Source organism: Lycium barbarum, unplaced genomic scaffold (genome assembly GCF_019175385.1).
Source record: "Lycium barbarum isolate Lr01 unplaced genomic scaffold, ASM1917538v2 unchr_scaffold_03, whole genome shotgun sequence".
NCBI classification, from domain to species: domain Eukaryota; kingdom Viridiplantae; phylum Streptophyta; class Magnoliopsida; order Solanales; family Solanaceae; genus Lycium; species Lycium barbarum.
The window spans coordinates 219,300-291,388 of record NW_026843400.1 but is presented as its reverse complement, the minus strand read 5'-3'; the positions used below and the strand labels follow the sequence as shown (position 1 = coordinate 291,388).

Sequence of the window (72,089 nt, the reverse complement as noted above, 5' to 3'; positions counted from 1 at the left end):
ATGGGCCGTTTTGGCCACAATAGCAAACGGGACCGCATTAAGACGTAGATCACAAACAAACAAACACACACATGACCCATGACCCACATATATGACTACAGGCCTCTACGAATCATAATGGAATCATATGAAGGGACAGGGCCCCGCCGTACCCCAAATAGTCAAATATATAGAAGCGTATACATCATAAAAGATATGTACCAACACATGTTCTCCGGATCAGAAGGAGCACTCTGTAATAGCAGAATGGGTGGCCTACACTGGCGGATCACGAACCTCTGTACCTGCGGGCATGAAACGCAGCCCCCGAAGAAAGGAGGTCAGTACGAAAGATGTACTGAGTATGTAAAGCATAAAGTACAGAAAACCAAACCATAACTGAAGTGAAGGGTACAGAGAGAGAATACCGGATCAATATATCAAAACTTGTACTGAAGACATATGTACATAATACAAACAAAAAATCATGCATAAGGCTCAGGAACGTGGTCACCACTCCGACGCTGGTGCCACAACACAGCATACTCCAGAAGGTTTCAAATCTCCGTACAAACCCCGAACACAACATATCATCACAACATATCATATCATTAAAACATATCATAAGCCATATCACAGCATAACTCCATAAACGGAACCCGGCCCCATGGCGAGGTCTCCGGAACCGTACCACATCATACTGCCGAATATGTCATAATACGCACGATCAAAAAACCGGCCCGGGATCCGGTGAACGATATCATAATAACATGCACGAGCGGAGTAGTGAGAAACTAATGCAATTTACATATAAAAACAGTGGTGCAGACCCGGTATGATCATATGACATTAAATTAAGTAAACTAGTTTGAATAACTGAACAATATGGGGTCTGTTTCACAAAAGTATTTCTGAAATCGGATTTGTAATTCAGAGTATATATTAGAATATAATGGAGCCACTAAAACATCATTCTTTGATGGCTAAAATCATAAGCAAAAGTTCCCTTTTGACATTATACAAAAGTAAGTCAAATGAGACAAACGAAGGAGGTCTCGAGGCTAGTGGGCCCACCTCGGGTCAAGTCGAGGTGGCATACGTAATTCACAAACATTAAACTCTATGAAGTACCATGAAAGTTTCAAGGGGATTCGGTTACGTTTATGATAATTATAGATGTTTGAACATTTCTTTCCAACAAAGTAAAAGGCTCTAATTCAATTTTGCTGAATGGAATAGTACCAAAAGTAAACTCGGATTTCTATGAACAGAATAATCCCCGAGGCTCAAATCCAAACCTAGTACACCTAGGACATGCCAAGAGAAGGAAAGGGATAGCTTTACATACCTTATTCACTTCTTACGCTCGCCCAAACTCAAATCCCGTTTGCTCCAAAATCTTCAATTGGTCATAGTTACCAAATATGAGTTTCATGCTTTTATGAATTCAAACATAAATCCATATTTGTCTACCGAAATTTCGGCAGCATTTCCCCTATAAATTCAACATCCCCGAGAGTTAACTCGGCCATAATATCAACAACCAACACCCACAACAATACCAACAACATCAACAATCACAACAAAACACATTCTTACATAATTATTCTTACTTTCTACATAATGCACACTTCCATTCCAACTTCACATTATCAAACTAATATCAACATTTTCCATATTCATAAACTAATTCAAGATTATTCAAACATATTTCAATAGTGTCCCAAACAATATTCAAGGATTCAAACAATCCCGCCAACTCCATATTCCATCCGAAACTTCTACAAATACAACGGAACTACCAAATTGCATTGTCTTCTTCCAAATCATCAACAACCACAATAATTCACATTTTAGAACTCTACTCCCATAATTACCCAAAAATCATATTAAAAACACATTCCCCATAACGACTTATAAATAATTTTAATGCCGACTCGAATCATTTAAACCTTTATTCACATCATAATGCCACAACGACACAACTAACAAGCTAAATAAAATTTAATTCACCATCTCCCCTTCATCACCATGGCTCACGGCCATGTACCCCCACTTCATACACACACACGCCATGCATCCACACACCACAATTCCATAATTTTCATGCAACTCTAATCACTATAACATATACACTTATTCCATAACATAAAGGAATAGAATTATTACCTTTTTCTTCAAACTTCCACTTTCCGCAAACAGAGTTTTCTCGCTTAACTAATTATACCACATCGAAGAGCGTCTTGAACTTAATAAGATTTCAAGAAGGATGAGATTTTTGGATGAAAGTTGAAGGACTTGGAATTTCTCTCTTCTTCTTTTTTGTAGCTTGGCCGAATGGCCCCCTTTGGGGTGTTCTTCACTTTGTTCTTGTTTCTTGAATATTCTTGAAGCTTAGCCTCTCTTTTATTTTAACTAGTCACATGACTAATCACATGACAATTTCATATTGTGGGTTTGGGCCAAGGCTTGGCCGGCCACCCTTCAACCTTGGGCCTTTGTTCTCTTTATTTTCTTTTGAGCCCAATGACTTATGGATCACATTTTGTAATTCCCGAAATAAATTTCCAAAATTCCAATTTTGCCCTTGGCCTTCCTCCGTATTTCCGCAACAATATTTTTCATGAATAACACACATACATGCAATAAAATAAAATATAGCCCTCATTTCCTACAAAGCAAGATTATTCCAATTTTTCCAAATACGCAAAAATGCGGGATATAACAGTATTAAGCTATAATGTCTTGGTCGAAGTTAGAGACTTTGCAGACAGAGTTGTTGGTATCGGGAGTCTTGGAAGCGGCTCCATCAGCCGATGTGTCATTTTGTGTTATGTTATAAAGTCCATGTGATTACAGATTCTATCTGATTTGAGTACGATGGAAAGGAAGATTTTGAAAGCCTTACTATGAATTTCATGTTTATTTGATTTAGAAGTCCAAAGAGGTTATGTAGGTAATAAGAGTCTGCGGGTTCGCTCGGCCCTAAATAAGGGTTGGGTGCCCATCACACCCTAGTGAGATTAGGGTGTGACAGAAACACACCATAAAAAAGACTCTACTAGACATGGCTCGTAGACACTTCCTAGGACTCAACTGCTCTGATACCACTTTTGTCACGACCCGGCTAGGGGCCATGACGGGTACCCGGGGCTAACAACTGAGCACCACTCATTCTATCACTTATCATGCTCATTTGTTTTTTTGGGTAAATAAAGGATTCTATTAATACCAAAGTGAATCATGTAGCCTGATATCTCTAATCAATCAGACAATGTTAGACTTTACATGTAGCCTAACTACAAGCTAGTGTCAAAATTCCTAACTTGCTAAGCAGCAGTAGAACTCAATCAGCCAAGCAGTGATAGACAGCACCAATTAGATAGTCTTCAAGGCATGACATTAAGTGAGGCCAGATGATCTTGCCATTTCGGATAGAGATTACCCTGAATGTGGATATGTATAGCAATTTCCCTGCACAGTTTATCACTCTTGTACCTCCCGTGTTGGAATCTGATCCCGTTTCTCTCCCTCCAAATAGCATTGATCACACAAGCGAAGACAGTACTCACAATCTCCCCTCTGCGAGTTCTCCTTTTAGCCCATCTGGATACCCAGTCAAGTTCCTCATGCCATACTCCTATATGTCTGTGAAATCCTAGCCAAAGTAGGAGTCTGTGCCACAGTGCACTTGTAGTAGGGCAAGAGAAAAACAAGTGGTCGAAGGTCTCAACTGGTGCACTGCAGAAAGCACATCTTTGGGGTACTTGAATTCCAAATTTCTGTAGCCTCTCAACTGTTGCCAATCTTTTTTGAACTGCCAGCCATAAGGTGAATTTATGTCTATGGTGTATGCAAGGTAACAAAGTTAAACACTTCCAAGGAGCTCTTGGAAGAATAGGAAGCAAGGACAGGTACACTTTTTTGATGGACCTTGACCATAGTGGCCATTCTAGAGTGTAGATTGCCTTGTAGATGTGGATTTTAGGTAAACAAGTTCCTGGTTTCAATGATCTTTCTTATTACCCAAGTGCATTAGCAGGTATGCTACAATGCACTACAGTTTCTTGCTTTAAGTAGTAGCTATGCACCCACTTGACCCAGAGGCAGTCCTTTTTTTCACTAATTGCCCACAACTGCTTACTTATCATGCTCATTAAGCGTACATTCATTAACATAATACTCAATCATAGGAAAATCATTTTTCATTTGGAAACATAATTACATTTATAAACATAACCCCTTCGGCTATCAAAATAATATACGTACAATAATGATATCGTGAGACCATACTACCCACACATACGTATCTACGAGCCTCTACTAGAGTACTAGACATATGGACGGGACAAGACCCCATCGTGCCCAAAATACATATACATATATATATATACACAAAAGGATAAACCAAATAGCACCTCAGGAATAATGGAGTGCTCCTGTGAATCTGCTGGTAGCTCCTATAAGTCAGCACCGTCTCCCTGTCTACCTGTGGGCATGAACACAGTGTCCAAAGAAAACAGACGTCAGTACGAACATTGTACTGAGTATGTAAGGCATGAATGAAATAAACATAACAGAGGAAATCATAAGACATAAAATGAAGATATAACTTGCGTAACTTTTAAGGGTGGATACCTTTCATGCCTATATCATATATAACCATAGTACATGTATCGTCATAGCGCATACATCATCTTATCCTATATATATATATATATATCGTAGTACCGTATCTGCTCATACACATAAAGCATCATCTGTATTTGGCCACGTAGTGGCTCGACAATATCACATACATGTCTTCCGTACCCGGCCATATCAAGGCTCGGTATATCTCATCATCATCATTGCCATCACATACATCTGATGAGCTTATCATAACTTTCCATAAAGCATGCATTTGGATTTAAAGACAGTCTATGAAAATCATATCATATTCGTAGCATGAACTTCATAAAAATATCGTATGATAGGCTTTATAATCTCTAAACTTAGGCTTATCATTATCATTATCGTATCTATAGCATATCTCTTTCCTTTATCCCATATGGAACCCCCTATGAACATAGACTCGTAACTTTTCGGAACATTGGTCATAGGTCATGCATTAGAGCTTATAGACAATCTATAACGATGTCAGGGTGACATAAGGTTGACAACCCCCGATTACATTATGGAGTAATCATATTCATCGTATCTCACCTTAAATGAACTAACATTTTAAGGTGAGTGTACACCATGAACAACATCAAGGGATCGTAAGTAAGATCATAACTTCGTGAACATCATATCTTGCTTTAGAATCTCTAGGCTTATACTTACCATAATCATTTTTGTATTCATGACACATTTCTCATCTTTATCTCATAAGAAGCTCTTTATCAATGTTGACTCATAGTTCCCGAAATATAAGAAAGTCATGGAGAGGTAGGGAAATAATATCATAGGAATCATATAAGGATCATTAGCTTCGTAGGGATATCGTATCATGAGCTTTAGGACTTCTAGACTTAGATTCATCATTGGTATTGGCATGCTCGTAACGTATCTCTTTTCTTTATCTTGTATGAAGCTCTTTATACTCGTAGATTCATAATTCCCGATATGTAGGAAAATCGTGGAAAGATAGGAGGCTTCATGCCATAAGAGTTATGCCTTAGAAAGAAGGGACTAGCCTTACATACCTCTTTCGTTTAACAATTTTCCATCGCTTGATTGTTCTCCTTCAATGCTCACATTTCTACCTTCAAGAGAATTCGCATTCACGTTAGCTAATCGATTATATGAACGTGCTTACTAAAGCTAGAGAAAATTGGGCAGCATTTCCTTTGTTTATACAACCTTCCCCATAACTCCCAAACATTTATAATAACATTCACAATATCATAACCAACAATCTTCATTCATCTACATTACCCTCATTTCACAATTCCACTTCAATTCACTTCCAATCATCCATATTCATAGTCATAACACACGATTACATTCATTCATATACAATGTCTTAACATCATTTATAACGTAACCATAATCATAACACATCAAGAATCATGACTCAACCCAAGCTATTACTCAAAAGTGACACTATTCCCACATTCATGACCCATTTTTCATATTCTTCTACAATCCAAGTGTTTCAACTTTCAAATACCTTAAACAACATGGAAATACCATAAAACTTACCTTAGATTATGTAGGAATGAACCTTGAGTGCAAACACTTCACTTGAGCAAAACCCTAGTTTCACCTTCACTTGGATTCCTTGTCTTGGATGAACTTCAATGAGTTTCTCACACTTGATTCACTTGGTTTGATGAAGTTGATCACTAATATCTCTTGAATTCTTGTGGGAGAGAATGCATCTCTACTAGCTAAAGCAAGGATTTTTACAGAAGCTCTCTTCTCTCTCCTCAAAGTTCATGCAAACCCTAATACTACAAACCCTACTCTAGCCGTACTATGGCCATTCCGGCCTCTGGTCAGCCGTCGTTGGCGGCTGACCAACCACTTCCTTTGACCTCTTCTATCATATTTCAAACCTCCTCAATCCAATATATTACCTTCATCTTCATCTCAATCATACCCTAATTCTTCAAACCCTAACGTAAACCCTTCTAAATACCCTTCTTCTTTAAAAAGCTTTGCCAATACACTAACGGGAAGTGAGGAAATCTGTACAACAATGAAGCAGCAATGTGAACCTATACCTAGGAAGAATTTAACGTATATTGATGGTATTCCAATGGTGAAGTGGACCGAGGATGAAATCAAAAGAATGGATATATTGGAAGACCTTCAACATGCAGTAATAGGCAAATTTTCTCATGGATGGCCGGAGTTGGAAGAACTACGCAGCATTATACCATCACAATGTGGTATAAAAGGTGATTGTAAGGTTGGTTTATTTAGGCCAAGACATGTTTTGATCAGATGCTCATTGATGGAAGATTTTATCAATATTATGTCTGGAGGAGCATATTATTTGAAGGCTAAAGATGGTGTTACTTTTCAGATGAGGCCCCTTATCTATGATTCCAAGTTCAAAGTTGATGAAGAAACATCTCAGGCAATGGCGTGGATTTCTTTTCCAAACTTATTACCTACTTTCTTTGTCAAAGAATCTTTGTTTACGATGGCTTCTTCTGTTGGAAAGCCTTTACAGTTGGACTTGGCAACTATAAACCAGACTCGACCTAGTTGTGCTCGAGTCAAGGTACAAGTTGATCTCCTTGCTGAATTACCTCAATTTCTGATGTTGGAAATAGAGAATGAGAATACTAAGGACATCAGGAAGATGAAAGTCAAAATTCAATATGATTTCTTACCAAAGTATTGCACTGAATGTAAGATTCAAGGCCATTCTGGAGATGAGTGTAGAATCCTTCATCCTGAATTGAAGAAAACAGTAGCTGTTGAGGTTACAGGCTCAGATAAAGGGGTGAAGGACACATGAAATCAAGAAGTACAAGCTGTTAAGGATAAAGGCAAGCAGGAGGCACGTAGATGGTACCATGGCAGAAACTATCATATGGTGAAGTATGTCCCAATAACTAACAATTATGATAAGGGGAATGAAAGCAAAGTGTAACATGTTGCTGCAAAGAACAATGATGATTCAGAAGTACAAGTGATGGTGCAAAATAAATTTGATGTACTGAACACTGTGGAGGAAGGAGAGATACTAAGTACAAGTACATCCAAAGATGAAGGGGAGATTTCCAATGCAAATGCAACAAGGATGGTCAAAGTAATCAGGTGGAGACAAGGCTGAATACTGCAGATGTTACTCAAGTTTCCACACAAGGTCAGCTATGTGATCATGAAGTTATTCCAGGCAGTATACAGGAAAAAGAAATTCATAGCTCATGGGCTGATGAGGTGGAGGAAAAGGAATTGATTCCAGGAGAAGGGCCATATGAAGATGGAATACAAAGTAATACTGATGGAGACTCTACTAAAAAGGACAGTGTGGAAGAATCGTGTCATGGTGGCACCAATGCAGCAGAAAAGGAATTGAATATAGGAGAAAGCCAACAAGAAGATGGAGAACATGGTAAAACTGATGGAGAATCTAGTAAAAAGGACAGTGAGGAAGTAGGCATCAATACAGCAGAAAAAGGAACAAGTTTGAGGCAAGAAGATAGTCCAGACAAAGAGGAGGTGCAAAAACAAAATGATCATCCAGATCATGATGAACATTTGGATGTTGATGATACAAGAGCGGATGAAATAAAAGGGGCTACAGAGGGTTCTACCTCAGTGATAATTCATAATATTGAGCAAAGACGAAGAAAAAGTGCAGGAAAATGTGCAGTCAATAGAGGCAACAGTAGTGGATGTCATAAGTGGCATGATGAAGGAGCAGGTGTATGTGGAGCAAGATGCAGATCCACCAGATCATGCTTCCTCAGAAAAGGCATTGGTGATTTCACATATTGACCATCATCAGGTTACATTTTGTAGAAAGTCTTCCCCAGTCAAAGATCTTCGTGACCTGATCTCTCATAATATAGATGGTTTGGAAGTAGAGGAGGATATCAGAGATCTCCATAGAGATTACAAGGAGGAGAATATTAAGCAAAATAAGGACACCATTCTTAAGCAGGTTGATATATCTCCTAATAGCAAGTCTAACAATAAGGGTCAGAAGAAAGGCAAGAAGAATGCTATTGACAAGCAAAATTCCACTCAGGGTGGTACCAAAGAGAAATGCTACTAAATCTAATGTTAAATGATGTTGAAGTCATTCATTTGGAACATTAGGTTAGTGAAGACACAAAAAGCATTTCATAGGGTACAAATGTTAAACAGACATCACAAATTCTTCTTGATTGCTCTCATGGAACCTTTTCAACAGGTCAGGACAATAAACCATTATAGAAGGAGGTTGGGCATGTGTTTAGCCAATGCCAACTGTAATGGCAAAATCTGGTACTTTGTGGCTGATAATATAAATGTAGAAGTTCTGATGGATTCTCCTCAGCAGATTACTTTGAAGTTGTTTTTACAAGATTTGAATCAGCATCTTATTACTACTTTAGTATATGCTAAATGTAGTGCTTCTGAGAGGATAGAGTTGTGGGAGGATATCTATTATCTTTCCAATACCTTATCTAGTTCCTGGTTAATAGGAGGAGACTTCAATGTGGTTCTGAATGATGAAGAAAAGATAGGGGGTAATCCTATTCAACCTCAGGATATAGAAGACTTTGCTTTTTGCATAAACTCTTGTGATCTTGAAGAGGTAAATTTTAAGGGTAGTCCCTTCACTTGGTGGAATGGTAGAGCAGATGAAGCATGTATTTTTGAGAGACTGGATAGGATGTTGGTGAATTCACTGCTTCTGGACAACTTTGGAAATATAGAAGTGGAACATCTTGCAAGAACTGGATCAGACCATGCTCCACTTATGTGTACCTATGGGCATAAGCATCAGAATCTGGTCACTCCTTTTAAATTTCTATCATTCTGGATAGAACATGCATCTTTCATAGAGACAGTCAGGCTGAATTGGTCCACTTGGGAGCATGATGATCCTTTCATAAACTTCAAAAGTAAGATGAAAAAGCTGAAAGGGGTGTTATCCAAATGGAGCAGGGATATGTTTGGTGATGTATTCAAGCAGCTGATCATCAGGGAGGAAACAGTGAGATTAAAGGAACAATTGTTTGAACAAAATCCAAGCCAAATAAATAGAGTGGTTTTGCAGAAAGCTCGGGCTGAGACTAAGAGATATTTGCATTATGAAGAAGAGTACTGGAGACAAAAAGCAGGCCTGGATTGGTTTGTAGATGGAGACAAAAATACTAGATTTTTCCATAATCTAGTAAAGGGAAGAAGGAAGAAATTGCAGGTCAAAAGAATTCAAAACTCAGATGGTTCATGGATTGAGGATGAGGATCAAATGGCAGATGAGGCTGTGAACTTTTACTCTCAACAATTCTCACAAGAAGATTTAATTGGAGATGAAAATTTGCTATCATTCATTCCTGTTTTGGTTGACCAAAACAGAAATGATCTTCTTTGTCAAATGCCCAGTATTGATGAAGTCAAAAAAGCTGTTTTCAACCTTAGTGGATCAAGTGCTAGTGGTCCTGATGGCTTTCCTGGAGTTTTCTACCAGACTTGTTAGACATTATTAGCTTGGATGTATACAGGATGGTGGTGGCTTTCTTTCAGGGTCATACTCTTCCAAAGTCAGTCACACACACAAATCCTGTGTTGCTACCAAAGAAGGAGTTGGTTCAAAGTTACTCAGACTTAAGGCCTATAAGTTTAAGTAACTTTATCAACAAAGTGATGTCAAGAGTGGTTCATGATAGATTGGAGACTGTATTACCTCAGTTGATTTCTATTAATCAAGCAGGTTTTGTTCAAGGGAGGAGCATTATTGAGAATGTCCTATTGGCACAGGAAATAGTGACAGACATCAGAAAAAGGGGCAAACCAGCTAATGTAGTGATCAAGTTAGATATGGCAAAAGCCTATGATAGAGTATCTTGGTCATATTTGATAAAGGTACTCAGCAGAATGGGATTTGCTAGTCAATTCATTGACATGATCTGGAGGTTGATTGCAAATAACTGGTATTCCATCCTTCTTAATGGTCAGGCCAAAGGATTTTTTCATTCAACCAGGGGTGTCAAAAAAGGTGATCCACTTTCACCTGCATTGTTCATTTTATCAGCAGAGGTGTTATCAAGAGCTCTAAATGCAAAATTTGAAAATTCTGAGTATGTGGGTTATGGCATGCCTAAATGGAGTCAAAATATCAACCATCTGGCAAATGCAGATGATACTATATTTGCATCTGCAGAAGGGGGTTCATTGAAGAGAATTATGAAGATATTGCAATAGTATGAGGCAATTTCAGGTCAGCTTATAAAGGCAAGAGTGCCTTTTATATGCATCACAAGATTTCTGGTGCACTGGCTCAGTAGGTGGAGCAGATTACAGGCTTTAAAAGGGATCAATTTCCATTAACATACTTGGGATGTCCTATATTTCATTCAAGGAGGAAAAAGGTATATTACAATGACCTTATCAAGAAGGTGAAAAACAAGCTGCAAAATTGGAAAGGAAAATTGCTCTCTTTTGGTGGAAAAGCAGTTCTTATCAATAGTGTGCTTCAGAGTATTCCAATATACATGCTGTCAGCTGTTGTTCCCACAAAATATACCATTAATGAGCTTCATAAAATCTTTGCAAGGTTTTACTGGAGTACCAAGGAAGAAGGTAAAAGCAGGCACTGGTCCTCTTGGGACAAGGTATGTTTACCAAAAGATGAAGGAGGATTAGGATTCAGATCTCTAGATGATGTGTCTAAAGCTCTTTTTGCCAAACTATGGTGGAAATTTAGAACATCAAATACATTATGGTCAGCCTTTATGTGGAATAAATATTGCAAGAAGAAGAAGCCTACTGAAGTGCAGTGGAAGGTGGATCACAAGTGTGGAAAAGAATGATAAAGGCAAGGGATCAGGTGGATCAACAGATATGGTGGGAACCTAAAAATGGAGCATGTGATGTATGGGAAGATAATTGGACAAAAATTTGTTCACTCAAACAGGTCTTACCACCAGATTTTCAGATTGACACCCGCATTGAAGAAGTATCACACTTTATGAATGCAGAAGGATGGGATGCACAAAAATTGCATGCCAAACTGCCAAGTAATGTGTGTGATCATATCTTACAAGAGTTGAATATAGTGGAGCATTCAGAGGAGAAAGATAAAGCCTGCTGGATGGCTAGTACAACAGGAGATTTCACTGTAGGGAGTGCTTGGAATTTTCTCAGGAAAAAGGCTCAAACAGCAGCTTACTTTTCAAAGTTGTGGCACAAAGGAGTTCCATTCAAAATATCATTCTTCCTTTGGAGACTGTGGAAGTTCAAAATTCCAGTGGATGGTGTACTAAAGAGAATGAATATTAGCATTGTATCTAGATGTAGATGTTGTCTGAACTCTCATCAGGAGGAGACAGTTCAACATCTATTCCTCACAGGTGATTTTGCAGCAGAAATTTGGCACTATTATAATGCTGTTGTTGGGATAGTTGTGCCAAGGATTCAGATTCATCAGACAATAGTGCATTGGTGGTATATGCAAGGTCCTACAAAACTCAAATCAGTTATGCAGGCAGCACAAGCATTCATATGTTGGCAATTATGGAAGAGAAGAAATACTAGCATGCATGGGGTAAGATGAATAAACTAAAGGTGATAAATGGGATCAATTATAATCTATAGCAACTGGTGAAGACATTATATCCTTGGCTGAGAAATATTCCACATGATTGGCCTCACATAGTGAAATATTTGGAGGATTACAGGCCTAGAATAGGATATAAGATGGTGCAATGGAAATTTCCTGAGGCTGGATGGTTCAAGTGCAATACAGATGGGGCTTCTAGGGGTAATCCAGGGTTGAGCTCAACTGCTTTCTGCATTAGAGATGAGGTTGGAAACCTGATATATGCTGGGGCAAGAAGAATAGCTGATACAACTAACATCACAGCAGAATCTGTAGCTATTTTGGATGGGATTGAGCACTGTATTAAAAATAATTTGGTGCCTGTAATGATTGAATCAGATTCTCTGTCCATGATAAACATTATTCAAGGAATATGGGAGATTCCATGGAAGATCAGTATGGAAGTTACTAAGATCAACTTCTGGAGGAACAAGGACCAAGTGCAGTTTTCTCATATCCTTAGGGAAGGCAATGCACTTGCTGAGTTTTTAGCTAACATGGTTTTTGATTTTGCAGGTACAGTTCACTTTCATTCATTTGCTGAGTTGCCAACAGGTGCAAAGAAGATTCTCAATGCTGATAAGATGATGATGCCTAACTTCAGAAGCAAGATATACAGAAATAGAGAACCAGATTGATCATATTCTACTGATCATGCCAACAAGTGATGACACAAGATTCAGTTACACAAAGAAATAAAGGATCATGATAACGGCTTCATAGGAGTGTTGTAGTCTTGGTTAGATGACTAAGGTTATCCTTGTTAGTGTGTGGTATTAACAGGAATGTTCATCCTACTAACAGGATTTCTTTAGTTAGCTAATCCAGCTACAACCATTCAACATGACTGAATGTGTAAGCTTGATCAGAGACAGTGGACAGCATAAGGACAACAACTATGAGGAGCTTCATACTACACTTCTTCTTGAAAGATTTTTAGTGAGATTAGATATCATAGCACCTGGTGAGAGCTTGAGGTGGCTGATAATGGCATCTGGGTCAATGTAGCAGTTTATTGTAGCAGTACTGTAGCAGGTCGGTACTGTAACACGCGTTTCTACTTCGTCAGCCGAACTTGTAACTTCCATAATTCTCTACTCTGACGTCCTATCAACAAGGGGTTTGTTGTGTATGAAACTAGACTCGACGAAATTCATTTTAGGCTTTTGTTTCACTTCAAAACACTTCATATGCTAAGAGATATTCTTCCCTCAAGTTGGACCAAAATTTTCACACGAAACTTTTCCCATCCACTCTCGAAAGTCGTACTACTCCATTTCTTCCACTCATTTCCATACAAAACCTTCCGGTATACCTTATATACATTCTTCTCTCATTAAATATACTTAATAATGCTTGCTCCTTATATTCCAAAGTGTGTTTATTTAACCATAACTCAACGTACTTACGTTTCAAATTTGATAAGTGCTTCTTCGAAGATACGTGGTGTAACATCCTTCTCCCCGTTAAAAACATTTGTCATCGAATGTTGTAATGCGCCTGATAGCATCCATGGTAGCTCAGAATTATTGAAGGATGTGGATGAAGATATGGAAGTTCCAAGAAGACCCATGACAAGATCTCAAACGAGGAAATTGCAAGACAAGCTTAATGGGCTGCAATCAACAATTCAAAAGTGTCTTGTGATGGAAGAAGAGCTCCAGCCCAATTCAGATTTTTTCCTCAAGTCTTACACTTATTTGGAGGCCCAAATTAAAGTCCAAAGTGAGATGAAATGAGGCCCAAATCAGCCCCAAAAGAAGAAGTTTCCAGCAGCCCAAATTGGCCCAAATTAGTTTCTAGAATAAATAATTAATTGTTGTTTTAATCTATGTTGACTTGCATTGGTCCAAGTGTGGGTAGTCTTCTAGGTTGTTTTAATCTATGTTGACTACATTGGTCCTAGTGTGGGAAGTCTTCTATGTTTCTAGGGAAGATAATTCCCATTTATTTCTATTTGGACTAGTTCCTTCCTTTACAACTATATATAGGGGTGATTGTCATCCATTGTAAATTAGATTTTGAAGAATATATTATATTGAGAGTTCTTTTGAACCTTTGTGGCATTACTTTTGGATTTATCTTTCAACCTAACTAGTTCCTAGTTCAAGGTAGTAAGATAATTTCTTCCTTGATATCTTTGATTTCTTTTTGGTATTCTTTCGAAGGCGGTTAGTTCTAAATACTAATTGTTGTCTTAAGTTACTCACAAAGCGGTCAGGATCCTAATCTATTGTTTTTGATTTGTTATCTCAAGTAAAAGCGTTAGATTTCTTCCTATAAATCTATACGTTGTTACTTGGATCTTGTCAAGACTTTAGAACTAACGTTCTTGGAAATTCGTGGATTGTTCCTTCGAATTTCCCATATCTTTTATTTTCTAGTTTTTAGATTCTTTTCTATATTTGCTTCCGCACTTCTTATATTTTAATTGTAAATTCGGGATCTCCCTAACCGCGTTGTTATCAAGTGGTATCAGAGAGGTTCTATCAAGATTCCGTTCTTGATAATCTTGGGGATTTCTTGAAAAAAAAAAGAGCAAAAAAAAAAGAAAAAAAAAAGTTTAGTGTTTGCTCTTCAAAGAAATTTCTTCCATTTATTTGTTTTCTAAAGATTAAGATAGAAAACAAGAAGAGGGGATCCTAAGAAGCAATCAATTTTTTTCTTACTCCTTTTAGCTTTTGTTAAAAAAAAAAAGTCCTTTTTGTTCGAGTCTTGTTTCAACTAAATTCTAATTCTTTCTAGGATTGGTTCTTCATTTTTTTTAGTGCCCTAAAATTCTTTATTTTACTACTAAGGGCTTGATTCTAGTGGGGTTTAATTATAAATCCACAAAGTGTTTTCCCAAAGGTTATTTGAGGGGAAAAAGGCAAGAGTGGGTGAGAATAATTGAGGAAAAAAGCCAAAAAAAAAAAAAAACTGAGTGATACATTTTCTTTAAAATAACTATGTCTTTCACAATTGCAAGAATCTATGATTATGAAGGATTGGCCAAGTGCGGCAGTAATCATGTGGTACTACCAAGATTGTGCATGTGTGCTAGTAAAGAAACTTACCTACAATGGGAATACTATATGGAGCATATATTTGCTTGTAACAATTTTTGGGAGATGGAAAAATTGGAGTTTGCCACAAGGGCATTGTCCTTGAAATTACGGAAGATAGTCGATGATTATCGTAATCCTCATTGGGTGAAATTTAATCGGCTACTTTTGACGTGGAGTGATTTAAAGGAGGAATTGAGGCGCATTCATTCTATAACACTGTCCCAAGATGAAGCTAACTCCAAAAGTCCTAATCGTTCCAATAAGATGGTTAAGTATGTAATCTTCCAAGAGGAGGAGTCAAGTTGTGAACAAAAGAGTGACTCTTCATCATGTGTAACTTCTCTTACACTAACAGAAGTTCCTAAACCTCCAGAAAAAAGAGAAGATGAGAGAATAAAAGAACTGAGTGAAAAAGAAAATTATAAGGAAGAGAGATACAAAATTGGGTGGAGTAAGGGAGTGCCAAATGGTAACTCAAGAGAGGAAAAAGGAAAGTTTCAGTTGAGAAAAGCGAGTGAGTTGTCACAAGAAAAGAATGGAGATAAAAACAAAAGCAAGAGTGAAAAGAATGAGAGTGAAGGCAGAGATGTTAGAACAAAAAGTGTTTTGTTACAAGAATTGAGAGAATCAAAAGAGAGCTTAATGAGAATGGTTCTTGTTTATCTTCTAACCTCCTTACTCTTTGTCTTTCTAATGTTTTTGAATCTACATTGCAGGTTTCGGAACAAGCGCCCATGCGGTCTTTAGAACAACAAAGAAAAGAGATAAAGACCTTATGTTGCCAAGAAGATTCCGCAAAATTTTCAAGTGCTACATCACATGTAGACCAAGGTAGAGGATCCTTTAAGGAAGCAACTTGTGGTAAAATGGCTAAACCTAATACTTTATGTGCTTTAAAAGCCATTGAATGTGAAGGAATTGTAGGTAAGAGTTGTGATAATTCAATTTTTGAATCTGTTGTTTCATCACCTATGGATGAGAGTTATTCTCCTTGTTTAGGTCATTCTTTATTTGACTCTAGTGATGCAGTTGTTGATGAGAACTCATTCATGTCTAATGTGCACTATGCTAGTAATCTTTTAGTTGTAGCAATGGAAGGGGATATGACTAATCTCATTAGTCAAGGTTTTAAATTGTGTGATAACCCATTGTGGGATGATAATAAAGATGAGTTTGCAGTTTATTTTTGTCCACTTTGGGATACCAATGAAGGAAGAAAAGATGGTGAAATTCCCAATGAAGATAATGAGACACATGAAGCTTTTGGTGTCTTAGATATTAAGGAAGTTGAGCTAAATGCAGGATATAGTCACTCAAGTGTGGAAAAGGATAAGTGCTCACACATTGCTAATTTCACAATATCTTTATCTTGTTTCGTCGATCCTTTTTTGCAGGTTTATTCCAAGCCACTTCTTGAGGAAATTACTTTTGGTCCATATCTTGATTATGGTATATCTAATGGTGAGGTTAAATTATTTAGCAAGAGCAAATATGGTATGTTTTCCTTGTATTCATACGCTTTTGGTCTAGCTAATGACCCTTTGCAATTTAAAGAGCTTATGAATTGTGTTTTTAGTGCTTGTGTTGGTGATTACATTTTCCTGTTAGCTGATGTTATACTTGGACTTTTAAAAGGAGTGTTTGTGCATAAAAATAATAAGTGGATTAAATGGTTGCATGGTCACTACCTTGTGTTACTCATACCAAGTGGTTGTTGTGTTTTTCTACTTATTGTGATTATCATGTTGGTTGCAGGAAAATATCAAGATTCGAGGACGAGAATAATCTTTAAGAGAGGAAGAATGATAGCAACCATGAAGGCTCAAATGCATTAAATAGAAAATAAGGTCACCACCAAGATTCGAGACGAATCTTCTTTAAGAGGGGGAGAATGATAGCATCCATGGTAGCTCAGAATTATTGAAGGACGTGGATGAAGATATGGAAGTTCCAAGAAGACCCATGACAAGATCTCAAACGAGGAAATTGCAAGACAAGCTTAATGGGCTACAATCAACAATTCAAAAGTGTCTTGTGATGGAAGAAGAGCTCCAGCCCTATTCAGATTTTTTCCTCAAGTCTTACACTTATTTGGAGGCCCAAATTAAAGTCCAAAGTGAGATGAAATGAGGCCCAAATCAGCCCCAAAAGAAGAAGTTTCCAGCTGATACAACTCGAATGGCATCAAGACCTTTTACAAGGAGCCAAGCGAGGGAACTTCAAGCTATGCAAGCATTGTTCATGAGGAGGGACATACTTGAATACACTCTAACACCTTCCCGGGGATTGCAAGTGTTCATGATAGCATGGGAGGATGGTTTGGAGAAGAGGTTGGAAGATGGTCATACTTTCAATGTGACTATTACTTGAAGATTTGCAAATTCAAGTTTTGTTCCCAAAAGAAGACACCCAAACAAGGCCCTTACTTCATTAAGGGTAAAAGTGTAATAGTGTAGTTGTCTTCTTTTGAACCTTAGTATAAGTAGTAGTCTATTTCATTTGGAAGACTTAGTCTATGTTGAATATTGATGTCTTGAAATTGTGAACTCTTTTGAGTGTTGAGAGCTTGCTAAGCTAGAGATTGTGAATCTTGTGAGAGGATTGGTTATTAGGGTATCAAATCCCTATTGGTCATCCTAAGAGTTTGGTGCTCTTTAGTTCCTAAATTAGAGGTCAAGTTAATTCAAGAACTTTGGTTGCTAATTTGGGTCTTTAGTTGTGTCAAATTATCTATCCTTTATGTTTCTTGTCCTTTTTCTTCATTTTCGTATGGAATATTGTATCAATTGGTATCAGAGCTTAGTTTAGATTTGTTCTACCAAATCTAATCTTGGGTTTTGATTCAACAAAAAAAAAAAAAAAAAAAAAAAAAAAAATCCGAAATTAAAAAAAAAAAAAAACAAAAAAAAAAAAAAATTCGAATTTTCTTGTTGATTTTGTTGAATCTAGTGTTAGATTAGAGTTTCCTAGTGTTTCTAGAGTCTAAATCTTCCATTTCAAGTCAATTTGGAGTTAGGGTTTGTGTTCCACCATTGTTGAGCTTCAAAGCTTCAAGAACTTGAAAGTGGGTCTTGTTGAAGAAGGTGAAGTTGAAGGTTGAAACCTATTGGGCTTTGTTCTCTACATTAAAGAGAACTTAAATCCGAAATTTGAGCCAATTAGGAGTTGATTTGAGGGTAGTTGAATTTTTGAAGTGTTCTTGTGTTCTTGAAGACCTTCAAATCTTCATAAGGAAGAAGGCTCTCCAAAGGGCCATTTGATCCAAAAGTTGTCAAATATTTCTGATTTTTGCGAAAAAAAAAAAAAAAAAAAAAAAAAAAAATCGAGTTGACCCACATGCGACACAACATGCGAATCGCATGTTGAACCTGCGAGTCGCAGGTTATGTCGCATCTTGTGACAGAAAGTTGAAATTTGGCTGCCTCATATGCGAGACGCATCTCACCATCGCATGTAGCACATGCGAGTCGCACATGGTGTCGCATCTTGTGACAGAGAGTTGATACCTTGGTTGCATCATCTGCGAACCGCACATCGCCATCGCATGTTTCACATGCGAGTCGCATGTGATGCACAGCTGTCGCATATGGCGCATTTCAGGTTTTTTTTTTTTTTCCAACTTTAATTCTCTTTGATTTCAATTCTCAAAACAAAAATTTCTTGATCCTTAGTTGATGATATTGTGTCCCTAATCCTTTGGTAGGGAACAAAAAAAAAAAAAAAAAAAAAAAAAAAAAAAAAAAAAAAAGAGAGTATAGAAATTTAAAAAAATTCATTATTTCAAATTGATACCTTGGATCAATTGGGGCTTCCCGGTCGTGTTTTCAAGTTATCACCTACCCGGGCCCGAAATTTTAGTTATTTTCCCGATTTTTGCATTCCATTTTCTAGTGTCTCTCAACTAGTAGCCATTTAGTAGTTGTTCCTACTTGTGTTTGCTAGTTCTTGTGTCCGCATTTTGTTCGTGCCAATTCTTTCGTGCTTTTTTTTTTTTTTACTTCGTTGTCATTTCTTGGCTCAAGTGCGTTTGTTTTATTGAGTCGTCCTCGTTCTTTTTGATAACAAGAATCTATTCCGACCAAGAGTAGAATTTGAACCCTTGTGACTAGTCAACATTAACAAGCACACAATCTTTGGCGGAAGCAATTTGTGAGGCAATCAAAGGTGCGCATACTTGAGCGATTGTGAGTTGATTTTACTAATCTAACGTGTTTGCTTGCTTTGTTGAGTGTCTTAATAGGTACCATGGCTACGGAGGATGAAACTCGAGTTCCCACCGGGGAACTCACACTAGCTGATGTAATGAGAGCCTTACAAGCCTTGAACGATAAAGTGGATGGTATGGGTGGTCGAATGGAAAACATGGGTGGTCGAATGGAAAACTTGGGAAGTAGGGTGGAAGCAATTGAAGGAGGTAGTAGGGAGGTCTCATATTCGCCTCAAGTGCAATACCAAGGTGGCACAAGTGGAGCTACTCGAAGCACTTCACCTACAGTGTCACCCGGCACCTTCCATCATCTATATAACCCCACTCCCCAAAACACGACTCTCACCCCACCAAACAACATTCCCATAGGTCAACGGAACAACCCACTCCAACAAGATCAAGCTCCAAATGACCCACCCCTAAATGACCCCCACCCAAATGCACCAATGCCACCCCAAAACCGTCCAAACATCCAACAACCAAATGAGGAAGAGATAGAGGAAGCTATACTTGAGCACGAACATTATGGTGACCAAGGTTGGAGGCCACGAGCGCAAGCACAAGGAGGTTATCGAGGAAGGGGTGGAAGGCATGGTCCTAACCCTCACATGGGTAGGCAAAGAGGGTACCAAGCTCGTGAAGGGTACCAAGGTCGTGACCATCAAGGTTATGACGATGATGGAGATTTTAATAGGAATCACGGTTATGGCGGAGGGCGAGACACGAGTCTCAATTCCATCAAGGTTACTCTCCCAACCTTCAAAGGAAGTAGTGATCCCGATACCTTCCTTGATTGGGTGATGCATTGTGATAGAATCTTCTTGACGAATGACATGTCCGAGGTGAAAAAGGCTTCTTACGCCATTGCTCAATTCGAGGGGTATGCCTCCACATGGTGGGAAACTCAAGTGAAAGCAAGAAGAATTATTGGACTCCCGCCCACACCTACTTGGGATGAATTGAAGGAGGCCATGCGGCGTAAGTATGTCACCGAGCGCTACAAACAAGAACAACTCAAGAAGGTGTATACCTTAAGGCAAAACAAAAAGAGTGTGGAAGAATACTATGATGAGTTTCAAATTGTCAAGATGAGAATTGACTTTGACGAGGATGAGTTAAATGCTATGACTCGGTTCCGAGCCGGGTTAAATGGTGACATTGTCTCCCAAATGAGACTCCACAACTATGGGAGCATTGAAGAAACCCTTCAAGCGGCTATTGAAATAGAGGAGGGTCTCAAGGAGGACAAAATCAATAAATCAAGGGGCTATGTGAGTTCATGGAACCATAACAAAGAACGAGGAGCTTTCTCCTCCAATTGGCAAAAGAATAAGGGCCCCATGCAAGAAGCCAAGAAACCATTTGTGAAGAATTCTCAAGTTGAGAAGCAAGTTGACAAGCAACCTACGAAGTTTGCTCCAAAAGAAGGAGGTACGAAAACTCCTATTCAATGCTTTAAATGTCATGGCTTCGGTCATAGAGCAAGTGAGTGCCCTAATCGTAGAGCGTTTATTTTGAAAGACACTTATAGTGAGGATGAGGAAGAATGTGAGGAAGGGGATGAAGAGGGCAATCATGAGGATGAACATCATGATAGTGAAGGGGATGGTGTTGAAGGTGATGATGAGCCTATTGTACCTCTATATGTGGTGCGCCGAACCATGATAAGTAAAGCAATGGATGACCCAAGTCAACGGGAAAATCTCTTCCATTCCAAGTGCATCATTAACCAAAACACTAGCATCATGATCATTGATAGTGGGAGTTGTGCCAATGTTGCTAGTACCACCCTTGTTGATTTCTTGAAACTTCCCACCACCCGCCATGACAACCCTTACAAACTTCAATGGCTCAATGAATGTGGTGAATTGAAGGTGACTAGACGAGCTATCATCAAATTCGCGGTTGGGAAGTATCATGATGAGGTGTTGTGTGATGTTGTTCCCATGCAAGCGTGTCATCTTCTACTTGGCCGACCATGGCAATATGATAGGTCCGTCAACCATAATGGGAGAACTAACCAATACACCCTTGGCCACAATGGTGCCAAACATGTCTTGAATCCCATGACCCCCTCCCAAGTGGGTGAGATCTATAACAAAATGAGGGAGTTAAAGGAGAAGGGACATGGTGCATTGCAAAAGAAGAATGTGGGGGACGAGGGAGTAGAGGAGAGTAGTTCTCAAGAGTTGAGTGGAAAGAAAGGAGAGCTTAGAGGAAAAACTAAGGTGTCGCTTTTGGCGAATTGTGGGGAAATTAGGGAGGAATTGGGGGAGCGTCACCCGGTGATTCTCCTCATGCATAGGGACTATGCATTGCACACTAATGAACTAACCCCTTCTTTTCCTAGCTCTATTTCTTCTCTTTTGCAGGAATTTGATGATGTGTTCCCAACGGAACTCCCAAAGGGGTTACCACCCTTGAGGGGAATTGAACACCAAATTGACTTTGTTCCGGGGTCTCAATTGCCAAACAAGCCAGCTTATAGAGCTAACCCGGATGACACTAAGGAGCTTCAAAGGCAAGTGGATGAGCTCCTTGAAAAGGGAGTTGTGAGAGAAAGCATGAGTCCTTGTGCTGTGCCCGTGATCTTGGTGCCAAAGAAAGATGGATCATGGCGCATGTGTGTTGATTGTCGGGCCATCAACAAGATAACGGTAAAGTATCGCCATCCCATACCCCGTCTTGATGACATGCTTGATGAGTTAAATGGTTCATGCATATTCTCTAAGGTAGATCTTAGGAGTGGGTATCATCAAATCCGGATGAAACCCGGAGATGAGTGGAAAACCGCATTCAAGACCAAGTTTGGTCTATATGAATGGTTGGTGATGCCTTTTGGTCTCACTAACGCTCCTAGTACTTTCATGCGATTGATGAATCATGTGATGAAACCTTTTATTGGCAAATTCGTGGTTGTTTATTTTGATGATATTTTGGTGTATAGCAAAACCATGGATGAGCATGTTAGTCATTTGAAATGTGTGTTTGAAGTGCTTAGACAAGAACAACTTTATGCCAATGTTGATAAATGTTCCTTTTGTGTGGATGAAGTTGTTTTCTTGGGATTTGTCGTGAGCTCAAGGGGGGTTGAGGTTGATGAATCCAAAGTAGAAGCCATAAGAAATTGGCCCACTCCAAAATCCATTGGAGATGTAAGAAGCTTTCATGGCTTGGCTGGTTTCTATAGGCGTTTTGTTAAAGGATTTAGTACCATAGCCGCTCCTTTGACCGAGGTAATCCGAAAGGACAAACCTTTTTCTTGGGGTGTGGAGCAAGCTAATGCCTTTGAAACTTTGAAACAAATGCTTAGCTCCGCACCATTGTTGCAATTACCCGACTTTGACAAAATATTTGAGATTGAATGTGATGCAAGCAAAGTGGGTATTGGAGCTGTTTTAATGCAAGACCAAAAGCCCATAGCCTATTTTAGTGAAAAACTCAAGGGAGCGACTTTGAATTACACTACCTATGATCTTGAGTTGTATGCCTTGATTCGTGCTTTGGGAAATTGGCAACACTACTTGTGGCCTAAAGAGTTTGTAATTCGGACCGACCATGAGTCCTTAAAGCATCTTAAGGCCCAAGGTAAGTTAAACAAAAGGCATGCCAAATGGGTTGAATTCCTTGAAACCTTCCCTTATGTAATCCAATACAAAAAGGGAAAGGAGAATGTAGTGGCGGATGCCCTATCAAGGAAACATGTTTTGATTAATACCTTGTCTTCCAAATTGATGGGTTTTGAAAGCTTGAAGACATTGTATCCCGAGGACCCCGTCTTTGCCAAAATCTTTCTAGATTGCGAAGAATGGGAAAGGGAGAGGTGGATTAGGGATAGGTCTTCTACTTCCTATTCCAAGTTTGATGGTTTCTTGTTCAAGAACAAGCGACTATGTGTGCCCATGAGCTCTTGGAGGGAGTTATTTGTGAGAGAGGCACATAATGGGGGATTGATGGGACATTTTGGGATTGATAAGACTTTGGGGATTCTTGAGGAACAATTTTATTGGCCTCATATGCGGAGGGATGTGGCTAAGATTTGTGGCCAATGCATTGAATGTCGCGGCGCCAAGTCTAGACTCCTTCCCCATGGTTTGTATACCCCTCTCCCCACCCCTCAACAACCTTGGGTTGATATTTCAATGGATTTTGTGTTGGGTTTGCCTAGAACCAAAAGGGGTAAAGATAGCATCTTTGTTGTGGTTGATCGATTTTCTAAAATGGCTCATTTCATTGCTTGTCATAAAGTTGATGATGCTCCTCATGTTGCCTCTTTGTTTGTTGAACATGTGGTAAAGTTGCATGGTATTCCCAAAACCATTGTGAGCGATAGGGATCCAAAATTCCTTAGCCACTTTTGGAAAGAATTGTGGGGACGACTTGGTACTAAATTGTTGTTTTCTACCTCTTGTCACCCACAAACCGATGGCCAAACCGAAGTTGTCAATAGGACCTTGGGTTCTATGCTTAGGGCCATGGTTAAAGGAAAATTAACATCTTGGGAAGATCAATTGCCTTTGGTTGAATTTGCTTACAATAGAGTCATTCATAGCACTATTGGCATGTCACCTTTTGAAGTCGTTTATGGTTTTAACCCCCTAACCCCTTTAGATCTAACCCCTTTATCTCAAGATGTTGTGTTGAGTTTAGATGGAAACAAACGAGCCGAGGCCATGAAGAAGTTGCATGAGAAGGTGAGGCTTCACCTTGAGAAAAAGAATCAAGAAATGGCCAAGAGAGCAAACAAGGGCCGCAAACGAGTTGTGCTTGAACCGGGTGATTGGGTTTGGGTACATTTCCGAAAGGAGAGGTTTCCCAACAAAAGAAAGACCAAGTTGATGCCTAGAGGAGATGGTCCATTTGAAGTACTTGAACGACTCAATGATAATGCATACAAAATTGATCTTCCACCCGAATACCAAGTTCATAACACCTTCAATGTGTGTGATCTCTCTCCTATGGTGGTGCAAGATGTTGATCCCTTAAATTTGAGGACAAATTCTCTTCAAGAAGGGGAGAATGATACAACTCGAATGGCATCAAGACCTTTTACAAGGAGCCAAGCGAGGGAACTTCAAGCTATGCAAGCATTGTTCATGAGGAGGGACATACTTGAATACACTCTAACACCTTCCCGGGGATTGCAAGTGTTCATGATAGCATGGGAGGATGGTTTGGAGAAGAGGTTGGAAGATGGTCATACTTTCAATGTGACTATTACTTGAAGATTTGCAAATTCAAGTTTTGTTCCCAAAAGAAGACACCCAAACAAGGCCCTTACTTCATTAAGGGTAAAAGTGTAATAGTGTAGTTGTCTTCTTTTGAACCTTAGTATAAGTAGTAGTCTATTTCATTTGGAAGACTTAGTCTATGTTGAATATTGATGTCTTGAAATTGTGAACTCTTTTGAGTGTTGAGAGCTTGCTAAGCTAGAGATTGTGAATCTTGTGAGAGGATTGGTTATTAGGGTATCAAATCCCTATTGGTCATCCTAAGAGTTTGGTGCTCTTTAGTTCCTAAATTAGAGGTCAAGTTAATTCAAGAACTTTGGTTGCTAATTTGGGTCTTTAGTTGTGTCAAATTATCTATCCTTTATGTTTCTTGTCCTTTTTCTTCATTTTCGTATGGAATATTGTATCACCAGCAGCCCAAATTGGCCCAAATTAGTTTCTAGAATAAATAATTAATTGTTGTTTTAATCTATGTTGACTTGCATTGGTCCAAGTGTGGGTAGTCTTCTAGGTTGTTTTAATCTATGTTGACTACATTGGTCCTAGTGTGGGAAGTCTTCTATGTTTCTAGGGAAGATAATTCCCATTTATTTCTATTTGGACTAGTTCCTTCCTTTACAACTATATATAGGGGTGATTGTCATCCATTGTAAATCAGATTTTGAAGAATATATTATATTGAGAGTTCTTTTGAACCTTTGTGGCATTACTTTTGGATTTATCTTTCAACCTACTAGTTCCTAGTTCAAGGTAGTAAGATAATTTCTTCCTTGATATCTTTGATTTCTTTTTGGTATTCTTTCGAAGGCGGTTAGTTCTAAATACTAATTGTTGTCTTAAGTTACTCACAAAGCGGTCAGGATCCTAATCTACTGTTTTTGATTTGTTATCTCAAGTAAAAGCGTTAGATTTCTTCCTATAAATCTATACGTTGTTACTTGGATCTTGTCAAGACTTTAGAACTAACGTTCTTGGAAATTCGTGGATTGTTCCTTCGAATTTCCCATATCTTTTATTTTCTAGTTTTTAGATTCTTTTCTATATTTGCTTCCGCACTTCTTATATTTTAATTATAAATTTGGGATCTCCCTAACCGCGTTGTTATCAGCGCCTATCCTCAATAGCCTCATTGAATATTTTTTTTGTTCAATTACCGAATACTTATAATATAATTTGGTCAGTTTCATCCTGTTCTTCTAAGCTCTGTATCAAATTCATTTGTGAGTCGTACAGTCTTCAATCCTCATATATATAATCACAAGTCAACTAGTGTTCCGTTTTCATTCTGTCTCCATTCCTGTGGTTTAACTGGCCATGCCACGGCTACTCGCCGTCCTGCAAGTGTCCTTTCTTTTCGTTCCTCATTTCTTTATTAACAGATAACTCCCTTGCTGGAACACATCACTTTCTTTTGTTGACTCCTTCGATACAATCTTGGCTATCCCTACTTGTGCTTGTTGAGCTTAGATATGTGCCAGATTGTCCCCTCGCAATTCATCAGCTCGACTCTCTGATTCATTGTAAATATTTCTTATACTAACATCCAGTTGCTTGTTCAGCGGTACTCTGCTGCTGACAAATCCTTACTCTTAACGGTTACGTTTCTTCAACCATCTAACTTAGTCCTTTCCATGATCAGTTATAACCATATCCTCAATACAATCTCTTAATGGCTCCCAATGTTCCCTCACCATCTTTGTTATTCCTCGTAGCAGGATTATATATTGCGATGAACCAATAATCATAGTTTGAACTGGTCTATAGCTCACAATATCTTCAAGTTCTTGTCAAAACTCTCCCTTTACTTCCTTTGCCTCAAATCTTGCAGTATAACTTATAATTATAAAGTTAGGGCAATTCTTCCTTTGCCTCAAATCTTGCAGTATAACTTATAATTATAAAGTTAGGGAAATTCTTCCTTTGCCTCAAATCTTGCAGTATAACTTATAATTATAAAGTTAGGGCAATTCTTACTTTACCATAGCTTCTTTTCTAACATCAGTATGGTATACTTTCCCTTGACTTCCTTATTCCAGTGTTCACTTAGTTAGCTGTCATTCCTTGTTGGCTTTTCGATGTCTCCATTCCCATCTGTGGGGCACAATCTTACGCTGATGGTTCATATAATTCCATAATACATACCCTTACTCTTAGTATGGTTAGTGACCTGTGATGTACATTCTAATTTCTAGTGATGCTGCTGCTTTCAATCTGCACCCACATCGTTCTTCCTCTCTTTAGAGATCGCCACACCGTTTGTCGTTACTCCTTTTGTTAAGATTCTCATACTTTTCCTTTAATATCAAGATTTTTCTTCCGTTGTAACCCAAAGTGTCCTTTGAACTCATCATCCATTTCGTCATTCTCTTTGTGGTGAGCGTGCAGACCTTTCTTGCTCTCGTTATTACTCTTTAGGATACGTCACTGCCTATTTTGGTTCGACACAAATTTCCCTGGTCTAGCAATATCATATCTCACGTCCGCATGAAGTATTCTCTTAATCCATTTTAATTTCTTTTCATACCTTCTTTGTGGTATGCTTATCTTTAATTCGTTTCTGCTCCCTCCTAATGCATTCATGATATGGCACTACGTCCCGAATTTTGGCCTCTTTAAGCTAGCATCTTTCTTTCCTTGGAATTTTGACAATGCCATACCTCATTTCAGCACTAGATCTGCTCTTTCCGCCTTTTTAAGGGTGTTCTTATACACTAGTAACTCCCGAGTATCAGTAGTCATCGGCCTACCCAAACGATTCTCCAACTCTTTTGGTCTCTTATAATACCGGGATTCTCTCGCCGCCTCGGCTAGTCCATACTCATGAATATTTCCCATACATCCTTCTATTTCCTTTATGATCGAATCTCGGTGTTCCTTATCCTCATGCCATGCCATTGAGGTACTACCTCCCGGTTAGCTTTGTTAGTTCATTGTCCTCTCGTTTGTCCTCGGTGATTGCTCAATTTTTTCTTTTCTTCCCTTCTTCGTCTCTCCTCTTCTTTTGACCAGCCCATTAGTGTACCTTTCCTACTTTAATTCTCAAACCTTCCTTGAGTTCCTTCCTCCCCGAGCGCCCTTTTCCACTTGTTATTTTATAGTATGGACCCTGAAGTTCATGAAATATTCCTTTAAACGTGCAAATCCGTTCTATTCTTAAATCATCTTTTAGGAATGCTTCTCCGTTTCAGAGGCAACCGTGTCAACATGACTACACATTTATGCCTTTATATACCTCGCGAGAGCTGGAAAACTCTTAGTATCGTTGCAAGTCCTTGTCATTCTCTATCTTACTTCAGATCCCTATTTGTGGTTACTATCCTTTAGTCCCACTTATCGAAGTCTGTTCTTTGACCCCACACATTAATCTTTTGTTCCATACTACCATACTTTATCCCTTTCGCATGCCTACCTTCGAATTTTATCCAAACAGTCTCTTGCCTTTCCCGTCGTCTCTCTTGGAAGCTTCACTCACCCTTGTTTCTTACACATTTTTTTTCCTTTTCTCAAGACATTCTAATCTCTTTACTTTCTATATCCTCACTTTCTTCCTTTCTCTGATGTTATTGCATTAGGACTTTCCAACTCTAACCTGTAGTGAAAATAACATCAACTTACCTTGTAACATTTGTACCACTTTTTTCACTTGAACTTCATTACCCTGTTCGATTAATGCCTTCAGTATATAGCAACGTCGGTTGTTGGGACACACATATCGGTTGGCAAAGCCACATATGGGATGTCATACACATACATATATATATATTTACTAACGCCTCGCGTACAAAGTATTTCCAAATACTATTCGAACTCATCCTAATTCAGAGCTGTGATGCACCTTCTTTCTCTTTGCCGGTCTAGTCTGCCTCATCCTTCGCGATCGTTTAGGATTTCCAACCACTCCGCATACTCCAATTTCCCTTAGGTTACTCTGGCTTCTCATCTGTCTTTTATGTATGAATTTGTAGGACTCTTAGTACACTTCCCAAGGTGTCACCCATCTTAGTATTACTCTCACCCTAGCACGCTTAACCTTAGAGTGCTAATGGGATCCGGTGCGTTAGTGCTGGTACAATCGCATCCACCCTACTGCGTGTTACACCTTGGAAAAATCCCTAAGGTTGATGCTGAGATGTTAAACAAGTGCCAAGAAAGTCCCATAAGGATCGGAGATCAAACGAGACAACGAGAACGAAATCACTGGGCATCATACGGCCCAACCTACGGACCGTATAAATTGTACCAGCCGTATGTTGGACCGGATAATTGGCCAAGGAGGCCACCAGCTACTGGACCAAACATACGGCCACACATACGGTTCGTATAAATAGTACGGACCGTATGTTTGATTCGTATAATATGGTCGGGCAGACTTAAGTTTAAGTATAAGGACCCATTTTTCATTTCATTTTTCATTCCACTCTCACTCTACACTTCAAGAAACATCTAGAACCCTTCCTACTCTTCAACTACAAGAGAAATCAAAGGGGAATTAAGATCAACAACACATAATCCATGAATCAAAGTGTATGAAACCCAAGTAAAGTTCATCTTCCTCAAAGAAAACCAAAAGAGAGGAGATAGGGTTTTGGTGCTAGAGGAGAAGCTCCACTCAAGACTTGTTCAACCATCATCCAAGGTAAGTTTCATGACCAGTTTATGTTGTTTAAGGTATTGGAAGGTTAGGATACCCGAATTGTAGAAAAGCATAGCAAATGGGTCATAAATGAGTGAATAGTGCCATGATTGAATGGTAGTTGAATTGGATCATGAATGTTAGTGTGTTGTGAGTATTAATACGTTATAAATGACATCTAGACCATGAGATAAGTGTGATACATGAGAAAATACAATACCGAACCCAAAACCATAAATGTGGGGAAAATGAAGAGAAATGGTGGATCATGGTCATTGTATATGAATGATGATTGTTGATTGCTATATTGTAATTGTTGTTGTGAGTGTTGGGAGTTGATATGGAATATGGGAAAAGTAGTATAAACAAAGTAAGTGCTGCCCAATTGTCTCTAGAAATAGTAGTGCGTTCTTATAGTTGATTAACTAATGTTAGTACGAATCCTCTTTTGAAGGTAGAGACGTGACATTGAAGGAGAATAAGTGAACGCTAGATTGCTTAAACGAGAAAGGTATGTGAGGCTTAACTCTTCTTTCAAAAGGCATGAATCCTTCAAGTTTTTCCATAATCCTTCTATAAGATGAAGGTTATGAGTCCTTCTATATATTGAATCACCGATGAGCATGATAATGATGACAATGAGCCAGAGTATAGAGATTCAAGAAATTATGGCACGATCTTCCTACAATGCTAATGATGTTATTATTGTTAACACTCGCCTTATGCTTTATTTCCTTCAAGGCGAGGCATGATACTCATCCATAATACAATCGGGGGTTCACGACCTTACGTCACCCCGACATAGTGTGGTTGCCTTAAAGCCTAACATATGCTCTTAATGCTAATGTTTCATATGTCCATAAGATGATGCTATGTAATGAGATGTGTAAGAGTGATGTGTTATGATTGATTTTGTAATGATATAATTCCACCGCCCCACGATGGCCGGGCATGTCACCGCTAAGGCGGGCTACATATGATTCCACCGTGCCTAGATGGCCGGGCATGTCACCGCTAAGGCAGGCTGCAATGTTACACCGAGCCTAGAGTGCATGATCACCACTAGTGGGCGGCATATGATGGTTACCCGGATGCGGGTTAACGACGAGGACTATGATGAGATGATTTATATGATGTGATGACATGTATACCATGATTATGTAAAATGTGATATATGTAAGTAATACGATTGCCTATGACATTTGTGCAGGTTATATCTTTGTCTCATGACTTATGATCTTTCTATTATGATTGTTTATTTCATTCCTGCCTTACATACTCAGTACAATATTCGTACTGACGTCCGTTTTCTTTGGACGTTGTGTTCATGCCCACAGGTAGACAGGGAAGAGATCTTGCTCAGGATTCTTAGAGGCTGTTAGCTGACTGAAAGCCCTCCATTATCCCGGAGGTGCCTGTTATGATTCTTTTGTGTACAATTGTAGATGTCATCTAATGAGGCTCATAGATACTCAATGTGGATCATGTGGTTTCACGGCTTGGTCATTGTGTAAATATGTATATATATTATTTTGCCAGCCTAAGGGCTCATGTGTATAAAGACATTATGTTTCTAAAGGAAAATGGGTTTTCTTATAAATCGAGCATGAATCTGATAAATGATTGTTAAATAAGCCTAAGGAGTACTAGTACGAGCGGTGCTCGGCGGTTAGCCTTGGGTACCCGTCACGGCCCCTAGCCGGGTCGTGAAAAAAGTGATATCAGAGTAGTTCGGTCCTAGGAAGTGTCTACGAGCCGTGTCTAGTAGAGTCTTGTTTATGGTGTGTTGCGTGCCACATCAATAAACAAGAGGCTACAGGGCATTTAGGAAAAGTGACCATCTTTCTTTTCATGAGATCGTGCGATAGAGCCATGTGTAAGGTTTTATCCTCCCTAATAGTGTGTTATGATTTCAGAATGCCGCCAAAGGGAAAAGCTACAGCCGCCCAGAAGGGCAAGACTACGACAAAGAGGCGGGTAGAAAGAGAGCCTCCGGTGAATATAGAAGAAGGTGCATCACACAACGAGGCCTTGTCTAATACTTCTTCTACCCCGCCTAATGCGGGAGAGCAAGGAGGAGCCCCAACTCCAATTCCTCCACCGGTTGCTTCGGGTCAACAAATGACCGAGGCCATTCAGCTATTGACACAATTGGTTGCTGTACAGGCACAACGGCAGAATGTGGGTTCAAGCGATCGGGCAGCAAGTACAAAGGCTCGTGATTTTATGAGTCTAAATCCTCCGGAGTTCTTCGGGTCAAAGCCGGAGGAAGACCCATAAGGTTTCATTGATGAAATGTTGAGGACATTGAAGATAGTCCATGTCTCCGAAACTGAATCCGTGGAGTTGGCATCTTATAGACTCCGGGATATGGCAGTGTTATGGTACAACAACTGGGTATTATCAAGAGGAGAGAATGCGCCTCCTCCGGTTTGGCAAGAGTTTGTAGATGCTTTTATTCGTCACTATTTGCCACCCGAGCTAGAGTGGACAGATTCTTAAATTTGAGGCAAGGAAATATGAGTGCCCGGGAGTGTAGCATGCAATTTAATTCTTTGGCTAGATATGCTCCGACTATGGTGGCCGACATGAGAGATCGGGTACATAGATTTGTGAGTGGTTTGGGGTCACATTTATTCAGAGATTGTCTGACGGCTTCCTTGCAAGAAGGGACGGACATTTCCCGAATACAGGCCCATGCTCAGAATTTAGAGGGGCGACAACGACAACAAAGGGGTGGTCGCGACAGTGATAGAGGACAAAGCAAAGGGCTAGTCATGTTCTACAATCTATGGGCACAAGCAGTGATTATAGAGGGGGATCGAGGCAGACTTATTCCCGACATTCAGGCCAGTCAGCGACTAGTGCACCTCCCTGGTTCGCCGATAGGGGATTTGATCGCTCTTTTCCATCGGGACAGGGTCAGAGCTCAAGAGATTCGGGTTCTCAGTTTGGGGGTGATTACAGTCAGAGGAGACCACCAGTTCCACGATATAGTCGGTGCCGCAAATTACACTCAGGGCCATGTCGTCAGGACACTGATGGTTGTTATGTTTGTGTGCAGACTGGGCAATTGATGCGAGATTGTCCCTCACGGTATGGTAGAGGTGGGGTTCAGTCCACAGGCTCAGCAGCGGGTTCCTCATCAGCACGCCCAGCGAGGCAGACTCCCCAGATGACAGCAGGCCGAGGTAGAGGCCGAAGGGTAGCATCTACTTCAGGTGCCACTCAGCCCCGTGTATATGCTTTAGCCGGACTGCAGGATCTCGAGTCCTCTTCGGATGTGGTTACAGGTATATTGTCTGCATTCTCCCGTGATGTGTATGCGTTGATAGATCCGGGTTGTATTGGGGTGAAACCCGAGTCAATTAAACCCTTTGAGGTGCTTACTCCGGTTGGTGATCCCGTGATAAGCAAGACAAGTGTACAAAAATTGTGTCATTGTGATATGTGATCGACAGACCAAGGCTGATTTGATTGAGCTGGAAATGGTAGATCTCGATGTAATCATGGGTATGGATTGGTCGGCTTCATGTTATGCAAATGTTGATTGCCGCACAAAAGTGGTTCGATTTCAATTTTCGGGAGAGCCCGTGCTTGAATGGAAAGGTAATGCAGCATCGCCAAAGGGTAGGTTTATTTTCTACCTTTGGCAAGGAAGATGATAGCCAAGGGTGATATTTATCACCTAGTTCGGGTTCATGACACCAAGGCAAAGCCGCCAACTTTCCAGTCAGTTCCAGTAGTGAATGAATTTCCAGACGTATTCCCAGATGAACTTCCAGGTCTTCCACCAGAAAGGGAAATTGACTTCCCTATTGATGTATTACCGGACACCAAGCCTATTTCTATTCCTCCTTATCGAATGGCTCCGGCAGAATTAAAAGAGCTAAAGGCGCAGTTGAAAGACTTGCTCGAGAAAGGATTCATTAGACCCAGTTCATCACCGTGGGGAGCACCGGTCTTGTTTGTGAGAAAGAAAGACGGTTCCCTGCGAATGTGCATCGACTATAGGCAATTGAACAAAGTGACGATAAAGAACAGATATCCTCTTCCAAGGATTGATGATTTATTCGATCAATTGCAAGGTGCTAAGTGGTTTTCAAAAATAGATTTGAGGTTGGGCTACCATCAAGTGAGAGTCAGAGAAGCGAATATTCCCAAAACGACCTTCAGAACGAGATATGGCCACTATGAATTCCGAGTAATGTCATTCGGGTTGACTAATGCTCCGGCTGTATTTATGAATCTGATGAACAATGTATTCAGGCCTCTTTTGGATTTATTTGTGATAGTATTTATTAATGATATTCTGGTGTATTCTCGCACGGAATCAGAACATGCGGACCATTTGAGAGTTGTTCTTGGCATTCTTCGAGCCTGGGAATTATATGCGAAATTTTCAAAGTGTGAATTTTGGCTAAATTCTGTAACATTTCTGGGCCATATTATTTCAGATGATGGCATTCGAGTCGACACTCAGAAGATTGAGGTTGTGAAGACTTAGCCAAGGCCTACGACGCCCACAGAAGTTCATAGTTTTCTGGGCTTGGCAGGTTATTATAGAAGATTCGTAGAGGGCTTCTCGTCTATTTCAGCCCCACTGACGAAGTTAACCCAGAAATCGGCTAAATTTCAATTGAACGATGCTTGTGAGCGCAGTTTCCAAGAGTTGAAAAATAGGTTGACCTCAGCTCCAGTTTTAACACTTCCGGAAGGGCCAGATGCCTATGTTGTGTATTGCGATGCTTCCGGTGTGGGATTAGGATGCGTATTGATGCAACATGGTAAAGTTATTGCATATCCTTCGAGACAATTAAGGAAACATGAAAAGAATTACCCAACTCATGATCTTGAATTGACTGCAGTCATTCATGCCTTAAAAATGTGGAGACATTACTTGTATGGCGTACACGTTGATATCTACACAGACCACAAGAGTCTTCAGTACATTTTTCAAGCAAAAGGAGTTGAACCTGCGACAGAGGCGGTGGTTAGAATTATTAAATGAATATGATGTTAACATTTTATACCGCCCCGGGAAGGCGAATGTAGTAGCCGATACACTTAGCTGCCGATCAATGGGCAGTTTGTGTGAAGTCCCTCCGGAATGGAAAGAGATGGTTCAAGAACTTCATCGATTGGCTAATCTTGGAGTGCGTGTAATTGATTCGGGCGATGCATTAGTATCAAAGATTCCACAATTTCGTCCTTGGATATGGAAGTGAAAGAACGGCAGTGTGAAGATCCTCAGTTATGTCGTTATAGAGACACATCTCATGGGAAAGAAAAGTCTCCGTTTGAAGTTTCCATGAATGGGATTCTTAGGTACCGAGGCAGGTTAGGTGTGCCGAATGTGGCGGAATTGCGCCGATGAATTTTAGAAGAAGCACATAGCTCTCGATATTCTATTCACCCAGGTGCAACCAAAATGTATCATGATCTCAAGATGATATACTGGTGGGATGGCATGAAGAGAGACATAGCAGAATTTGTAGCACAATGTCCAAATTGCCAACAAGTAAAAGCTGAACATCAGAAGCCGAGAGGCTTATTATTGCAAACAATAGAGATACCCACCTGGAAATGGGAAGTGATCAACATGGATTTCATTATGGGATTACCCCGTTCCCGTGGCAGGTATGATGACTCTATATGGGTGATCGTGAATAGATTGACGAAAGCATCCCATTTTCTTCCAGTTAGGACCACGTACTCAGTAGAAGACTATGCAAGGCTGTATCTCAAAGGAATTATGCGACTCCATGGAATTCCATTATCTATTATCACAGATAGAGGAGCACAGTTTACAGCAAAGTTCTGGAAGTGTTTTCCACAGACTGATGGGCAAGCCGAGCGCACCATGCAGACCTTAGAAGATATGCTACGGGCGTGTGTGTTGGATTTCGGTGGTAGTTGGGATGATCACTTACCCCTTATTGAGTTTGCATACAACAATAGCTACCATTCTAGTATACAAATGGCTCCATATGAAGCTTTATACGGAAGGAAATGTAGATCTCCAATTGGATGGTTTGAAACAGTGGAAGCACAGTTAATAGGCCCCGAATTGATTCAACAAGCAGTAGAAAAAGTTAAGGTGATTCAAGATAGGTTGTTGACAGCCCAAAGCCGCCAAAAGTCCTCTGCGGACAACCGCCGACGAGACTTGGAGTTTCAAATTAATGATTGGGTATTTTTGAAAGTGTCACCCATGAAAGGGGTGATGATATTTGGTAAGAAAGGGAAGCTAAGTCCCAGATACATTGGACCCTACAAAATCATCCGCAAAGTAGGTCAGGTAGCCTATAAATTGGATTTGCCTTCGGAGCTTGAATCAGTCCATCCAGTCTTTCATGTTTCGATGCTCTGCAAGTGTATTGGAGATCCTACAAAGATTGTCCCGATAGATGATGTGCAAGTAACGGAAAATCTAACCTATGAAGAAGTGCCTATTGCCATCCTAGATAGGCAAGTGCGAAACTTCGAAATAAAGAAGTAGCGTCAGTCAAAGTATTGTGGAGAAAAAATAATCGGGAAGAAATGACCTGGGAAGCGGAAGGGAGTATGAAATCTAAGTACCTGAACTTATTCCAACCCCCGGGAGAGATCCAAGACGAAGCACCGACAATATAAGGTATGTATGCTTTATCTTTATGCTTTTGGTCGTGTGTGGCCATAGGTATGTTGCTATTGTGATGTATCCCTGTGAGGCGATGATATTATGGGTTGTTGTGATAGGTTGGTAGTGCCAAGTTACAGGGGAAACTCTGGCGAAATTTTTGTAGAATTCCGAGTGTTTAACATTCTAAGACGAATGTTCCAAAAGGGGGGAAGAATGTTACACCTTGGAAAAATCCCCCGTATATGTACAGTGAACAGGCTAGCAGAGGACATAGCATATGCGATGTTTTAACTAGTAAGAAAGAGTAATAGATGACCCTCAACGAGATTTTAAAGGCATACAATGCAAGGAAAGAAAGTTGTTAAGGAAAGCGAATCATACGTTGTGTATCGGATAAGAATTTCGAGCAACAAGTCCATGATGGCATAATGATGTCTCAGAGAAGTGTAATAATGTCCCTAAGGTTGATGTTGAGATGTTAAACTAGTGCCAAGAAGGTTCCATAAGGATCGGAGATCAAATGAGACAACGAGAATGAAAACGAAATCACTGGGCATCATACGGCCCAACCTACGGACCGTATAAATTGTACCAGTCGTATGTTGGACCGTATAATTGGCAAAGGAGGCCACCAGCTACTGGACCAAACATACGGTGTCACGACCCGACTAGGGCCGCGACGAGCACCCAGCGCTACCCCACCTGGGCACCCCTTTAACATTCTTTCACATAACGTCTAGGTGAGCCATAAATCAAATCATGCATTCTAGTCATCAATCATACTAGTCCCATTTGAGCGACAACATTTCCTATATAACATCATAGGCATCTATGCCACATCAAATGTACATGGGCCGACGTGGCAGACAAAATAATATACAAAACACAAGCCAACAAGGCTAGACATATCTAACCATATACACGTGACTACGAGCCTCTAAGAAGAGTATAACATATCACCTGAGCGGGACAGGACCCCGCTATGCCCATAATTATATACACAAAAGAATAAGTACCCAAAAGCTATGGCTCCAAAGGAAATGGAGCTCTGCTATGTAATCTCGGAATAAGCAGCTATGGACCAAGTTTGTCTCCCTGTGCACCTGCGGGCATGACGCAGCGTCCACAAACAAAAGGACGTCAGTACGAAGAATGTACTGAGTATGTAAAGCATGATCAACATTGATATAGAAGCATAATGAACAACATGTGAAGTAGCATAGGAGGGGAGACAATAATACCATCATCATGGCACTTACTTGCTTTCCATAGAGACATTCCGTTTCTATTTCGTATCCGCATACATACATCCATATCCATACTTAAATACCCTCATAATCATTTACATCTCATATACATAACATATTCGTACTCTTAATGATGTCATATACATAGCATATACACATATATACAGATATACATAGCATGCCCGACCATGATGGTTAGGTGTTTCATACATACTTGGCCAACCAAGGCTCAAGGTTATATCTACCTGGCCCTACCAAGGCATCAGGGTTATCCGTACCATCTGCAGATGTGCGGCGCGTTACGTAATCATATACATACATATACATATATTCTACCCGGCGTTATAAGCTCGTTGTTTCATTATAACCCTTCACAGGCACACATAAGTATAATAGCCCATAGGCACCTTTAGCATCATTATTATTATCATCATCATTTCTATCATCATTATTATCATCATCATTACTATCATCATCATTATTATCGTGACGTCTGCATTATAGGCTTACTCGTCGTGTGAGGAACGTAGTACACATCAAGGATCGCAGGCTCAGTAGCTTTGAGAATAGAATCATAAGGAGCACATCATGAGCTCATAGAAGGATAAATGATTGGCCGAAGAACCATGCCTTATGAAAGAAGGGTTAGCCTTACATACCTTTTCGTTGAACTATTCTACACTTGCACGTACTCCTCTGATGCTCACGTTTCTACCGTCATTAAGGTCATACTATCGTTAGAATTGACGACTAGCATACATGGCTAAAGCTAGGGAAAATCGGACAGCATCTCCTTTATTTATACAACATTCTTCCATATCGTAATTCAACTCCCAAACGTCAACAATACATTTACAATATCATAACAATAGCCTTTAGTCATCTACATTATCCATATTCTCAATTCACTTCCAATTTTCCATATTCAAGACCATAACACACGATTTCGTCCATTCTCATACAATGCCTATTTCATGATCTTAACGTCATTTATAACCCATTCATGTCACAATAGAACAACAATCATGATTCAATTCAAACTTTTTCTCAAAACGTCACTATTCATCTTTCATGACCCATTTTGCTATACTCTTCTAAAATCCAAGCATTTCAACTTCCAAATACCTTAAACAACATATAAATACCATAAATCTTACCTTAGATGTTGTAGGAACAAGCCTTAGTCGAAACACTCCACTTGAGCAAAAACCCTAGTTTTTCTCCATTTGGATTTCTTGACTTGGATGATCTTTAATGGGTTTTTCTTACACTTGATTCACTTGATTAATGTTGTTGATGACTAATGATCCTTGAAAACTTGTATAATAAATGTAGAGAGATGTTTTAGAGAGAAGGAGTGTGATGTAGAAGTGAAATGAAATAAGTCTTGGTCCCCTTATTTAATGACTTAATAATCTGAATTGAAGTGCACAGTGGTCGTAAACTTGGTTTATGGCCCGTATTCCAGTTTACGGACCGTCCTTCGTGGTCGTGTTTAACCATAACAGAATCAGAAACTCACGCTGCGACATGATGATTTACGACCATGGTTTACGGGCCGTAAATCACTTTACGGTCCATATTCCAGGGCGTATTTAACCATTGATCATCTGGCAGAAAGTTGAAGTCTCAAATGCCAAAATACGACAGGCCAGTTTACGGACCGTATACCATTTTACGGTCCGTATTTCACTTTACGACCGACTGGCCAGATTGCAAACCTGCAACTTTTCACATTTCTTGACTCTTCATTCTAATCATCCACATCCATTTGCCTACCTTGCTCATCACATACCTTGCCTTATCTTAGCCAACTTTTTCGTCTTACATCGGATGCCTTTGAAATCTCGCCTAAGGTCGTCGAACGTCATTTCTTACTCATGGAGCGTCATACACTCGTACTCATCACTAGTTCATTCACTTTCGTACCAACGGAAGATTTTTCGAGGTGTAACATTCTCCCCCCCTTAGGAACATTCGTCCTCGAATGTTAAAGTCTTCGGGAGTTCTATGAAAATTTCGCCAGAGTTTCCCCTATAATATGGCACTACCAACCTGTCACAACATCCCATAATAACAAAGCCCCACAGGGCAACAACATAATAGCAACAAAATTTGACCACACACGACCCAAAAGCATAAAAACAAAACATACATACCTTATGATCTTGGCGTCTCATCTTGGATCTCTTCCAAGGGTTGAAATAATTGTGGGTATCTGGATCGCATACTTTCTTCCGCTTCCCACATCATTTCCTCTCGATTACTGTTTCTCCATAGAACCTTAACTGAGGCCACCTCTTTGTTTCTAAGCCTCCGTACTTGCTTGTCTAGTATGGCAATGGGTATCTCTTCATAAGTCAATTTCTCTGTCACTTGCACATCATTTACTGGGACGATCCTAGTAGGATCTCCAATACATTTTCGGAGCATCGAGACGTGGAAAACTGGATGGACTGACTCCAAATCGGGAGATAGATCTAACTCATAGGCCACCTTGCCTATCTTGCGCACAATTTCATAAGGCTCAATGTACCGGGGACTAAGCTTCCCCCTTTTGGCAAATCTCATCACGCCCTTCATGGGCGACACTTTCAAGAATACCCAATTTTTCACCTGGAACTCCAAATCTCTTCGACGATTATCCGCATAGGACTTTTGACGACTCTGAGCTGCTAATAACCGATCTCGTATGAGCTTGACTTTCTCTATGGCTTGCTGAACCAAGTCTGGCCCTATCAACTGAGCCTCCCCCTTTTTCAAACCACCCAATTGGGGATCTACACTTCCGCCCATATAAAGCCTCATACTGTGCCATTTGAATGCTAGAATGATAACTATTATTGTAAGCAAATTCAATGAGTGTGGCAAATGATCATCCCAATTACCTCCAAAGTCCATCATACATGCCCGTAACATATCTTCAAGAGTCTGAATAGTACGTTCAGCTTGTCCATCGGTCTGTGGATGAAATGTCGTGCTAAGGCTAACTCGGGTCCCTAACCCCTCTTGGAAAGATTCCCAAAATTTAGCGGTAAATTGAGTCCCTCTATCGGAGATAATAGATACTGGAACACCATGAAGTCGCACTATCTCTTTAACATAAAGCCTTGCGTAATCTTCCGCCACATACGTTGTTCTGACTAGTAAGAATTGAGCCGACTTTGTGAGTCTATCTACGATCACCCATATAGAATCATATTTACGTCGAGAACGAGGTAAGCCTGTAATGAAATCCATGTTAATTACTTCCCACTTCCAAGTTGGGATTTCTATAGCTTGCAATAATCCGCCCGGCTTTTGGTGCTCGATTTTCATTTGTTGGCAATTAGGACATTGAGCTACAAATTTCGCTACATCTTTCTTCATCCCATTCCACCAATATATAGACTTAAGGTCATGATACATCTTCGTCGCTCCCGGGTGAACGGAGTAACGGGAACAATGAGCTTCTCTCAATATCTGGTGGCGTAGACTCGCCACATCGGGAACACATAATCTGCCTCTACATCGGAGAACTCCATCTCCTGAAATATCAAATGATGACTCCTCCTGCCGAGGGAGTGTATCTCTGCACTGCATTATCATGGGGTCTTCGTATTGCCGCTCCTTCACTTCCGCGATTAGCGACGAAACTGCTAAATTCTGAATAATAGTTCCCTTGCTACCTGAGCACACTACTCAGACTCCTAGGCTGGCTAATTGCTGAAGCTCACGGGCCATTTCTCTCTTCTCCAGTCGTACATCACATAAACTTCCCATATATCTTCGGCTAAGAGCATCAACTACCACATTCGCCTTTCCGGGGTGATACAAAATATCAACATCATAATCCTTTAGCAACTCCAACCATCGTCGTTGCCGCAAATTCAACTCTTTCTCCTTGAAGATGTATTGAAGGCTCTTATGATCTGTATAAATATCCATATGGACACTATATAAATAATGTATCCATATTTTTAATGCATGAACCACCGCGGCCAATTCTAGATCATGGGTAGGATAATTCTGCTCATGTTTCCGCAATTGCCTTGAAGCATACGCAATCACCTTACCATGCTGCATCAACACACAACCTAGCTCAACACCTGAAGCATCACAATAAACAACATATCCTTCCAATCCCTCTGGAAGGGTCAAGACTGGGGCAGAAGTCAATCTATCTTTCAACTCTTGGAAGTTGCATTCACAAGCATCTGTCCATTGAAACTTTGCTGACTTCTGGGTCAACTTTGTGAGTCGTGCAGAAATAGAAGAAAAACCTTCAACGACTCTCCTGTAATAACCTGCTAAGCCCAGAAAGCTACGAACCTCCGTAAGAGTCGTGGGCCTTGGCCAAGTCTTCATAGACTCAATCTTTTGGCTATCCACTCGAATACCATCGGCTGCAACAATATGGCCCAGAAATGATACTGAGTTCAACCAAAACTCACACTTGGCGAATTTTGCAAACAACTCTCGAGTTCGAAGAACTCCAAGGACAATACACAAATGATCCGCATGTTCTACCTCGGACCTAGAATACACCAAGATATCATCGATGAATACAATCACGAACAGATCTAAAAAGGGCCTGAACACATTGTTCATCAAATCCATAAACACTGCCGGCGCATTAGTTAGCCCAAATGACATTAAGCGAAACTCAAAATGGCCATATCTTGTTCTGAAGGCTGTCTTAGGGATATCTTTCTCCCTAACCCTCACTTGGAGATACCCGGACCTCAAATCGATCTTTGAAAACCATTTGGCACCTTCTAATTGATCAAATAAATCATCGATCCTCGGAAGAGGATATTTGTTCTTAATCGTTACCTTATTCAATTGGCGATAATCGATGCACATTCTCAAGGAGCCATCTTTCTTTCGGACGAAAAATACGGGTGCTCCCCACGGGGAGGAACTAGGCCTAATGAAGCCTTTATCAAGCAAGTCTCTCAATTTCTCCTTCAACTCTTTCAATTCTGCGGGTGCCATTCTATAGGGAGGAATAGATATGGGCTTAGTGTCTAGCAACGCATCAATAGAAAAATCAATCTCCCGCTCGGGAGGAAGGCCTGGAAGCTCTTTTGGGAACACATCCGGAAATTCACTCACCACTGGAACTGACTGAAGAGTCGGCGACTCAGCTTCTACATCTTGAACTCGCACTAGATGATAAATGCACCCTTTCGTGACCATTTTCCTTGCCTTTAGATAGGAAATAAACCTACCTTTTGGTGACGCCGTATTCCCTTTCCATTCTAGAACTAGTTCTCCCGGAAACTGGAAACGAACCATCTTCATCCGGCAATCAACATTGGCATAACAAGAACCCAACCAATCCATGCCCATAATGACATCAAAATCCACCATCTTTAGTTCATGCAAGTCAACTATAGTACGGCAGTAACATATCACAACTACACAACCTCTATATACTCGGCTAGCTATTACCGATTCACCCACGGGTGTAGACACCTCAAAAGGGTTGATCGACTCCGGCTCGACTATAAATCGACCTGCAATATATGGAGTAACATACGATAATGTGGAGCCCGGATCAATCAAAGCATATACATCATGAGAGAGTACTGATTATACCTGTGACCACGTTAGGAGAAGACTCAAGATCTTGCCGTCCAGCCAAAGCATAAATACGGTGCTGAGGACCGCTAGAACTGGGAGCTCTCCCTCTGCCTCTACCATGGCCAACTGGCGCATGTGAACCTGGCCCCGTAGGGCGTACGGATGCTGAAGATTCGGCTACCGACCCTGATGGTTGGGTCCCACCTCTACTATGAACTGAGGGGCAATCACGCATAATATGGACTGGCCGACCACATGAATAGCAAACGTCTGAACCTGATCGGCATTGTCCCCAATGCAACTTCCCACACTGGGAACATCGTGGTACGGGTGGCCTCGCCTGACCCGAATCACCCCTAAACTGAGACCCTGAAAAACTCTGACTCAGCCCCGAATGAGTAGACCTATCAAATCTCTGGCCTGAAAATCGTGGAGGTGCACTGGTCATAGAATAGCCTGAATGTCTAGGGAACTGCTGCCTGTGCCCACCTCTAAACTCGCTTGTCGAACCCGACGATCTGACCTTCTTGCTATGGCCCCTATCTTGCTCACGTTCACTTCTCTGCTGCTGCAGGCTTTCTTCTAAGTTCTGAGCATGGGCCTGAATGCGTGCAATATCCATACCGTCCTAAAGGGACGCAGTCAAGCATCTATCCATCAAGTGTGGCCCTAGGCCCTTCACAAATCGGTGTACCCGGTCACCCATATCCACTACCATGGCCGAAGCATACCTGGCCAAGGAATTGAAGCGTAGGCTATACTCTAAGGCACTCATACTACCTTTCCTCAAGTTCAAGAATTTATCGGCCCTAGCTCGCCGAACTTCTGGAGGCATATAATGACGGAGAAAAGCATCAACAAACTCTTGCCATACCGGGGGGTGCATTGGCTCCCCGTGAAGCCATCCAAACCATATACCATTGGATCGAGACATCTCTCAATCTATATGACGCTAGCTCCACCGACTCGGTGTCCGAAGCATGTATCAATCGAAGCGTCCTTAACATACCATCAATAAAATCCTGAGGTTCCTCCTTCGGCTTTGATCCAAAGAATTTCGGAGGGTTCAAAGTAATGAAATCACGGGCCCTTGCACTAACAGCCCTATCACCTTGCCCTGAACTTTGCCTCTGAGTCTGGGCCGCAACCAATTGAGTCAGCAAATTAGTGGCCTCTTTTACATCTTGGCCCGAAGCATCTGGTGGAGGAGCTGGAGGTGCTGGAGCTGGGGCGGAGTCTCCCTCACGCTCCTCAGTAATAGCCACTATCTGGGGTAGGACTGAGATTGAGCCGCACTCTGGGACTCACTTTCCTCTACTACCGGTGGCGGTGCTCTTTCAGCCTACTTTTCTGCCACCGTCTTGCCCTTTTGGGCTGCTGTAGCCTTTCTCTTTTTAGGCATCTCTAACAAACGATTAAGGAACATGAATATCTTATATCATAGCTCTATCGCACGATTCTTATGAAGAAAAAAGGTCAATCATTCCTAAAATGTCCGCAGCTTCTTGTTTATAAGTGTGGCGTGCAACACACCCATAACCAAGACTAGATATGGCTCGTAGACACACCCTAGGACTGAACTGCTCTGATACCACTTTTGTCACGACCCGACTAGGGCCGCGATGAGCACCCGACGCTACCCCACCTGGGCACCCCTTTAACATACTTTCACGTAACGTCTAGGTGAGCCATAAAGCAAATCATGCATTCTAGTCATCAATCATACTAGTCCCATTTGGGCAACAACATTTCCTATATAACATCATAGGAATCTATGCCACATCAAATGTACATGGGCCGACGTGGCCGACAAAATAATATACAAAACACAGGCCAACAAGGCCAGACATAACTAACCATATACATGTGACTACGAGCCTCTAAGAAGAGTATAACATATCACATGAGCGGGACAGGACCCCACTATGCCCATAATTATATACACAAAAGAATAAGTACCCAAAAGATAGGGCTCCGAAGGAAATGGAGCTCTGCTATGTAATCTCTGAATAAGCAGCTATGGACCAAGTCTGTCTCCCTGTGCACCTGCGGGCATGACGCAGCGTCCACAAACAAAAGGACGTCAGTACAAAGAATGTACTGAGTATGTAAAGCATGATCAACATTGATATAGAAGCATAATGAACAACATGTGAAGTAGCATAGGAGGGGAGACAATAATACCATCATCATGGCACTTACTTGCTTTCCATAGAGACATTCCGTTTCTATTTCGTATCTGCATACATACATCCATATCCGTACTTAAATACCCTCATAATCATTTACATCTCATATACATAACATATTCGTACTCTTAATGATGTGAATACACATATATACAGATATACATAGCATGCCCGACCATGAAGGTTCGGTGTTTCATACATACTTGGCCAACCAAGGCTCAAGGTTATATCTACCTGACCCTACCAAGGAATCAGGGTTATCCGTACCATCTGCAGATGTGCGCGCGCGTTACGTAATCATATACATACATATACATATATTCTACCCGGCGTTATAAGCTCGGGGTTTCATTATAACCCTTCATAGGCACACATAAGTATAATAGCCCATAGGCACCTTTAGCATCATTATTATTATCATCATCATTTCTATCATCATTATTATCGTCATCATTACTATCATCATCATTATTATCGTGACGTCTACATTATAGGCTTACTCGTCGTGTGAGGAACGTAGTACACATCCAGGATCGCAGGCTTCTAGTAGAGTCTTGTTTATCGCTGTGTTGTGCACCACATCTATAAACGGGAAGCTACATGACATTTAGGATGCTACTTTTCTTTCATATCTAAGATCGTACGATAGAGCCCAGCCATAGGAAATGAAATTCCTTGTACTAACCCTTGATTTCAGTTGAAGAACGGCATCGACAGAAGAAAGTGACTGATGATGTTTGGAGCTATAAAGTACACAGGTAAGAATATTAAAGTATGATTGAAATTTAAAATTGAAGAATGAAAGGGAATCTAGATAGGAAGGTATAACAGGACAGATCGTTAAAGGATCAGGTACGTCTCGAGGTGTGATATATGAGGTAAGTTTTGACATCTTTATACCTTTACTTGAAATTGGGAGCCCTGTGTGGCTATGATATGATATATACGTATATATGTTGGCCCTGTGAGGCATTGTTGGTATTTCCTGCGTGCAGGTTTTGGGAAAAGTAAGAAATACAGGAGAAACTCTGCCAAAATTTTCCTAGAAATAAAAAGGGAATGAGATATAAGCTCGTAATATTCTTGAGGGGTCGTGTCAACAGTAATAATAGGATTTGACCGAGTTGCAAGTCTGACTTCGAGAAATAAAGATAATTATTGAATTGATGGTAATAGTAATTATGAGATCGATATCAATATGGTAAAAAGGGAAAGGCCACCGTAATTTGGAAGGGCTTGAGATACTAAAAGATGATTTAGAAAAGGCTGGCAAGTCTTATTAAGGTGTTATATTAATGTATCAACTGAACTGACAAGTAGGGATAAATTACGACGAGTTTACATTAAAAGGAGTAATAGTATGATTGAGATAAAGGTATGGAGGAGGAAGAGTTATGACAAATATGAAGGTTGATAAGACAGCTTGTGAGATATTAAGGATAAGATTGCTCTCAAAGGGTGAAAAGTTAAGTACGCCTACTCCACAGAATGTAATTAAATTATAGTAAGAATCGTGAACATGGTTAAGAAGTGTTATACCATAGGATTGATTACGAACAGGATATTATGTTGATACAATAGAGATTGTTGTGAAAATGAGTAAAGCCTAGTGAGGAAGTGACTAAAAGAGATAACGCGATATATGCGACTAAAGTGGAAGGGCAAGTGTGAAATGGAAAGGCAAAGTATAGAACGGATGAGAAAGACTTATAAAGTTCTATAGGGAAAGTTCAGAATAAAGATTATGCGATAACGGAAATGAAAGCGAGCACAAGAAAGGAAGGAGGTAATTAAAAGAAGGAAATAAGAAGGAAGCGAGCGAGATAACACGAATAATATAAGTGACGGAACTGTCAAAGACCAAACTATATAAAGATGAGCAACAAAGCAGAATGAGTGCCAGAAAATGACTGGGATAATAAGAACAAATAGGGATGAACAGAATACGTTTTGAAATGAGAAAGGGATTATGCAGAAGTAGTATTTTCCGAAGGGTACACAGGTAGAATGAGATTCCTCGTGTACAGAATAAAAGATGGACATAGACTGGAGAAATGGTATGAGAATTCAAAAGGAAACACCTAAGACAGACGCGATTAATTGAGTATGAGTATAGAACAAAAGGGATACATATAGCTATGAACTTAAAGGTGCACTACGATGACAAGGTGGTAAGATAAGACCATTAGTAAGACGAAGTTTATATGATTTTGAGTAAGTTAGAAGTTAGCATTGGCTACACGACAAGGGTGAAAGAACATAAGGCATAAAGGAGTGCTGCGTATATATGACTCCACCTCGGAAACAGTGAAATCCTTAAAGGACAGGAACTGTAGGTCGAGGAACAAATGATGGTAAATTTACTAGGGGAAACAGATGGTATCCATTGGGATAAAGATACTTTTATAAGAGAGCTTGGGACACTTATCATCAGGATATAGGTGCTACCTAATTGAGAGTTTGTAATGACTATAAAGTACTAATTAATTACTGATTGGAGTAAGTGGAATGCGGCCTTGGATAAGTTGCTACATGGGTTGCATTACTTGAGTACAGATGGTCAGACGAGATTTTATACTATATGTAGAAAGGTTCTCGTCGCGTTGCGATTTTGTCAAGGTTTCGTACGTGGATAATCAAAATCATAAATCATAAAGAAAAGATATGGATATGATACAGTGTGCCAATGAAGATTTTAAATAGGGACGTAGAGCGGAATATAAACAGATAATGATAAGTACAACCCCAAAGAGGGGAAGTGGATGAAAGCAAAGTAAGTATAGATGGAAACAATTGACACTACAACATATTTGATATGGATACTCAAACTTCAAGTGAGATTCCGTGCTGAAACAAGTTGGTAAGATCTGAACGCTAGCGATAAACGGATAGTAGTCAAGACGGTATTTGAGACAGTGCTGAGAATTATTTAACAGATCTTGAATGATATGACATTAAAAGGTAGGTGCTTATGAAAAGAAAGAGTACGATAAGAGAATAGCAACGACTAATTTAAGCGATATTACGAAGGATAGCAATGCTATACTAGAATTGAGGCTAACATTTGGCAAGAAGTTGTGCGCTAATGATGTTGCGACTTATAAGTGGCAAAGGGGAGAGATAGAAAATTTATGTAGTAGGATATGAGGAAATCCAAGGGTAAATAAAGAAATGACACGAGATAATATGCCTAAAATGTTACAAGTTGGATTAAGGAAAGTTGTGAAATGGTTTAACCGAGACGATCAAAACAAGCGGGTCACTGGTTACTGAGTGACAGTGAATTTATATGTCAAATTAAGAGAAATTCTTTCAGAATTATACCAGTTAATAATAGACAGGTCACAGAGTAGCTATGTAAAGTTGTAATATGAGGGAACTCCAGCGCTACTTGGTAGCAAACTCTAAGGATCGACACTAAGAGCTAAAAGCAAAATGACAGTTAAAAACAAAGTCGAGAAGTGATACCTGAGGTTGAAGATTCCAGAATATAGATTGGAACAACAGGGCAATATAAGGTTATTGAAGTAAAATTGCACCTTGGAAAATTTCATTTTATTCGTAAAGTTACGAAGGGTCTACAAGTTACCAGAGGTATAAGTACTCCAAGGATTGCAAAGTCTAACAAACGGATGAGGGATATTTGTGCATTACAAGATCTTGTTTAAAAATCAGAAGTAAAGTGAAGTGAACGATACATCATCTTAAGGGAGTAACTATAGAAAAAGAAAGAGTCGAGTTATGACTAATTAAGGTGATCACTTTCATTTTCCAAATTGGAGACCTAAGAAAAGGAAAAAGAAAGGCATAACCATGACTGCCATGCTCTCGGCCAGCCATGGTCCTTAAGAAAAATTTTGTTTTCTTGTTGTTGATTAAGTTCCAGGGTGAATTGCAAGTCCAAGGAAGTGATAGCAACATTGGTTATTAAATTGAGGAAGAAGAAATAGTGAAATTGGAGCAAATAAATGTAGAATTTCCTCCAATTAAATTAAGGTAAGATTTTCTCATTTTATGGTATAATTTTATTAATGGTGTTGTAATGGAAGGATTAAAATTTGATTGGATAAAATTGGAAGTAAGAAATTGCACGAATTCGTTGTTATTGGGAGTTGTAGTTGTTATATGGAATGGTTGGGTTGAAAGATTAAAAATGTAGTTTATGTTCATATGTTGTTGTCATATTGTCGTTGATATGGCTCCTAAATTTGGAAGAAAGAAGAATATAACGTATCGTATATAAAGCGTATGTTGATCTGTTTGGCGTATGATTTTAAATGTTAATGATTTGGATTGGAAAAGGATTAAGAAAGGTTATTGGGTTGTTTGAGTTGTTTATGGGCTGGATTGTAAGGATTTAATAAGAATATTTCTATTACTGTCGTTGCTGGTATTGTTGTGATAACAGGAGGTTAATTGGAAGTTCGGGTTAGGTGAGCTATATAGGGGAAATGCTGCCCGATTTACGTTAAATTCTTAACTAATAAAAATCCTAATCAAGAAAGTATGAACTAAAGGATGATGCCTATAAGCGATTGGTTGTAGATTTATATAAGCTAGAAAGTATAGTTTACTAACGATAACGTTACTTTCATATTAAATAGGCTAAAGGGGCGACGAAACGAACTTGGTTACGGTTAACCTATAACAGGTATGTAAAGCTAACCCTTCTTTCTTTTTGGCATGATCTTTATGAAACAAACAGACGACGTGTATATGATTCCAAAGAAGTTCCTATTCTTAGAGCCACTAGGATGGCTAATGTTCTTGATTTCCAGAAGCTATTTCATTATGTCTATGATTCCAGAAGTTCTAATTTGATATAATCCATAGTGACATTCGAAGGGTACTTGATATGATTATGGTCTTGATTATCAAATGATGGTTCATTTTGATTATTCTATTGAGTCTCAGTTATGACTTAGTTTGCATATGGTTTCTCACTACTCTGCTCGTGCATGCCTCAATATGTCTTTCACCGAGTCTCGGGCCGGGTATGTTATCGTGCATAGTTTCACTGCATTGTTCACTGAGTCCCGGGCCGGGTATGTTATCATGCATAGTTTCACTGCATTGTTCACCGAGTCCCTCAGTAGATATGATGATATGATGATATGATGACATGATGATATGTTTATGGCGGCCAGGATGGTATATGATGACTTTATTCACCGAGTCCCATAATGGGCCGGGTATGATATATGATATTGACATGCATGATTTATGTTTCAAAAGGCAAGTGTTTTGGTATTCTGGATATTATACTTGTCTCCTGTAATCCCTACTCAGTCATGATCCTCTTTATTGTATTTCATACTTTACATACTCAGTACATATCTCGTACTGACCCCCTTTCTCCGGAGGGGGGGGGGGGCTGCGTTTCATGCCCGCAGGTACAGATACTCGATTTGGCGACCCTCCAGCTTAGGACTTCTACTCAGCTGTCTTGGAGAGCTCCATTGTTGCAGAGCCTAGACTTTTGGTACAGATCTTATGATATATATATATATATATATATATATATGTTTATCCAGGGATACGGCGGGGCCCTGTCCCATCATATTTTGCTATTGATACGCTTAGAGGTCTGTAGACATATGTGTGGGTTGTGTATAAGTTTGTTCAGCTGTGTCTATACGATGTGCTATGGATATGTTCGTATGTAGTGGCAGCCTTGTCAGCTTGCGTATCATTTTATGATTTGATCAGTTGTGACTCCTCAGGACACAGTTTATCTGGACATATATATATGATGACGTTATGAACTTTCGGAGTTCTCTTGCAAGTTTCCATATTGTTCATAGTTCAATTTGACTATATCTAACAGGTATGTGTATGAGTGTGCAGCTCGGGCACTAGTCATGGCCCATGGGGTTGGGTCGTGACAACTTATTTGTCCGAGCTCGCAAGTCTACATTTAAGAGGATTCACACTATCGTTAGACTCATAAACAGTATGCTTGTACCAAGTTTTCAAATCAAACTCTCTTATATCCTGCCGAAAATCGGGCAGCATCTCCCTTGTTTATATGCCTAGCTCGAAATCTCAATTCAGCAACCTACAACAATAACAACAATAATACCAACATCAATAACTGTCACGACCCGTCTAGGGGGGCCGCGACGAGCGCCCGGTGCTAGCCCACCCGGGCACCCCTTGGCTTACAGTTACACTTGCAGAGGTGAGCCACATAATTAAACGTACATTTCAATTCATTAGTCATACTAGTCCCATTGGACAACAATGCATTTATATCATCATCGGCATCCATACCCGTCACGACCCGACTCGGGGCCGCGACGAGCACCCGGTGCTAGCCCACCCGGGCACCCTCTTAGCTTACTCTTATGCTTACAGATAGGTGAGCCACATAATTATACATCCATTTCCATTCATTCGTCAACTAGTCCCATTTGGACAACAGCACATTTATATCATCATAGGCATCTATGCCACATCAATGTACATGGGCCAACGTGGCCGACAAAATGATATACAAAACATAGGTCGACAAGGCCAAACACATCTACCCACACACACACGTGTCTACGAGCCTCTAAGAGTATAACATATCATGTTAGCGGGACAGGACCCCGCTATGCCCATAATTATATACACAAAAGAATGAGTACCCAAAAGATATGGCTCCGAAGGAAATGGAGCTCTCTATGTAATCTCCGAATAGGCAGCTATGTATCAAGTCTGTCTCCCTGTGCACCTGCGGGCATGACGTAACATCTACAAACAAAAGGACGTCAGTACGAAGAATGTACTGAGTATGTAAAGCATGAGCAACATTAATGAATAAGCATCATGAACAACATATGAAATAGCATAGGAGGGGGATACAATAACATCATCGTCATAGCACTTACATGCCTCTCGTAGGACTTTCTATTTTACATATGTATTTGTACACCTACGTCATCATTCGTATTCCATAATAGTACTCGTACCATACTTGTGCTCATATTCGTATACATGTCCTTAGTCGTATCCTTATACATAGTATTATCACATTCATATTCATATTATATACATAGTCATTTCGTATACATAGCATTTACATAGCATACCCGACCTCATAGGATTGGTGTTTCATACATACTTGGCCAACCAAGGCTCAAGGTTACTCATACCTGGCCCTACCAAGGCTTCAGGGTTATCCGTACCATCTGCAGAGGTGTGCGCGCGTTTCGTAATCGTATACATACTTTATACATATTCATATACATATATCCTACCCGGCGTTATAAGCTCGGGGTGTCATTATAGCCCTTCATAGGCACATGTAAGTATAATAGCCCGTAGGCACCTTTAGCATCATTATTATTATCATCGTCATCACTATCATCATCATTTTCGCTACATCTATATCTTATGCTTACTTGTCATATGGGGTGCGTAGTACAGTCGTAGCACATATCGAGGATCGTGAGCTTATGAGCTCGGAGTGTCAATCATTTGATTACAACCTACTCATATAGAGGATTTAAGAGTTTGGCCAAGGAACCATGCCTTATGAAAGAAGGGTTAGCCTTACATACCTTTTCGTCGGACTATTCTACACTTGCACGCTTCCTTCTAATGCTAGCGTCTATACCTTCATTAATATCATAACAATGGCCATTAGTTATTCACATTATCTAGATTCCTTAATTTGCCTCTAATTCACCCATATTCATGGTCATAACATCCAACTTCGTCCATTCGTCTAAAGTGTCTAGTTCATGATCTTAGTACCATTAATAATACATTCATATCACAACACAACAACATTCATGATTCAATTCAAACTATTCCTCAAAATGTCACTATTCATCATTCATGACCTACTTGACCATATTTTCTACAATCCATGTATTTCAACTCTTCAATACCTTAAACATCATGTAAAAACCATGAATCTTACCTTAGAATTTGTAGGAACAAGCTTTGGTTAATAATACTCCACTTTGAGCAAAACCCTAGTTTTTCTCCATTTGGATTTCTTGACCTAGATTATCTTTGATGATGTTCTTACTATTGATTCACCTTGTTTAATGTTGTTGATCCTCAAATATCCTTGAAAACTTGTATAATAAATGTAGAGAGTGGTTTTAGAGAGAAGTGGTGTAATGTTGTAATGAAATAAAACAAGTGTTGGTCCCTTTATTTAATGACTTGCAAAATCTGTGCTGAGGTGAACAGTGGTCTTCCATCATGGTTTATGGCCCGTATTGCAGTTTACGGACCGTCCCTCGCGATCGTCTTTAACCATTTCCTGAACCAGAAGCTTTGGCTGCTTGCATGGTGATTTACGACCATGGTTTACGGGCCGTAAATCACTTTACGGTCCGTCCTCCAGGTCGTATTTTACCATTTCTCGGCTGGCAGAAAGTTGAAGCCTTGCATGGCAGTTTACGACCTGCTAGTTTACGGACCGTATACCAGTTTACGGTCCGTCCTAGCACTTTACGACCATTGGGCAGTTGCAATTCTGCAACTTCCCATATTTCTTAGACTTCTCATTTTTAATCACCCACGTCCATGCACATGCATTGCTCACCTTATATCTCAGCTTAATTTAGCCAACTGTCTCATCTCACATCGGATACCTTCGAAATCTCGCCTAAGGTCATCAAACATCGTTTCTTGCTCATGGACATCATGCACTCATACTTATCACTAGTTTGTTCACTTACGTACCAACGAAAATTTTTTCCGAGGTGTAACATTCTTCCCCCCTTAAGAACATTCGTCCCCGAATGTTGTGCTCGGGAATTCTACAAAAATTTCGCCAGAGTTTCCCTTATAATATGGCGCTACCATTCTGCCACAACAACCCATAATATCGATGCCACACAGGGCCACAACATAACAACATAAAATTTTGGCCACACATGACCCAAAAGCATAAAAGGAAAATATACATACCTTATGATCTTGACGTCTCATCTTGGGCTTCTTCCAAGGGCTGAAATAAATGTGGGTATTTGGATCGCATACTTTCTTCTGATTCCCATGTCATCTCCTCTCGTTTACTGCTTCTCCATAGAACCTTAACCGAGGCCACCTCTTTGTTTCTAAGCCTCCGTACTTGCTTGTCTAATATGGCAATGGGTACCTCTTCATAAGTCAATTTCTCTGTCACTTGCACATCGTTTACTGGGACGATCCTAGTGGGATCTCCAACACATTTTCGAAGCATCGAGACATGAAATACTGGATGGACTGACTGAAGAGGTACCCTTCTAATTGATCAAATAAATCATCGATCCTCGGAAGAGGATATTTGTTCTTAATCGTTACCTTATTCAATTGGCGATAATCGATGCACATTCTCAAGGAGCCATCTTTCTTTCGGACGAAAAATACGGGTGCTCCCCACGGGGAGGAACTAGGCCTAATGAAGCCTTTATCAAGCAAGTCTCTCAATTTCTCCTTCAACTCTTTCAATTCTGCGGGTGCCATTCTATAGGGAGGAATAGATATGGGCTTAGTGTCTAGCAACGCATCAATAGAAAAATCAATCTCCCGCTCGGGAGGAAGGCCTGGAAGCTCTTTCGGGAACACATCCGGAAATTCACTCACCACTGGAACTGACTGAAGAGTCGGCGACTCAGCTTCTACATCTTGAACTCGCACTAGATGATAAATGCACCCTTTCGTGACCATTTTCCTTGCCTTTAGATAGGAAATAAACCTACCTTTTGGTGACGCCGTATTCCCTTTCCATTCTAGAACTAGTTCTCCCGGAAACTGGAAACGAACCATCTTCATCCGGCAATCAACATTGGCATAACAAGAACCCAACCAATCCATGCCCATAATGACATCAAAATCCACCATCTTTAGTTCATGCAAGTCAACTATAGTACGGCAGTAACATATCACAACTACACAACCTCTATATACTCGGCTAGCTATTACCGATTCACCCACGGGTGTAGACACCTCAAAAGGGTTGATCGACTCCGGCTCGACTATAAATCGACCTGCAATATATGGAGTAACATACGATAATGTGGAGCCCGGATCAATCAAAGCATATACATCATGAGAGAGTACTGATTATACCTGTGACCACGTTAGGAGAAGACTCAAGATCTTGGCGTCCAGCCAAAGCATAAATACGGTGCTGAGGACCGCTAGAACTGGGAGCTCTCCCTCTGCCTCTACCATGGCCAACTGGCGCATGTGAACCTGGCCCCGTAGGGCGTACGGATGCTGAAGATTCGGCTACCGACCCTGATGGTTGGGGCCCACCTCTACTATGAACTGAGGGGCAATCACGCATAATATGGACTGGCCGACCACATGAATAGCAAACGTCTGAACCTGATCGGCATTGTCCCCAATACAACTTCCCACACTGGGAACATCGTGGTACGGGTGGCCTCGCCTGACCCGAATCACCCCTAAACTGAGACCATGAAAAACTCTGACTCAGCCCCGAATGAGTAGACCTATCAAATCTCTGGCCTGAAAATCGTGGAGGTGCACTGGTCATAGAATAGCCTGAATGTCTAGGGAACTGCTGCCTGTGCCCACCTCTAAACTCGCTTGTCGAACCCGACGATCTGGCCTTCTTGCTATGGCCCCTATCTTGCTCACGTTCACTTCTCTGCTGCTGCAGGCTTTCTTCTAAGTTCTGAGCATGGGCCTGAATGCGTGCAATATCCATACCGTCCTAAAGGGACGCAGTCAAGTATCTATCCATCAAGTGTGGCCCTAGGCCCTTCACAAATCGGTGTACCCGGTCACCCATATCCACTACCATGGCCGAAGCATACCTGGCCAAGGAATTGAAGCGTAGGCTATACTCTAAGGCACTCATACTACCTTTCCTCAAGTTCAAGAATTTATCGGCCCTAGCTCGCCGAACTTCTGGAGGCATATAATGACGGAGAAAAGCATCAACAAACTCTTGCCATACCGGGGGGTGCATTGGCTCCCCGTGAAGCCATCCAAACCATATACCATTGGATCGAGACATCTCTCAATCTATATGACGCTAGCTCCACCGACTCGGTGTCCGAAGCATGTATCAATCGAAGCGTCCTTAACATACCATCAATAAAATCCTGAGGTTCCTCTTTCGGCTTTGATCCAAAGAATTTCGGAGGGTTCAAAGTAATGAAATCACGGGCCCTTGCACTAACAGCCCTATCACCTTGCCCTGAACTTTGCCTCTGAGTCTGGGCCGCAACCAATTGAGTCAGCAAATTAGTGGCCTCTTTTACATCTTGGCCCGAAGCATCTGGTGGAGGAGCTGGAGGTGCTGGAGCTGGGGCGGAGTCTCCCTCACGCTCCTCAGTAATAGCCACTGTCTGGGGTAGGACTGAGATTGAGCCGCACTCTGGGACTCACTTTCCTCTACTACCGGTGGCGGTGCTCTTTCAGCCTGCTTTTCTGCCACCGTCTTGCCCTTTTGGGCTGCTGTAGCCTTTCTCTTTTTAGGCATCTCTAACAAACGATTAAGGAACATGAATATCTTATATCATAGCTCTATCGCACGATTCTTATGAAGAAAAAAGGTCAATCATTCCTAAAATGTCCGCAGCTTCTTGTTTATAAGTGTGGCGTGCAACACACCCATAACCAAGACTAGATATGGCTCGTAGACACACCCTAGGACTGAACTGCTCTGATACCACTTTTGTCACGACCCGACTAGGGCCGCGATGAGCACCCGACGCTACCCCACCTGGGCACCCCTTTAACATACTTTCACGTAACGTCTAGGTGAGCCATAAAGCAAATCATGCATTCTAGTCATCAATCATACTAGTCCCATTTGGGCAACAACATTTCCTATATAACATCATAGGAATCTATGCCACATCAAATGTACATGGCCGACGTGGCCGACAAAATAATATACAAAACACAGGCCAACAAGGCCAGACATAACTAACCATATACATGTGACTACGAGCCTCTAAGAAGAGTATAACATATCACATGAGCGGGACAGGACCCCACTATGCCCATAATTATATACACAAAAGAATAAGTACCCAAAAGATAGGGCTCCGAAGGAAATGGAGCTCTGCTATGTAATCTCTGAATAAGCAGCTATGGACCAAGTCTGTCTCCCTGTGCACCTGCGGGCATGACGCAGCGTCCACAAACAAAAGGACGTCAGTACAAAGAATGTACTGAGTATGTAAAGCATGATCAACATTGATATAGAAGCATAATGAACAACATGTGAAGTAGCATAGGAGGGGAGACAATAATACCATCATCATGGCACTTACTTGCTTTCCATAGAGACATTCCGTTTCTATTTCGTATCTGCATACATACATCCATATCCGTACTTAAATACCCTCATAATCATTTACATCTCATATACATAACATATTCGTACTCTTAATGATGTGAATACACATATATACAGATATACATAGCATGCCCGACCATGAAGGTTCGGTGTTTCATACATACTTGGCCAACCAAGGCTCAAGGTTATATCTACCTGACCCTACCAAGGAATCAGGGTTATCCGTACCATCTGCAGATGTGCGCGCGCGTTACGTAATCATATACATACATATACATATATTCTACCCGGCGTTATAAGCTCGGGGTTTCATTATAACCCTTCATAGGCGTGTCATAAGTATAATAGCCCATAGGCACCTTTAGCATCATTATTATTATCATCATCATTTCTATCATCATTATTATCGTCATCATTACTATCATCATCATTATTATCGTGACGTCTACATTATAGGCTTACTCGTCGTGTGAGGAACGTAGTACACATCCAGGATCGCAGGCTTCTAGTAGAGTCTTGTTTATCGCTGTGTTGTGCACCACATCTATAAACGGGAAGCTACATGACATTTAGGATGTTACTTTTCTTTCATATCTAAGATCGTACGATAGAGCCCAGCCATAGGAAATGAAATTCCTTGTACTAACCCTTGATTTCAGTTGAAGAACGGCATCGACAGAAGAAAGTGACTGATGATGTTTGGAGCTATAAAGTACACAGGTAAGAATATTAAAGTATGATTGAAATTTAAAATTGAAGAATGAAAGGGAATCTAGATAGGAAGGTATAACAGGACAGATCGTTAAAGGATCAGGTACGTCTCGAGGTGTGATATATGAGGTAAGTTTTGACATCTTTATACCTTTACTTGAAATTGGGAGCCCTGTGTGGCTATGATATGATATATACGTATATATGTTGGCCCTGTGAGGCATTGTTGGTATTTCCTGCGTGCAGGTTTTGGGAAAAGTAAGAAATACAGGAGAAACTCTGCCAAAATTTTCCTAGAAATAAAAAGGGAATGAGATATAAGCTCGTAATATTCTTGAGGGGTCGTGTCAACAGTAATAATAGGATTTGACCGAGTTGCAAGTCTGACTTCGAGAAATAAAGATAATTATTGAATTGATGGTAATAGTAATTATGAGATCGATATCAATATGGTAAAAAGGGAAAGGCCACCGTAATTTGGAAGGGCTTGAGATACTAAAAGATGATTTAGAAAAGGCTGGCAAGTCTTATTAAGGTGTTATATTAATGTATCAACTGAACTGACAAGTAGGGATAAATTACGACGAGTTTACATTAAAAGGAGTAATAGTATGATTGAGATAAAGGTATGGAGGAGGAAGAGTTATGACAAATATGAAGGTTGATAAGACAGCTTGTGAGATATTAAGGATAAGATTGCTCTCAAAGGGTGAAAAGTTAAGTACGCCTACTCCACAGAATGTAATTAAATTATAGTAAGAATCGTGAACATGGTTAAGAAGTGTTATACCATAGGATTGATTACGAACAGGATATTATGTTGATACAATAGAGATTGTTGTGAAAATGAGTAAAGCCTAGTGAGGAAGTGACTAAAAGAGATAACGCGATATATGCGACTAAAGTGGAAGGGCAAGTGTGAAATGGAAAGGCAAAGTATAGAACGGATGAGAAAGACTTATAAAGTTCTATAGGGAAAGTTCAGAATAAAGATTATGCGATAACGGAAATGAAAGCGAGCACAAGAAAGGAAGGAGGTAATTAAAAGAAGGAAATAAGAAGGAAGCGAGCGAGATAACACGAATAATATAAGTGACGGAACTGTCAAAGACCAAACTATATAAAGATGAGCAACAAAGCAGAATGAGTGCCAGAAAATGACTGGGATAATAAGAACAAATAGGGATGAACAGAATACGTTTTGAAATGAGAAAGGGATTATGCAGAAGTAGTATTTTCCGAAGGGTACACAGGTAGAATGAGATTCCTCGTGTACAGAATAAAAGATGGACATAGACTGGAGAAATGGTATGAGAATTCAAAAGGAAACACCTAAGACAGACGCGATTAATTGAGTATGAGTATAGAACAAAAGGGATACATATAGCTATGAACTTAAAGGTGCACTACGATGACAAGGTGGTAAGATAAGACCATTAGTAAGACGAAGTTTATATGATTTTGAGTAAGTTAGAAGTTAGCATTGGCTACACGACAAGGGTGAAAGAACATAAGGCATAAAGGAGTGCTGCGTATATATGACTCCACCTCGGAAACAGTGAAATCCTTAAAGGATAGGGACTGTAGGTCGAGGAACAAATGATGGTAAATTTACTAGGGGAAACAGATGGTATCCATTGGGATAAAGATACTTTATAAGAGAGCTTGGGACACTTATCATCAGGATATAGGTGCTACCTAATTGAGAGTTTGTAATGACTATAAAGTACTAATTAATTACTGATTGGAGTAAGTGGAATGCGGCCTTGGATAAGTTGCTACATGGGTTGCATTACTTGAGTACAGATGGTCAGACGAGATTTTATACTATATGTAGAAAGGTTCTCGTCGCGTTGCGATTTTGTCAAGGTTTCGTACGTGGATAATCAAAATCATAAATCATAAAGAAAAGATATGGATATGATACAGTGTGCCAATGAAGATTTTAAATAGGGACGTAGAGCGGAATATAAACAGATAATGATAAGTACAACCCCAAAGAGGGGAAGTGGATGAAAGCAAAGTAAGTATAGATGGAAACAATTGACACTACAACATATTTGATATGGATACTCAAACTTCAAGTGAGATTCCGTGCTGAAACAAGTTGGTAAGATCTGAATGCTAGCGATAAACGGATAGTAGTCAAGACGGTATTTGAGACAGTGCTGAGAATTATTTAACAGATCTTGAATGATATGACATTAAAAGGTAGGTGCTTATGAAAAGAAAGAGTACGATAAGAGAATAGCAACGACTAATTTAAGTGATATTACGAAGGATAGCAATGCTATACTAGAATTGAGGCTAACATTTGGCAAGAAGTTGTGCGCTAATGATGTTGCGACTTATAAGTGGCAAAGGGGAGAGATAGAAAATTTATGTAGTAGGATATGAGGAAATCCAAGGGTAAATAAAGAAATGACACGAGATAATATGCCTAAAATGTTACAAGTTGGATTAAGGAAAGTTGTGAAATGGTTTAACCGAGACGATCAAAACAAGCGGGTCACTGGTTACTGAGTGACAGTGAATTTATATGTCAAATTAAGAGAAATTCTTTCAGAATTATACCAGTTAATAATAGACAGGTCACAGAGTAGCTATGTAAAGTTGTAATATGAGGGAACTCCAGCGCTACTTGGTAGCAAACTCTAAGGATCGACACTAAGAGCTAAAAGCAAAATGACAGTTAAAAAGAAAGTCGAGAAGTGATACCTGAGGTTGAAGATTCCAGAATATAGATTGGAACAACAGGGCAATATAAGGTTATTGAAGTAAAATTGCACCTTGGAAAATTTCATTTTATTCGTAAAGTTACGAAGGGTCTACAAGTTACCAGAGGTATAAGTACTCCAAGGATTGCAAAGTCTAACAAACGGATGAGGGATATTTGTGCATTACAAGATCTTGTTTAAAAATCAGAAGTAAAGTGAAGTGAACGATACATCATCTTAAGGGAGTAACTATAGAAAAAGAAAGAGTCGAGTTATGACTAATTAAGGTGATCACTTTCATTTTCCAAATTGGAGACCTAAGAAAAGGAAAAAGAAAGGCATAACCATGACTGCCATGCTCTCGGCCAGCCATGGTCCTTAAGAAAAATTTTGTTTTCTTGTTGTTGATTAAGTTCCAGGGTGAATTGCAAGTCCAAGGAAGTGATAGCAACATTGGTTATTAAATTGAGGAAGAAGAAATAGTGAAATTGGAGCAAATAAATGTAGAATTTCCTCCAATTAAATTAAGGTAAGATTTTCTCATTTTATGGTATAATTTTATTAATGGTGTTGTAATGGAAGGATTAAAATTTGATTGGATAAAATTGGAAGTAAGAAATTGCACGAATTCGTTGTTATTGGGAGTTGTAGTTGTTATATGGAATGGTTGGGTTGAAAGATTAAAAATGTAGTTTATGTTCATATGTTGTTGTCGTATTGTCGTTGATATGGCTCCTAAATTTGGAAGAAAGAAGAATATAACGTATCGTATATAAAGCGTATGTTGATCTGTTTGGCGTATGATTTTAAATGTTAATGATTTGGATTGGAAAAGGATTAAGAAAGGTTATTGGGTTGTTTGAGTTGTTTATGGGCTGGATTGTAAGGATTTAATAAGAATATTTCTATTACTGTCGTTGCTGGTATTGTTGTGATAACAGGAGGTTAATTGGAAGTTCGGGTTAGGCGAGCTATATAGGGGAAATGCTGCCCGATTTACGTTAAATTCTTAACTAATAAAAATCCTAATCAAGAAAGTATGAACTAAAGGATGATGCCTATAAGCGATTGGTTGTAGATTTATATAAGCTAGAAAGTATAGTTTACTAACGATAACGTTACTTTCATATTAAATAGGCTAAAGGGGCGACGAAACGAACTTGGTTACGGTTAACCTATAACAGGTATGTAAAGCTAACCCTTCTTTCTTTTTGGCATGATCTTTATGAAACAAACAGACGACGTGTATATGATTCCAAAGAAGTTCCTATTCTTAGAGCCACTAGGATGGCTAATGTTCTTGATTTCCAGAAGCTATTTCATTATGTCTATGATTCCAGAAGTTCTAATTTGATATAATCCATAGTGACATTCGAAGGGTACTTGATATGATTATGGTCTTGATTATCAAATGATGGTTCATTTTGATTATTCTATTGAGTCTCAGTTATGACTTAGTTTGCATATGGTTTCTCACTACTCTGCTCGTGCATGCCTCAATATGTCTTTCACCGAGTCCCGGGCCGGGTATGTTATCGTGCATAGTTTCACTGCATTGTTCACTGAGTCCCGGGCCGGGTATGTTATCATGCATAGTTTCACTGCATTGTTCACCGAGTCCCTCAGTAGATATGATGATATGATGATATGATGACATGATGATATGTTTATGGCGGCCAGGATGGTATATGATGACTTTATTCACCGAGTCCCATAATGGGCCGGGTATGATATATGATATTGACATGCATGATTTATGTTTCAAAAGGCAAGTGTTTTGGTATTCTGGATATTATACTTGTCTCCTGTAATCCCTACTCAGTCATGATCCTCTTTATTGTATTTCATACTTTACATACTCAGTACATATCTCGTACTGACCCCCTTTCTCCGGAGGGGGGGGGGGGGCTGCGTTTCATGCCCGCAGGTACAGATACTCGATTTGGCGACCCTCCAGCTTAGGACTTCTACTCAGCTGTCTTGGAGAGCTCCATTGTTGCAGAGCCTAGACTTTTGGTACAGATCTTATGATATATATATATATATATATATATATGTTTATCCAGGGATACGGCGGGGCCCTGTCCCGTCATATTTTGCTATCGATACGCTTAGAGGTCTGTAGACATATGTGTGGGTTGTGTATAAGTTTGTTCAGCTGTGTCTATACGATGTGCTATGGATATGTTCGTATGTAGTGGCAGCCTTGTCAGCTTGCGTATCATTTTATGATTTGATCAGTTGTGACTCCTCAGGACACAGTTTATCTGGACATATATATATGATGACGTTATGAACTTTCGGAGTTCTCTTGCAAGTTTCCATATTGTTCATAGTTCAATTTGACTATATCTAACAGGTATGTGTATGAGTGTGCAGCTCGGGCACTAGTCATGGCCCATGGGGTTGGGTCGTGACAACTTATTTGTCCGAGCTCGCAAGTCTACATTTAAGAGGATTCACACTATCGTTAGACTCATAAACAGTATGCTTGTACCAAGTTTTCAAATCAAACTCTCTTATATCCTGCCGAAAATCGGGCAGCATCTCCCTTGTTTATATGCCTAGCTCGAAATCTCAATTCAGCAACCTACAACAATAACAACAATAATACCAACATCAATAACTGTCACGACCCGTCTAGGGGGGCCGCGACGAGCGCCCGGTGCTAGCCCACCCGGGCACCCCTTGGCTTACAGTTACACTTGCATCTAGGTGAGCCACATAATTAAACGTACATTTCAATTCATTAGTCATACTAGTCCCATTGGACAACAATGCATTTATATCATCATCGGCATCCATACCCGTCACGACCCGACTCGGGGCCGCGACGAGCACCCGGTGCTAGCCCACCCGGGCACCCTCTTAGCTTACTCTTATGCTTACATCTAGGTGAGCCACATAATTATACATCCATTTCCATTCATTCGTCAACTAGTCCCATTTGGACAACAGCACATTTATATCATCATAGGCATCTATGCCACATCAATGTACATGGGCCAACGTGGCCGACAAAATGATATACAAAACATAGGTCGACAAGGCCAAACACATCTACCCACACACACACGTGTCTACGAGCCTCTAAGAGTATAACATATCATGTTAGCGGGACAGGACCCCGCTATGCCCATAATTATATACACAAAAGAATGAGTACCCAAAAGATATGGCTCCGAAGGAAATGGAGCTCTCTATGTAATCTCCGAATAGGCAGCTATGTATCAAGTCTGTCTCCCTGTGCACCTGCGGGCATGACGTAACATCTACAAACAAAAGGACGTCAGTACGAAGAATGTACTGAGTATGTAAAGCATGAGCAACATTAATGAATAAGCATCATGAACAACATATGAAATAGCATAGGAGGGGGATACAATAACATCATCGTCATAGCACTTACATGCCTCTCGTAGGACTTTCTATTTTACATATGTATTTGTACACCTACGTCATCATTCGTATTCCATAATAGTACTCGTACCATACTTGTGCTCATATTCGTATACATGTCCTTAGTCGTATCCTTATACATAGTATTATCACATTCATATTCATATTATATACATAGTCATTTCGTATACATAGCATTTACATAGCATACCCGACCTCATAGGATTGGTGTTTCATACATACTTGGCCAACCAAGGCTCAAGGTTACTCATACCTGGCCCTACCAAGGCTTCAGGGTTATCCGTACCATCTGCAGAGGTGTGCGCGCGTTTCGTAATCGTATACATACTTTATACATATTCATATACATATATCCTACCCGGCGTTATAAGCTCGGGGTGTCATTATAGCCCTTCATAGGCACATGTAAGTATAATAGCCCGTAGGCACCTTTAGCATCATTATTATTATCATCGTCATCACTATCATCATCATTTTCGCTACATCTATATCTTATGCTTACTCGTCATATGGGGTGCGTAGTACAGTCGTAGCACATATCGAGGATCGTGAGCTTATGAGCTCGGAGTGTCAATCATTTGATTACAACCTACTCATATAGAGGATTTAAGAGTTTGGCCAAGGAACCATGCCTTATGAAAGAAGGGTTAGCCTTACATACCTTTTCGTCGGACTATTCTACACTTGCACGCTTCCTTCTAATGCTAGCGTCTATACCTTCATTAATATCATAACAATGGCCATTAGTTATTCACATTATCTAGATTCCTTAATTTGCCTCTAATTCACCCATATTCATGGTCATAACATCCAACTTCGTCCATTCGTCTAAAGTGTCTAGTTCATGATCTTAGTACCATTAATAATACATTCATATCACAACACAACAACATTCATGATTCAATTCAAACTATTCCTCAAAATGTCACTATTCATCATTCATGACCTACTTGACCATATTTTCTACAATCCATGTATTTCAACTCTTCAATACCTTAAACATCATGTAAAAACCATGAATCTTACCTTAGAATTTGTAGGAACAAGCTTTGGTTAATAATACTCCACTTTGAGCAAAACCCTAGTTTTTCTCCATTTGGATTTCTTGACCTAGATTATCTTTGATGATGTTCTTACTATTGATTCACCTTGTTTAATGTTGTTGATCCTCAAATATCCTTGAAAACTTGTATAATAAATGTAGAGAGTGGTTTTAGAGAGAAGTGGTGTAATGTTGTAATGAAATAAAACAAGTGTTGGTCCCTTTATTTAATGACTTGCAAAATCTGTGCTGAGGTGAACAGTGGTCTTCCATCATGGTTTATGGCCCGTATTGCAGTTTACGGACCGTCCCTCGCGATCGTCTTTAACCATTTCCTGAACCAGAAGCTTTGGCTGCTTGCATGGTGATTTACGACCATGGTTTACGGGCCGTAAATCACTTTACGGTCCGTCCTCCAGGTCGTATTTTACCATTTCTCGGCTGGCAGAAAGTTGAAGCCTTGCATGGCAGTTTACGACCTGCTAGTTTACGGACCGTATACCAGTTTACGGTCCGTCCTAGCACTTTACGACCACTGGGCAGTTGCAATTCTGCAACTTCCGATATTTCTTAGACTTCTCATTTTTAATCACCCACGTCCATGCACATGCATTGCTCACCTTATATCTCAGCTTAATTTAGCCAACTGTCTCATCTCACATCGGATACCTTCGAAATCTCGCCTAAGGTCATCAAACATCGTTTCTTGCTCATGGACATCATGCACTCATACTTATCACTAGTTTGTTCACTTACGTACCAACGAAAATTTTTTCCGAGGTGTAACATTCTTCCCCCCTTAAGAACATTCGTCCCCGAATGTTGTGCTCGGGAATTCTACAAAAATTTCGCCAGAGTTTCCCTTATAATATGGCGCTACCATTCTGCCACAACAACCCATAATATCGATGCCACACAGGGCCACAACATAACAACATAAAATTTTGGCCACACATGACCCAAAAGCATAAAAGGAAAATATACATACCTTATGATCTTGACGTCTCATCTTGGGCTTCTTCCAAGGGCTGAAATAAATGTGAGTATTTGGATCGCATACTTTCTTCTGATTCCCATGTCATCTCCTCTCGTTTACTGCTTCTCCATAGAACCTTAACCGAGGCCACCTCTTTGTTTCTAAGCCTCCGTACTTGCTTGTCTAATATGGCAATGGGTACCTCTTCATAAGTCAATTTCTCTGTCACTTGCACATCGTTTACTGGGACGATCCTAGTGGGATCTCCAACACATTTTCGAAGCATCGAGACATGAAATACTGGATGGACTGACTCCAATTCCGGAGGTAGATCTAACTCATAGGCCACTTTGCCTATTTTGCGCACAATCTCATAAGCTTCCCCTTTTTGCCAAATCTCATAACGCCTTTCATTGGCGACACTTTCAAGAATACCCAATCCTTCACTTTGAACTCTAAGTCTCTTCGACGATTATCCGCATAGGATTTCTGACGACTTTGGGCTGCTAACAACCGATCTTGTATAAGCAACTTTCTCTATAGCTTGCTGGACCAAGTCTGGCCCTATCAATTTAGTTTCTCCGGTTTCAAACCACCCAATTGGGGATCTACACTTTCGCCCATATAAAGCTTTATGTGGTGCCATTTGAATGCTGGAATGATAACTATTATTGTAAGCAAATTCAATGAGTGGCAAATGATCATCCCAATTTCCTCCAAAATCTATCATACATGCTCGTAACATATCCTCAAGAGTCTGAATGGTACGTTCAGCTTGTCCATCGGTCTGGGGATGAAATGTCGTGCTAAGGCTAACTCGGGTCCCTAAACCCTCTTGGAAAGACCTCCAAAACTTAGATGTAAACTGAGTCCCTCTGTCGGAGATAATAGATACCGGGACGCCATGGAGTTTTACTATCTCTTTAAGATAAAGCTTCGCATAATCTTCTGCCTCATAGGTCGTCCTGACCGGTAAGAAATGAGCTGACTTGGTGAGTCTATCCACAATCACCCATATGGAATCATACTTACGTCGAGAACGGGGTAAGCCTGAAATGAAGTCCATGTTAATCACTTCCCACTTCCAAGTTGGGATTTCTATAGCTTGCAACAATCCACCCGGCTTTTGGTGTTCAATCTTCACTTGTTGGCAATTAGGACACTGAGCTACGAATTCCGCTATATCTTTCTTCATCCCATTCCACCAATATATAGACTTAAGATCATGATACATCTTCGTCGCTCTGGGGTGAACAGAATAACGGGAACTATGAGCTTCTCTCAAGATCTGGTGGCGTAAACTTGCCACATCGGGAACACATAATCTTCCTCTACATCGGAGAACTCCGTCTCCTGAAATGTCAAATGATGACTTCTTTTTCTGAGGGAGTGTATTTCTGTACTGCATTAGCATGGGATCCTCATATTGTCGCTCTTTCACTTTTGCTACTAGCGACGAGACTGCTGTATTCTGGATAGTAGCTCCGCTGCTACTTGAGTCCACTACTCGGACTCCTAGGCTAGCTAACTGTTGAAGCTCACGGTCCATCTCTTTCTTTTCTGATCGTACATCACTTAGACTTCCCATCGACCTACGGCTAAGAGCATCAGGCACCACATTTGCCTTTCCGGGGTGGTACAGGATCTCAACATCATAGTCTTTTAGCAACTCTAGCCATCGTCGTTGCCGCAAATTCAACTCTTTCTGCTTGAAGATGTATTGAAGACTCTTATGATCTGTGTAAATATCCACGTGGACACCATATAAGTAATGTCTCCATATCTTTAATGCATGGACCACCGCGGCCAATTCTAAGTCATGGGTATATCGTTGGAATCGACTTGTTGAGGCCTTCCCGAAAACACATGTCTTGTTAGATTTTGAACACATTGACTAGAGGGCGTTTTCATCCTCTCAAATTTCATTTTGACCGTTTAAGCCTCTAAAAATATAGAAGTGGTTTACCCTAAGGATTTTGTCCATTCTAAATCCGTTTTCGTGTGGTTTGAGGTGATCCGGAGACTCGAGAATGCAGTTTTGATTTATTGGAAAGTGTGCTTGAGTTGTGAATTTGAGATAAGTGAGACTTTAAACTTTGATGGTTGTTAGCTTAGCACGACCTACTGCCTATCCTATTCATATCCAATTCTTGTTTATAGGATGGAACACGTTACTATACTTGTTCTATGCTATCGTCGTTGCGGAATAAAAGTGCTGGTAATTAAAGGACACACGATATTTACATGGAAATCACCCGGCTCAAAAGTTGATAAAAACCACGACAACTGTTGGATTTCCCCAACTTCACTACAACTGAGCAAATTGCAGATTATGTTACACACTCTGCAACCTTACAACATCCTTGCTACCCAAACTATGACTAGCAAGCTATCTCCAAGTAGTAAACTTCCCATTTGGAGTTACAATAACGTATCTACTCTAATGCTTCTAAATAAGCTGATAAAGATAAAACTCGATAGAACAAACCTAAACACAAATCTATACTTCAGAACTAGGAAACAATATTCAGTAAAGCAGTTCAAACCTAATACACATATCTAGACTTCAGAACTGGGAAACATTATTTTGTAAAACAGCTCCATCGATCCATCTCTGTGTAATAGGGACACAACCCTGTATTCTTGAATATTCTTTGCTCAATATTCAAAATTCTCTCTTTTTGGGTACGCAAACTTCTTCTTGGAAATACCTGGGTATTTATAACATTGAATCTCCACAAGTCTGTTAACACAAAACCCTTTCCTAGTCAGTTGACACACACTAATTAATGCATTCTTGGCCTTTGCATTCTTTCCAAGATTCTTGTAGTAACTTTCTATGTCGTTAGCCTTTTCTTTCCTCACTGCAGCCCCATCTTCAGCCTTCTTCATGGGATACTAAGGTCCTTCGATCACTCTGTCTGATAACTCAAAATCTTCTGCTTGTAGGTGATCTTCAATTCGCGCCTTCAACCATTGATAAAATTGTCCATTGAAAAATTGTGACCTTCTGAGTGTCATGTAGGAGGTTCAGCATTGATTATGAACTTCTCCAAGGTGTTAACCCTTTGAAGAGAACCTGCTCTGATACCACTTCTTAGCTTTGCACGACCTACTGCCTATACTATGCGTATGCAATTCTCACTTATTGGATGGAACACGTTACTGTACCTGTTCTATGCTATCGTCTTTCCGGAATAAAACTGCAGGTAAGTAAAGGACAGGCGATATTTACGTGGAAACCACTCGGCTCAAAAGGTGATAAAAACCACGACCTACAGACCTGTAGGAGTTCCCCAACAACTGAGCCAACTGCAGATTAAGTTACACACTCTGAAACCTAGTCTGTACAATAGCCTTGCTACCCTAACTCTAACTAGCAAGATATTTCAAAGTAGTAAATTTCCTACTTGGAGTTACAATTTTTTGTATCTACTTTAATACTTCTAAATAAGGTGAACAAGATACAACTCGATAAAACAAACCTAATACACAAATCTAGACTTCCGAACTGGAAACATTATTTAGCAAAACATCTCCATCAATCCTTCATTGTGTAATAAGGAAATAACCCTGTATTCTCGAATATATCTTCTTCGCTCAATATTTTGAATTCTCTCTTTATGGGTGTGCAAACTTGTTCTTGGAAAGACCTGGGTATTTATAACATTGACTCTCCACAAGTCGGTTAGCACAAAACCCTTTCCTCGTTGGTCAATGACACGCATGCAGGGTTTGTGTAGTACTTGGATTCTTGCTTGTTGAGTCTGCTTCTAATATGTTTAGAAGGCTTACTAATCCATACAAATATGGCAAGCAATCTTTCATACTTGACCGCCAAGTTCTTTCCATAATTCTGCAAATCCTAGTTGTTGTAGGACTTGCCGTGGAACGTGTTCACGAACCTATTTCGTTCACCTGGTTCATTTTCCTCTAAATCTCTGCATTGTCTGAGATAGAACATGTGTTTGTAACTGTTCCACCTATCTCTTTCATTCTTCATCTGCCGTTGAACTACTTTTGAGATCTTGGTTGGAACATGTTGATAGACCTATTTCATATAGTTAAGCTCTGCGTCTGCAGCTGGTCAACTTCGCCTATGATCACTGTAAGCTTTTTTCTTCATATAATGTCTTTGCTTCTAGGTCATTCGTCCACTACACCTAATTACTTGTGATCATTCCTTCTTCTGCATATGATGACTCTTTGTTATAGAACTTTTTTTTTCATACTTGTCTTATTTCTTCAATGAACTGCTTCTTTCACTGAGTCATCTATTCTTCCTTTGCTGCCTTGTCCAGTTCCTCTTTCATTGAATCATTTATGTTGTACTGAAAATCTCTATGCCCAGCTAGGACATCTTCTTCACCTCTGTGCTTGCCAGTCCCTGATGGAACATGTCTGTGAACCTGATTCATGTGCATTACTTTCAGCTGTCTCTGAACTGTTTCTGTGATTAGGTTTTTGGACTTGTTCAATGTGCACTTTATTCTAACTCATTTAGACAACTAGTCTCTTGTGCTTGGAACTTCTGCTTCATTCATCTAGATGTCTAGCTTTATTCAATAAGACTTTGATACAATTCGAGTGGCATCAAGACCTTTTACAAGGAGCCAAGCGAAGGAACTTCAAGCGATGCAAGCATTGTTCATGAGGAGGGACATACTTGAATACACTCTAGCACCTTCCCGGGGATTGCAAGTGTTCATGATAGCATGGGAGGATGGTTTAGAGAAGAGGTTTGAAGATGACCATACTTGCAATGTGGCCATTACTTGAAGATTTGCAAATTCAAGCTTTGTTCCCAAAAGAAGACACCCAAACAAGGCCCTAACTTCATTAAGGGTAAAAGTGTAATAGAGTAGTTGTCTTCTTTTGAGCCTTAGTATAAATAGTAGTTTCTTTCATTTAGAAGACTTAGTCTATGTTGAATATTGATATCTTGAAATTGTGAACTCTTTTGAGTGTTGAGAGCTTGCTAAACTAGAGATTGTGAATCTTGTGAGAGGATTGATTAGGGTATCAAATCCCTATTGGTCATCCTAAGAGTTTGGTGCTCTTTAGTTCCTAAATTAGAGGTCAAGTTAATTCAAGAACTTTGGTTGCTAATTTGGGTCTTGAGTTGTGTCAAATTATCTATCCTTTACTTTTCTTGTCCTTTTTTCTTCATTTTCGTTTTGAATATTGTATCAATTGGTATCAGAGATTAGTTTAGGTTTGTTCTACCAAATCTAATCTTGGGTTTTGATTCAACAAAAAAAAAAACCGAAATTCAAAAAAAAAAATCGAATTTTCTTGTTGATTTTATTGAATCTAGTGTTAGATTAGAGTTTCTTAGTGTTTCTAGAGTCTAAATCTTCAATTTCGAATCCATTTGGAGTTAGGGTTTGTGTTCCACCATTGTTGAGCTTCAAAGCTTCAAGAACTTGAAAGTGGGTCTTGTTGGAGAAGGTGAAGTTGAAGGTTGAAACCTATTGGGCTTTGTTCTCTACATTGAAGAGAACTTAAATCCAAAATTTGAGTCAATTTGGAGTTGATTTGAGGGTAGTTGAATTTTTGACTTGTTCTTGTGTTCTTGAACACCTTCAAATCTTCATAAGGAAGAAGACTCTCCAAAGGGTCATTTGATCCAAAAGTTGTCAAATTTTTCTGATTTTTACGAAAAAAAAAATCGAATTGGCCCATATGCGACACTACATGCGAGTCGCAGGTTGTGTCGCACTTGATGACAGAGAGTTGGGATTTTGGTGGCAGCATGTGCGACTCGCATATTCCATCGCATGTTGAGCATGCGAGTCGCATCTTGTGACAGAGAGTTGATCCTTTGGCTGCCTCATCTGCGAAACACATATTACCCTCGCATGTTGAACATGCGAGTCGCATGTGATGCACCGGTGTCGCATGTTGCGCATTTCAGGGTTTTCCAACTTTAATTCTCTTTGATTCCATTTCTCAAAACAAAAATTTCTT

At 40.1% G+C, this 72,089-nt stretch overlaps 3 protein-coding genes across 3 annotated transcripts; all 3 read left to right on the top strand.

Moving 5' to 3' along the window:
• The first annotated feature begins 7,612 nt into the window (after positions 1-7,612).
• On the top strand, positions 7,613-8,701 carry LOC132625488 (uncharacterized). Its single transcript, XM_060340148.1, has 3 exons — positions 7,613-7,673; positions 7,763-8,241; positions 8,285-8,701. The coding sequence occupies exons 1-3, from the start codon at positions 7,613-7,615 to the stop codon at positions 8,699-8,701; spliced, it is 957 nt and encodes a 318-aa protein (XP_060196131.1).
• An 81-nt stretch (positions 8,702-8,782) lies between these two features.
• On the top strand, positions 8,783-10,114 carry LOC132625487 (uncharacterized). The gene has a single exon (XM_060340147.1). It carries the CDS (start codon positions 8,783-8,785, stop codon positions 10,112-10,114), a length of 1,332 nt encoding a protein of 443 aa, XP_060196130.1.
• Positions 10,115-20,940: 10,826 nt separating this feature from the next.
• Positions 20,941-69,220, top strand: LOC132625486 (uncharacterized; the record flags this gene model as incomplete). Its single annotated transcript, XM_060340145.1, has 6 exons — positions 20,941-21,486; positions 21,862-22,114; positions 22,544-23,193; positions 23,350-24,114; positions 24,268-24,527; positions 69,145-69,220. Coding segments are annotated over 6 exons (2,550 nt in total), but the record flags the coding sequence as incomplete, so codon positions are not given.
• Between the last annotated feature and the right edge of the window lie 2,869 nt (positions 69,221-72,089).

Bases quoted from the DNA above. Each gene is read 5' to 3' on its own strand.
- LOC132625487 (XM_060340147.1), top strand. From the start codon at position 8,783: ATGTTAAACAGACATCACAAATTCTTCTTGATTGCTCTCATGGAACCT.
- LOC132625488 (XM_060340148.1), top strand. From the start codon at position 7,613: ATGGTGCAAAATAAATTTGATGTACTGAACACTGTGGAGGAAGGAGAG. The intron at 7,674-7,762 runs GTACATCCAAAG...TGAATACTGCAG, and splicing joins AGGAGAGATACTAAGTACAA to ATGTTACTCAAGTTTCCACA. The intron at 8,242-8,284 runs GTGATAATTCAT...GAAAAAGTGCAG, and splicing joins CTACAGAGGGTTCTACCTCA to GAAAATGTGCAGTCAATAGA.